The sequence below is a fragment of the Neovison vison genome, chromosome 5, assembly GCF_020171115.1.
Source record: "Neovison vison isolate M4711 chromosome 5, ASM_NN_V1, whole genome shotgun sequence".
In the NCBI taxonomy this organism is placed as follows: Eukaryota; Metazoa; Chordata; class Mammalia; order Carnivora; family Mustelidae; genus Neogale; species Neogale vison.
Window position 1 is genome coordinate 74,442,860 of NC_058095.1, and position 72,089 is coordinate 74,514,948.

Consider the following 72,089-nt stretch of genomic DNA (forward strand, 5'->3'; position numbering starts at 1 on the left):
CCAGAAGAAGGATGTTGCCCTATGGGGCTCTTCAGAAACCCTAAATGAGGATCAAACTGCTCAGGCCTCGACCACACCCCAAATGAATAGGCTGCCCTGGGCACTAATGCTCTGTCTTACACAGCCTGAGGCCAGACGTCCCAACAGACAAGGAGACAGCTGGCCGCACAACTAGCACATTGGACACGCCATAGCCTTAGGCCCTCATCTCTTCCCACCCTGGGTTTTCACACATCTGAACCTAGACATTATATCAAATCCCCGCACAGGAGGATACCTGAAGCACAAATCAAAACTCCTCCTTACCCATGGCTGGAAAGCTTGCTGTTGGCATGGAGTCACACCTTCAGGGTAGGAGAAACCTTCATAGCCCCTGAGGCCACGCCCAAACTTGAGTGCCGACTTGGGCACAAAGTCGCATTGTGACCCTCCACGTGAGCCTCATGTCGAAGTAAGGCCTCTCAGGGCCTGGACCAAAAGCCCGCATATGGGGCATGCCAAGCCCCTATGCTCCCAATCCTCACCAGAGTTCGAGTTTTCCAGTCGCCTGTACCTGGGACACTACTCTGGTATCCCTCTCTTGGAGCGACACCTGAGTCAGACAACTGGATTCCACCCTTCCTACAAAAAGACCCCAAACTCTTGGGAGCTGTGCCAAATCCCCAGAGAGGGAGACTCGTCCATAGCCCCTGAGGCCACCCTACAATCCACGGCTATCCTGGACACAACATCCAGAGACAAAATCCTGAGGGAATGCCTCCCACTCGCCCTTCTTTCATAAGGCAAGGAGCTCCCCTCTCGGTCTGGAGATCTGGCCTGCCATACCCTCTGCACCACACCTAAGCTGAGTTTCTGTTTTCAGACTTCTGTGCCCACGGCACGGACCCACACACCTTCCAGGTTAGGGCCTATGGAGCCACACCAAAGGACTGTGCCTCTCCTCTCCAAGGAAATTGTGCCCAATCCATTGGCCACAACCCTACAGATTAGGAGAAATCTCGAAGGCCCCCGAGGCCATCCCAATAATGTAGGCTTCCCTGGACTAAGAGGGACACTCTGACACTAGCTGAGCAACTATCTCCACTTAGACACTCATACAGTGTGCCCAGAGACAGAAGATTGAAATGGACAGGCCCCTAGGCCCTAATCTGAACCCTAGCTTTGGTTTCCAGGTGTTTCTCCTCAGAGGACTGGTTTCAAAGACCATCAACTGGGACTTTTATTAGGCACCCAACAGAACCTCTCTCGTCTCCACATGGGGATATTTCTTACTGGAGCTATATCAAACCCTTCAGGTAGGGGAATTCTGCAGGGCCTCTGAGCCACCAGCATATTTCAAGGTCCCATGGACACAAACCCACATTATGACCCATCCTCAGGAGAGTCTATTTCAACTCAGCCCCCTGGGTAGCTCGCTCCAGAGCCAGTAGTTCAAACATGTCTTGTCACAAAGAGCCAATGGGGATGTGGGATATGCTGTACAGACATCCATCCTTCAAATCCTGCTCTCCAGTTTTTCCATATGGGACATCCTGGAGCCATCCAATAGGACTCAACTGTTCCGCAGAAGGAAACCTTGAAGTTTGGAACAACTCACAAACTCAGCGTGGGAAAACCTACTTAGCCTCATCATGCCCCCGCTCCATGAAGGGGCCATAATGGACACAATATCCAGCCTCAGACAACGTTTGATCCCCACCCTGACTTCAGATGGAGGAGATTCTGATTCAGCCTATGCAGACTGGGCTTGTCATGCCCTTGGCCCAAAACCTCACCCTAGCTTGTGTTTTCAGACTTCCATCCTCACACTCCTGACCCACAAGCCCTCCTGATTGGGAATCCTGGGGCGAAAACGAAGTACTATGCCTGCCCACTGGAAGAAATACATTTTCTATGGCGTTGCCCCGAAACCCAGAATGAGGATCAAACTGCTCGGCCCTCGGCAACACCCCAATTGCATAGGCTACCCTAAGCACTAATGCTCTGTCTTACATAGCCTAAGCCCAGACCTTCGGACAGACACTGAGACAGCTGGCTGCACACCCAGCACCTTGGACCCACCATGGACTTAGGGCATTCATCCTTTTCCATTGACTTGTGTTTCTTCCTGGAGGTATGTTCTGAGGCTGTGTCAGACTGTGCGTTTTTCCAGAGCGGCCTATGAAATTGGGGTGAGCTTAGGGGCCTTGCAGGTTTCTGCTAATCAGGGGGGCTTGGGAAACTGAGAAGCGCAGAATTTCCTCAGAAGAGCAGGCCCAGTGATGCGATGTGGTTCTGGATGTCCCATCCTGGAGGGAATGTGGGTCAGGACTTTGGGACCAAAGACTTCAGACACAAACTCGGGTAAGATTTTGGGGGGAGGTGATGGCAGGCCCGATCTGCAGACCCTGAAGGCAGCTGCTCGGGATTTGAAATTCGGACAGCAGGGAGGCAGGAGCACAGGCTTTTCTATCTGAATTGTGTGTCTAAGATGGCCATGGAATGGAGGGGTGGCCTCATGGGTCCATGGGAGATTCTACCTCTCTGGGGATTCTGCCCGGCACCCAAGAATTTGGTGTATTTCTGGGGGAAGGGGAGAGCGTGGTTTTTCATCTCAGGGGTCCTGTCCAAACAGCCATTCCAGAGATTGGTCCTGGGTCCGGGCACCTGGATAACCCCACCAAGGCTGAGCATTTTGGCCTAGAAGCATGACAGGCCCGCTCTGTTGGCTCCTGGTCCAGCTCCCAAGGGGGATTGTTGGAAAGGGGTCGCAGGCTAAGGGTCACAATGCAAGTTTGTACCCATAAGCCCATATGGGTTGGGCGTGGTCTCATGGGCCGTGCACCTGGCTCACACTCTAAGGGTTGGCCAGCCATCTCAACATTCAGTTTTCCTGCCATGGGGAAGGAGGAGTACTCTTTTGTGCTTCTGGGTTACCCATGGGCATGAATTTATTCTATGTTCTGGGAAAAGTACCTGAATACACAGGTCAGTTTGAGATGACGGTCTCAGGCCAAGATAGGACCCACCTGCAGGATATGGGGCCTGTTGTCTGGGTGGGTGACAGGAGGTCGGGGCTCGAGCTGTGTCAGACAGAGCATTCGTGCAGAGGGTGGCCTATGATAATGGGGTGCCGTTGAGAGCTGTGCACTTGGATCCTCATGTGGGGTTTCTGCGCAGACCCTTAGGGCACTTCTTCTTTCTGGTGGGCAGGCAGAAGACTGCTTTGTGGCTCCAGAATTCCCAATATGGAGGGCTTGCAGGCAAGAAGTGTGAGGACAGATGTCTGATAACACAAGCCTCGGTTAAGCTCAGTGCTGAGCACATGGCCATTCCAATGTGCAGTGTTTTTTGTTTTTTTTTTTTTGTTTTTTTTTCGAGATCTCCAGCATCTGAGTATGCCTGAGGGTGAGATGAATGCTCACGCTGGAGTTTCTATCCATGATGGCCAATGAATGGTGGGATTTTCTCAAGAAGCCTTGGATGTTTTCCCAAGCTGGAGCTTGTGAGCTGCTCCAAACAGCAAGGCGTCATTCTGCAGGACAGGGGTAGTCCGCTTAGATTTGATAGCACAGCTCTCTGAATGGAGCCTGGGAAGCCCACCTCAGGTTACCATTACAGCCGAGGAACAAGGCAGGCTTGATCTGCTATCTCTGGTTCCAAGTTCCAAGTGATCTGACTTGATGGAAGTTCTCAGTCTAACGGCTCCCAATGCTGCTTTGTGTCCAGGGAGACCTGAGAACATGGCGGAGGCCCTGGGGCCATGCAGGATTCTCCTATCCTAAGGGTTAGACCCAGTTCCCATGAGAAAGCTTTCCTTCTCCGGACAGAAGGGGTTCTCTTGTATGGCTCACGGACCACAGGTTGGACCATATATTGGTTTTCCAGAACAGGCTTCTAGGGACAGAGGCCTGAAACCCTAAGCTAGGGTTCTGATGAGGTACTAGGGCCATGGCAGATTCAATCTTTGGACTTATCGCCATCGACCTGCATGTCTTCCTGGAGGTAGGTGCTGAGACTGTGACAGACTATACATTTCTTTCAAGAGCAGCCTATGAAATTGGGGTGGGCTCAGGGTCTTTGCAGTTTTCTCCTAATCTGGAGGGTTTGGGCAACGGAGACAGGAATAATTTCCTCCGGTGAATAGGACCAGTGATGTGCTGTGGTTCTGGAGTCCCCATCCTGGAGGGCATGTGGTTCAGGGATCTGGGACCAAAATCTTCAGACACAAAATTGGGGAAAAGTTAGGGGTGAGGTTATGGCAGGCCCGCTCTGCAAACCCTGAGGGCAGCTCCTCGGGATTTGAAATTCGGGCGACTGGGAGGCAGGAGCACAGGCTTTTCTGTCTGGATTGTGTCTAGAATTGCCACGGAATGGAGGGGTGTCCTCATGTGTCCATGGGAGTTTATTCCTATCTGGGGATTCTGCCTGACACCCAAGAGTTTGGTGTCTTACTAGGGGAAGGGGAGACCGCGTTTTACGATGTCAGGGTAACTGTCAAAACATGGATTCCAGAGATGGGTTCTAGGTCCTTGTGCCTGGGTAATCCCACCAAGGCTTAGGATTTGGGCCTAGGGTCCTGACAGGCCCACTCTGTGGGGTCCTTCTCCAGCTCCCTCTGGGTCTTGTTGGAAATGGGTCTCAGCGTGAGTGTACCAATGCCTGTTTGTGCCAGCTCCCCATCCTGTGTATGGGTGCTCTCTCTTGTTCCATGCACCTGGATCCCAATCTGAGGGTTGGACTACCATCTCAACATTTAGTTTTCTTGCCATGGGGAAGGAGGAGTACCCTTTTGTGAGTCAGGGCCCCCCATGAACAGGAATTCGACTATGTTCTGGAACAGGTACCTGAATACCCAGGTTGGTTCGAGATGAAAGACTCAGGTCAAGGCAGCTCACACCTATAGTATATGGGGCCCGCTATCTGTGTGGCTGCCAGGAGGTCGGTGCTCAGGCTGTGTCAGAGCATTAGTGCACAGGGTGGCCTATTATATTGGGGTGCCATAGAGGGCTGTGCAGCTGGATCCCCATGTGGATTTTCTGAGCAGAACCTTAGGACACTTCTTATTCCTTGTGGGTGGGCAGAAGGCTGCATTGTGGCTTCCAAATTCCCAATATGGAGGGCTTACAGGCGAGGAGTGTGAGGACAGAAGTCTGAATAGACAAGCTACATTAAAGCTCAATGCCGAACACATGGCCATTCCAATGTGCAGTGTTTTTTTTTTTTTTTTTTTGAGATCTCCAGCACCTGAGTATGGGTGAGGTCAGATGTCTGCTCACACTGGAGTTTGTATCTATGATAGCCAATGAACTAGATATCCAGCACCTGAGTAAGGGCAGATGGATGTTGTTTGCTCACACTGGAGTTTGTGTCTATGATGACTGACTAATGGAGGGGTGGCGTCAAGAGTCCATGGACAATTTCCCACTTGAGGCTTGTGAGATGCTCCAAACAGCAAGGTTTTTTTCTTGAGAACAGGTGGATCCTGGTTTGTTTGCTCCAGGGTCCCCCATTGGGCAAGTTTGGGGAGGAGAGCTCTCCCGCATGGATCCCTGGAAAGCACACCTCCATTGATAATTGCAGTGGAGGAACATGGCAGGTTCCTTCTTGTGACTCTGGGGCAAAGGACCAAGGCCTTGAGTTGCCATGGAATCTCATGCAGATTGGTCACGATGCTGGTTTGATACCAGGGAGATCTTAGATGATGCTGGGGGCTAAGGTTCTATGCAGAATTCTCCAAACTTGAAGGATTGGCACAGGTTGAACGGCACGGTTTCCTTCTGGGCACAGGAGTTTTTCTGTTGTGTGGCTCAGGGACCATATATTTCATCCTAAGTTGGTATTCCAGAACAGGCCCCTGAGGACAGATGTCTGAAAACCTAATCTAGGGTTCCAATGCAGATCTAGGGGCATGTCAGCTTCAATCATGTCAGGTTCAAACCATGACATGGCTGTCTGGAAAAATGTAGATGATCATGGTGTTTCAGACTGCGCATTTGCATCCAGAGCAGACACCAATATGGGAGTGGGCTCAGGGCCCTTGCAGGTTTCGCCTAATCTGAAAGGTTTGGACACCTGTTACCTGCACAGTTACCTTGGGAATGGCAAGCACAGTCCTGTGGTGTGGCTCCAGAGTTGCCATCCTGGAGGACATGTGAGTCATGGTTTTGGGAGAGAAGTCTGCAAAAACACAAATTCGGATTAGGGTTAGTTGTGAGGTGATCGGAGGCCCAATGCATAGACCTGGACAGCAGCTCTTCGGGAACTGTAATTAGGTTACTCAAAGGAGGTAGCACAGGCTTTTCTATCTGGATTGTGTATCCAGGAAGGCCTCAGAATGCAGCGGTGTTCTCATGGCTCAATGGGTGATTTTTCCTCTCTAAGGATCCTGGCAGCTCCCCATAGTTTGGTGGCTTTTTCGGGGAAGGGAAGAGTACTGTCTTCCATCTTAGGGGTGCCCCAATACAGGGATTCCAGAGATGGGCTCTGGGTATGTACCCCTTAAAAATCCCACCAAATGTTAAGATTTTGGTCTAGGGGTGTACCAGGCTTGCAATGCGGGATTATGGTGTTGTCACTGAGAGTGCTTGTTTGAAAGCATGGTCAGGCTGATGGTCACAATGCCTGTATATGCCCAGGGTGTCCCTAAGGAGTGGTCATGGCCTCATTAGCCATGCATCTGGATCCCCCTCTGAGGATCGGGCACACATCCCAACAGCCAGATTTCCTCCCAAGGGGAAGGAGGAGTTCTCTATTTTGCTTCAGCTTCCCCCATTGGCAGGGAATCCCACAAATGTCTGGGGACAGGTGCCTGAATAACAAGGATGTGTGAGATGACAGACTTAGGCCATGGCTGGTATCACATGCTGGATATGGGGCCCGCTCTCTGGGTGGCTGACACTAGGTTGGGGCTCAGTCTCTGTCAGACACAGCACTAGTGGCCAGGGCAGACTATGAGTCAGTATTCCTTCGAGGAACTAGCAGATTGATCACCATGTAGGGTTTCTGGGCAGACTCACCAGGCACTTCTTCCTTCTGAGGGGGAGGCAGAATGCTGTGTTGTGGCTCCAGAACTTCCCATCAAGAGGGCTTGGGGACCAGTAGGGTGAGGATGGAATTGTAAACATAAGCTAGAGTTGAATTCAGTGCCAAGCAGAAGGCAGTTCCAATGTGCAGTGGCTGATTTGATATATCGAGCACCTGAGTAAGGGCAGATGTCAGATGTTTGTTCACACTGAAGTCTGTGTCTATGATGTCCAACAAATGTAGGGGTGGTGTCTAGAATCCATGGATGATACCCCACACTGAGGCTTGTGGGATCCTCCAAACAGCAAGGTTTCCTTGTACTGAACAGGTGGAGCATGGTTTATTAAGTCCAGTGTCCACTGTAAAAAATCCAGGTAGCAGAGCTCACCTGCATGGATGCCTGAAAAACACTGCTCCATTGACCATTGCAGCTGAGGAACATGGCAGATTCATTCTGGTGGCTCTTTGGTGAAGTACCAAGGCCTTGAGTTGACATGGAATCTCTTGCAGATGGGCCAAAATGCTGGATTGCTACCAGGGAGATCTTAGAATGTGCTGGTGGCTAAGGTGCCATGCAGGATTCTCCTATCCTGAGGGTTTGGCACAGGTCAAAGAGCACGGTTTCCTTCTGGAGACAGGAGATGCATTCTAGTGTGGCTCAGGAACCACAGGTTGTATTATAAGTTTGTATTCCAGAACAGGCCTTTGAGGACAGATGCCTGAAAACCAAAGCTAGGGTTCTAATGTGGCCCTAGGGGCATGTATGGTTCAATCTTCTGACTTCAAACCATTGACTTGGCTGTCTTCCTGGATGTAGGTGATCAGGTTGTTTCAGACTGTGTATTTGCATGCAGAGCGGCCTCCAATATTGAGATGGTCTCAGGGACTTCAGGTTTCGCCCTAATTTGGAGTGTTTGGGCAACTGTGACGGGCATAGTTTCCTTTGGGATGGCAGGCACAGTCCTGTGGTGTGGCTCCAGAGACCCCATTCTGGAAGGCATGTGAACCATGGTATTGTTAGAGAAGTCGGCAGACACACTTTCGGGTTAGGGTTAGTTGCGAGGTTATGGCAGGCCCAATGCCTACACATGGAGGGCAGCTCATCAGGAACTAAAATTAGGGTGACTCGAAGGAGGTAGTACAGGCTTTTCTACCTGGATTTTTTTGTCCAGGATGGTATCAGATGGCAAATGTGGTTGCCTGAGTCCATGGGAGATATTTCCTCTCTAAGGATCCTGGTGGCTCCCCATAGTTTGGTGGCTTTTTCATGGAAGGGAAGAGTGTTGTATTCCACTTAAGGGGTGCCCCAAACAGGGATTCCAGAGATGGGTTCTAGGTCTCTGAAATCACACCAAGGGTTAGAATTTGGTCATAGAGGCATAGCAGGATTTCAATGCAAGATCCGAGTGGTGCAACTGAGAGGGGATGTCAGAAAGCATGCTCAGGCTCAGGGTCATAATGCTTCTTTGTGCCCAGGGTGGGTCCTCAGTCATGGGCATGGTCTCATTGGACATGCAGCTAGCTCTGACTTTGAGGGTTGGACACCCATCCCAACAGCCAGGTTTTCTACCATGGGGAAGGAGGAGTTCTCTATTATGCTTCAGGTTCCCCCATTGGCAGGGATTCCAGCATATGTATATGGTCAGGTGCTGAATACCAAGGATGGGTAGAGATGATAGACTTGGGACATGGCCGGTTTCACATGCTGGATATGGGGCCTGCTCTCTGGGTGGCTGACACTAGTTTGGGGCTCAGGCTCTGTCAGACACAGCCCTAGTTGCCAGGCCCTCCTAAAATCGGGGTTCCCTTGAGGGCTGAAGATTGATCCTCATGTGGGGTTTCTGGGCAGACTCTCCAGACACTTCTTCATTCAAAGGGGAAGGCAGAATGCTGCATTGTGGCTCCGGAATTCTTCATCAAGAGGCCTTGGGGACCAGTAGGGTGAGGATGGAATTGTAAACACAAGCTATGGTTCAATTTACTGCCAAGCGGAAGGCATTTCCAATGTGCAGCAGCTGTTTCGAGATATCCAGCACCTGAGTAAGGGCGGATGTCAGATGTTTCCTCACACTGGAGTTTGTGTCTATGATGACCGACTAATGGAGGTGTCGTGTCAAGAGTCCATGGAGGATTTCCAATGCATAGGATTCTGAGATGCTCCAAACAACAAGGTTTTCTTCTACTGCACAGGTCGAGCCTGTTTTTTTGTTGTTGTTTGTTTGTTTGTTTGTTTTGTTTTGTTTTTTGTTCTGGGGTCTCCTATGTAGATAGGTGGGTAGCAGAGGTCTCCCGCATGGATGCCTGGAAAGCACACCTCCATTGACATTGCAACTGAGGAATAAGGCATGTTCGTTCTAGTGGCTCTGGGGCGAAGGACCAATGCCTTGAATTGACATGAACTCTCTTGCAGATGGGCCACCATGCTGGATTGTTACCAGGGAAATCTCAGAATGTGCTGGTGGCTAAGGTGCCCGGCAGGATTCTACTACCTTGAGGGTTTGCCACAGGTCAAAGAGCACGGTTTCCTTCTTGGGACAAAAGATGTTCTGTTGTGTGGCTCAGGGACCACCTGTTGTATCATAAGTTGGTATTCCAGAATAGGCCCCTGAGGATAGATGCCTGAAAACCTAATCTAGGGTTCCAATGGGGTACTAGGGGCATGTCAGGTTCAATCTTCTGACTCAGAGCCATTAACTTGGCTGTCTGACTGGATGTAGGTGATCAGGGTGTTTCACACTGCACATTTGCATCCTGAGTGGGTGCCAATATTGAGGTGGGCTCAAGGGCCTTGCAGGTTTCGCCTAATCTGGAAGGTTTGGGCAACTGTGACGGGCACAGTTTCCTTGGGGATGGTAGGCACAGTCCTGTGGTGTTGCTCCAGAGTCCCCATCCTGGAGGGCATGTGAACCATGGTTTTAGGAGAGAAGTCTGCAAACACAAATTCGGTTAAGGGTTAGTGGCGGGGTGATTGCAGGACCAAACCGAAGACCTTGAGGGCAGTGCATCATGAACTGTAATTAGGGTGAATGGAAGGCAGTAGCACAGACTTTTTTATCTGGATTTTGTGTCCCGGATGGCCTCAGAATGCAGCTGTGTTCTCATGGGTCCATGGGAGGTTTATCCTCTCTAAGGATCCTGGCGGCTCCCCATAGTTTGGTGGCTTTTTCAGGGAAGGGAAGCATGCGGTTTTCCAAATTAGGGGTGCCCCAAAACAGGGATTCTAGAGATGGGTTCTGGGTCTGGGCGTCTGGAAAATCCCACCAAGGGTTAGGATTTGGGCCTAGGGCATACGAGGCCTGTAATGCGGGATCATTGTGGTGCAACTGAGAGGGCTTGTTTGAAAGTATGCTCAGGCTGAGGGTCAAAATGCCTGTTTTTGACCAGGGCCAGGGCGGCCCTCAGGGGTGGGTGTGTTCTCATTGGCTATGCAGTTTTCTCCCACTTTGAGGATTGGACAACCATCCCAACTGCCAGGATTCCTGCCATGGTGAAGGAGGAGTTCTCTATTCTGCTTTAGGTCCCCCTATTGGCAAGGATTCCAGCAAAGGGCTCTGGACAGATGCCTGAATACCAAGGATGGGTAGAGCTGACGGACATGGGTCATGGCTGGTCTCACATGCTGGATATGGGGCCCGCTCTCATCGTGGATGACACTAGGTTGGGGCTCAGGCTCTCCAAGACACATCTCTAGTGCCCAGGGCAGCCTATAAATCGGGATACTCTCGAGGGCCGAGCAGATTGATACTCAAGTGGGGTACCTGGGCAAACTCACCAGGCACTACATTTAACTATGGTGAAGGCAGAATGCTGGTTTTTGGCTCCAGAATTCCCTTTCACCAGGACTTGAGGTCCAGTAGGGTGAGGATAGAATTGCAAATTCAAGCTAAGGTTCAATTCAGTGGCAAGTAGATGGCAGTTCCAATGTGCAGCGGCTTATTCGAGATATTCAGCATCTGAGTTAGGGATGATGTCAGATGTTTGCTCACAATGGAGTTTTTGTGTATGATGACTGTCAAATGGAGGGGTGGCGTCAAGAGTCCATGGAGGATTTTCCACGCTTATTCTTGAGAGATGCTCCAAACAGCAACGTTTACTTCTACAGAACAGTTGGAGCCTGGTTTGTTTGCTCCAGGGTCCACCATGTGGAAATTTTGGGTAGCAGAGCTCTACTGCATGGATTCTTGAAAAGTACACCTCCATTGGCCATTGCAGCTGAGGAACATGGCAGGTTCCTTCTGGTGGCTCTGGGGAGAAGGTCCAAGGCCTTGAGTTGACATGAAATCTATTGAAGATGGGTCACAATGCTGGTTTGTTACCATGAAGATCTTAGACTGTGCTAGTGGCTAAGGTTCCATGCAGGATTCTCCAAACCTGAAGGTTTAGCATAGGTCAAAGTGCACGGTTTCCTTCTGGGGACAGGAGATGTTCTGTTGTGTGACTCAGGGACCACATGTTGTATCGTAAGTTGGTATTCCAGAAGAGGCCTCTGGAATTCCAGAAAAAGACAGATTCCTGAAAACCTAATCTAGGTTGCAAATGTGGTCCTAGGGGCATGTATGGTTCAGTCTTCTGACTCAAACCATTGACTTGGGTGTCTGCCTGGATGTAGGTGATCAGGTTGTTTCAGACTGCACATTTGCATACAGAACTGCCGCCAATATTAGGGTGGTCTCAGGGTCCTCAGGTTTCTCCTAATCTGGAAGGTTTGGGCAACTGTGATGGGCACAGAATCCTTGGGGATGGCTGGCACAATCCTGTGTTGTGGCTCCAGAGACCCCATCCTGGAGGACATGTGAGCCATGGTATTGTTAGAGAAGTCTGCAAACACAAGTTCGAGTTAGGGTTAGTGGCTAGGTGATCACAGGCCCAATGCCTACAACTGGAGGGCAGCTCATCAGGAGCTGTAATTAGGGTGACTGGAAGGCGGTGGTACAGGCTTTTCTAACTGGTTTGTTTGTCCAGGATGGCCTCGGAATGCAGGTGTGGTCCCTTGGGGCCATGGGAGATTTTTCCTCTCTAGGGATCCTGGCAGCTCCCATAGTTTGGTGGCTTTTCGGGGGAAAGGAAGAGTGCTGTACTCCATCTATGGGTGCCCCAAAATAGGGGTTGCGGAGACAGGCTCTGGGTCTGGGCGCCTCAGAAATCATACCAAGGGTTAGAATTTGGGCATAGGGGTGTAACGGGCTTTCAATGCGGGATCCTGGTGGTGCAACTGAGAGGGCTTTTGAAAGCATGCTCAGGCTAAGAGTTACAATGCCTGTTTGTGCCCAGGGCGGCCCTCAGGAGTGGGTGCGGTCTCATTGGCAATGCAGCTGTATCCCACTTTGAGGGTTGAACGTCCATCCCAACAGCCAGGTGTCCTGCCGTGTGGAAGGCGGAGTTCTCTATTGTTCTTCATGTTTCCCCCACTGGCAGGGATTCCAGCAAAGGTCTGGGGACTGGTGCCTGAATAATAAGGATGGGTAGAGATGACAGATTTGGGCCACGGCCAGTCCCACATGCTAGATATGGGGCCCGCTCTCTGGGTGTCTGAAACTATGGGGACCACTCTCTGAGTGTCAGGTCTCAGGGTCTGTCACTAGTGGTCAGGGCGGCCTATATTTGGGGTTCCCTTGAGAGCCGAGCAGATTGATCCTCATGTTGCATTTCTAGGCAGACTCACCAGACACTTCTTATTTCTAAGAAGAAGGCAGAATGCTGCATTGTGGTTCCAGAATTCCCTATCAAGAGGGCTTGGGAACCAGTTGGGTGAGGATGGAATTGTAAACACAAGCCACAGTTCAATTCAGTGCCAAGGAGAAGGCAGTTCCTAATGCAGCAACTTAGTCGAGATATCCAGCACCTGAGTAAGGCAGAATCAGATGTTTGCTCACAGTGGAATTTGTGTCTATGATGACCAACAAATGGAGGTGTGGCATCAAGTGGCCATGGAGGATTTCCCAAGCTGAGGCTTGTGAGATGCTCCAAGCAACAAGGTTTCCTTCTACTGGACAGTTGGAGTCTGGTTTATTTGCCTCAGCATCCCTTATGTGGAAAGTTTGGGTAACAGAGCTCTCCCACATGGATGCCGAAAAAACACACCTCCATTGACCATTGCAGATGGGGAAAATGGCAAGATCATTCTGATGGCTCTGGGGCGAAGTATCAAGGCCTTGAGTTGACATGGAAACTCTTGAAGATGAGCCACAATGCTGCTTTGTTACCAGGGAGATCTTAGAATGTGTTAGTTGCTAAGGTGCCAAGCAGGATTCTCCTACCCTGGGGGTTTGGAAAAGGTCGTAGTGCACGGTGTCCTTCTGGGGCCAGAAGATATTCTTCTGGGGCCAGGGACATGTGTTGAATCATAAGTTGGTATTCTAAAACATGCTCTGGAGGACAGATACCTGAAAACCTAATCTAAGCTTCCATTGTGGTCCTAGGGACATGTCAGGTACAATCTTTTGACTCAGGAACATTGACTTGGCTGTCTGCCTGGATGGAGGTGATCAGTGTGTTTCAGACTGGGCATTTGCATCCAGAGCAGCCTACAATATTGGGGTGGGTGCAGGGGCTTTTCAGATTTCTTCTAATATGGATGGTTAAGGAAACTGTGACGGGCCCATTTTCCTTGGGGATGGCAGCACAGTCCTGTGGTGTGGATCCTGAGACCCCATCCTGGAAGGCATGTGAGGTATGGTTTTGGAGAGAAGTCTGCAAACACAAATTCGGGTTAAGGTTAGTGGCGTGGAGGTCAGAGACCCAAAGAATAGACCTGGAGGGCAGCTCATCAGGAACTGTAATTAGGGTGACAGGAAGGCGGTAGCACTGGAATTTATTTTTTTTATTTTTATTTTTTCTTAGCACTGGAATTTCTATCTGGATTGTTTATCCCGGATGGCCTTGGAATGCAGGTGTGGTCTCATGGGGCCATGGTCGACATTTCCTCTCTAAGTCTCCGGGTGGCTCTCCATAGTTTGGTGGCTTATATGGAAAGAGTGCAGTTTTCCATCTTAGGGGTGCCCCGATACTGGGATTCCAGAGACAGGCTATGGGTCTTGGCAACTGGAAAATCCAATCAAGTGTTAGGATTTGGGCCTAGGTGCATACCAGGCCTGCAATGACGGATCCTGGAGGTGCAACTGAGAGAGTTTGTTTGAACACATGCTCAGGCTGAGTGTCACAATGCCTGTTTGTGCCCTCAAGATTGGGCATGGTCTCATTGGCCATGCAGCTGGCTCCCACTTTGAGGGTTGGACACCCATCCTAACAGCCAGATTTTCTGCCACGGGGAAGGATGAGTTCTCTATTGTGCTTCAGGTTCCCCCATTGGCAGGGATTCCAGCAAAGATCAGGGGAGAGGTGCCTGAAGACCAAGGGTGGGTAGAGAGGACGTAGTAGGATATGGGTACCGCTCTCAGAGTGGTTGACATTGGTCTGGGCTCAGGGTCTGTCAGACACAGCACTAGTGGCCAGGGCAGCCTATAAATCAGGGTTCCCTAAATGGCCGAGCAGATTGATCCTCATGTGGGATTTCTGGACAGACTCACCAGGCACTTCTCCTTTCTATGGCAAAGGCAGAATGCTGTGTTGTGGCTCCAGAATTCCCTATCTAAAGGGCTTTGGGACCAGCATGGTAAGGATTGAATTGTAAACACAAGCAAGAGTTCAATTCAGTGCCAAGTGGTAGGCAGTTCCAATGTGCAGTGGCTTATTCGAGATATCCAGCACCTGAGTAAGGTGGAATCAGATGTTTGCTAACACTGGAGTTTGTGTCTATGATGAGCGACAAATGGAGGGTTGGTGTCAAGAGTCCATGGAAGATTTTCTACACTGAGTCTTGTGAGATGCTCCAAACAGCAAGGTTTCCTTCTACAAAACAGGTGGAGCCTGATTTGTTTGCTCTGGTGTCTACCATGTGGAAAATTTGGGTAGCAGAGCTCTCCCGCATGGATGCCTGAAAAGCACACCTCCATTGACCATTGCAGCTGAGGAACATGGTGAGATCTTTCTGGTGGATCTGGGGAGAAGTACCAAGGCCTTAAGTTGACATGGAATCTCTTACAGATAGGCCACAATTCCGGCTTGTTACCAGGGAGATCTTAGAATGTGCTGGTGTCCTAGGTGCCATGCAGGATTCTTCTACCCTGAGGGTTTTGCAAAGGTCGAAGCACATGCTTTCCTTCTGGGGACAGGAGATGTTCTGTTATGTGGCTCAGGGACCACCTGTTGTATCATTAGTTGGTATCCAAAACAGGCCTCTGAAGACAGATGCTTGAAAACCTAATCTAGGGTTCCATTGAGGTCGGGGCATGTCAGATTCAATCTTCTGACTCAGGACCATTGACGTGGCTGTCTGCCTGGATATAAGTGATCAGGGTGTTTCAGACAGCGCATTTTCACCCAGAACGGCCGACAGTATTCGGTGGGCTCAAGAGCCTTACAGCTATCTCCTAATATGGAAGTTTTTGTCCACTGTGAAGGGCTCAATTTCCTTGGGGATGACCGGCATAGTCCTGTGATGTGGATCCAGAGACCCTATTCTGGAGGGCATGTGAGCCATGGTTTTGGAAGAAAATTCTATAAACACAAATTCGGATTTGAGTTAGTGACATGGTAATCGCAGGCAGTGTGTAGACCTGGATGGAGCTCGTCAAGGACTGTAATTAGGGTGACGGGAAGGTCGTAGCAAGGCATTTCTTCTGGACTGTGTGTCCAGGATGACCTCGGAATGCCGATGTGTTCTCAAGGGTCCATGGGACACATTTCCTCTCAAAGGATCCTGGTGGCTCGCCATCGTTTGGTGGCTTTTTCAGGGAAAGAAAGAGTGCTGTTTTCAATCCTAGGTGTACCCCGATACAGGGATTCCAGAAACGTGATTTGGATGTGGGCGCCTGGAAAATCCCACCAAGGGTTAGGATTTGGGCCTAAGGGCATACCAGGCCTGCAATGCGGGATACTGGTGGTGCAACTGAGAGGGCTTTTGAAAGCTTGTTCAGGCTTAGGGTCACAATGCCTGTTTGTGCCCAGGGCAGCCCTCAGGAGTGGGCGTGTTCTCATTGGCCATGCAGCTGGCTACCACTTTGAGGGTTGGACACCCATTCCAATAGCCAGGTTTTCCTGCCTTGGGGAAGAAGGAGTTCTCTATTGTGCTTCAGGTCCCACCATTGGCAGGGATTCCAGCAAAATTCTGGGGACAAATGGCTGAATATCAAGGATGAGTAGAGATGACAGATTAGGGCTATGGCCCATCCCACATGCTACATATGGGTCCCACTCTCTGGGTGGCTAACACTATGTCGGGGCTCAGGCTCTGTCAGACACAGCACTAGTGGCCAGGGCAACCATGAAATCGGTGTTCCCTCAAGGTCTGAGCAGATTGATCCTTATGTGGGGTTTCTAGGCAGCCCCACCAGGCACTTCTTCTTCCTATGGGGAAGGCAGAATGCTGTGTTGTGGCTCTGTAATTCCCTTTCAAGAGGCCTTGGGGATCAGTAGGGTGAGGAAGGAATTGTAAACACAAGCTGCGGTTAAATTAACTGTGAAGCAGTAAGAAGTTCCATTGTGCTGCGGCTTATTTGAGATATCCAGCACCTGAGTAAGGGCAGATATCAGATATTTGCTCACACTGGATTTTCTGTCTATGATGACCGACATATGGAGGGGTGGCGTCAAGTGGCCATGGAGGATTTCCCACGATGAGCATCCTTAGAGAGGAAATGTCTCCCATGGAGCTGTGAGACCACACCTGCAATAGGAGGCCATCTTGGTCACATAATCCAGATAGAAAAGACTGTGCTACCGACTTCCAGTCACCCTAATTACAGTTCCTGACAAGCTTCCCTCCAGGTCTATGCATTGTGCCTGCGATCACCTCACCACCAAACCTAACCCGAATTTGGATTTGCAGAATTTTGTCCCAAAACCATGGCTCACACGCCTTCCAGGATGGGGTCTCTCGAGCCACAGCACATGTCTGTGCCGGCCATACAACCTGTGGTCCCTGAGCCACACAACAGAACATCTCCTGTCCCCAGAAGGAAACCGTGCTCTTTGATCTGTGTCAAACCCTCAGGGTAGGAGAATCCTGCACGGAACCTTAGACACGAGCCCATTCTAAGATATCCCTGGTAAAAAAACAGCATTGTGGCCCATCTGCAAGAGATTCCATGTCGACTCAAGGCCTTGGTACTTCGCCCCAGAGCCACCAAAATGAACCTGCCATGTTTCTGCCCTGCTATGGTCAATGGAGGTGTGCTTTCCAGGCATCCATGCTGGAGATCTCTGCTACTCAATCTTTCCACATGGGGTATACTGGAGCAAACAAACGAGACTCCACCTGTCCAGTAGAAGGAAACCTTGCTGTTTGGAGCATCTCACAATCCTCAGCATGGGAAAACCTCCATGGCCTCTTGATGCCACCCCTCAATTTGTCGCTCATCATAGACACAAAGTCCAGTGTGAACAAACATCTGATTCTGCCTTACTCAGGTGCTGGATATTTCGAATAAGCCGCTGCACATCTGAAATGCTTTCCACTTCGCATTGAACTGAACCGTAGCTTGTGTTTACAATTCCATCCTCATCCTACTGGTTCCCAAGCCCCCTTGATAGGGAATTCTGGAGCCACAATGCAGCATACTTCCTTCCCCTTAGAAATAAGACGTGCCTGGTGACTCTGCCCAAAAACCCCACATGAGGATAAATCTGCTTGGCCCTGGAGGGAACTCCATTTTATAGGCTACCCTCACCACTAGTACTGTGTCTGACAGAGCCTGAGACTCGACCTAGTGTCAGCCACCCAGAGATAAGACCCCAAATCTAGCATGTGGTATCGGCCATGACCCATGTCCCTCATCTCTACTCATCCTTGGTAATCAAGCACCTTTCCCCAGACCTTTACTGGAATACCTGCCAATGGGGGAACCTGGAGCACAATAGAGAACTCCTCCTTCCCCATGACAGGAAACGTGGCTCTTGGGATGGGTGTCCAAACCTCAAAGTGGGAGCCAGCTTCATGGCCAATGAAACCACGACCACACCTGAGGGCCGAACTGGCCCCAAGAAGGCATTTTGACCCTAAGCCTGAGCATGCTTACAAACGAGCCCTCTCAGTTGCACCACCATGATTGCACATTGCAGGCCTGGTATGCCCCTAGGCCCAAATCCTAACCCTTGGGGGGATTTTCCAGCAGCCCGGACCCAGACCCCGTCTCTGGCATCCCTGTATTGTAGCACCACTAAGATGGAAAAGAGCACTCTTCCCACCCCCAAAAAGCCACCTAATTAGGGGGATCCCCCAGGATCCTTAGAGAGGAAATATCTCCCATGGTCCCATTGGACCAGACCGGAATTGTGAGGCCATTCTGGACACACAATCCAGATAGAATAGCCTGTGCTACCGACTTCCAGTCACCCTAATTACATTTCCTGACGAGCTGTCCTCCAGGTCTATGCATTGGGACGGCGATCACTTCGCCACTAACCCTAACCCAAAATTGGGTTTGCAGACTTGTCTCCCAAAACCATGGCTCACATACCTTCAAGGATGGGGTCTCTGGATCCACACCACAGGACTGTGATGGCCATCCCCAAGGAAACTGTGCCCATCATGTTTGTCCAAACCTTCCATATTAGGAGAAACCTGCAAGGTCCCAGAGTCCACCCCAATACTGTCGGCCGCTCTGGACACAAATAGCAGTCTGAATCACCCTGATCACCTACATCTCGGCAGACAGCCAAGTCAATGCCCCGAGGAACTCATTGGAAAACCAGATTAAGCTTTCAGGCATCAGTCCTCAGGGGGCCTGTTCTTGAATACTAACTTATGATACAACAGGTGGTCCCTGAGCCACACAACAGAACATCTCCTTTCCCCAGAAGGACACCATGCTCTTGGACCTATGTCAACCCTCAGGGTAGACAAATCCTGCATGGCCCCTTAGCCAACAGCACATTCTCAGTTCTCCCTGGTAACAAATGAACATCGTGACCCATCTCCATGATACTCCATCTCAACTCAAGGCCTTGCTACTTCGCCCCAGAGCCAACAGAACGAGCCTGCCATGTTCCTCAGCAGCAATGGTCAATGGAGTTGTGCTTTCCAGGCATCCATGCAGGATTGCTCTGCTTCCCAAACTTTCCACATGGGGGACAGTGGAGCAAACAAACCAGACTCCCCCTGTTCGGTAGAAGGAAACCTTGCTGTTTGGAGCATCTCACAAGCCCCAGCGTGGGAAGTGTTTACAATTCATCCACACCCAACTGGTCCCCAAGCCCTCTTGATAGGGAATTCTGGAGCCACAATGCAGCATTCTGTCTTCCCTCTAGAAAGAAGTGCCTGGTGAGTCTTGCCAGAAATGCCACATGAGGATCAATCTGCTCGGCCCTCGAGGGAACCCCAATTTATTGGTTGCCCTGGCCACTAGTGCTGTGTCTGACAGAGCCTGATCCCTGACCTAGTGTCAGTCACATGAGTGAGCACCACATCTAGCATATGGGATTGCCATGGCCCAATTACATCATCTCTATCCATCTTTGGTATTCAGGCACCTGTCCTCAGACCTTTGCTTGAATTCCTGCCAATGGGGGAACATGAAGCACAATAGAAAACTCCTCCTTCCTCATGGCAGGTCATTTGGCTGTTGGGGTGGGTGTCCAACCCCACCTCTCTCAAGGTGGGAGCCAGTTACATGACCAAAGAGACCACACCCAGTGCTGAGAGCTGCACTGGGTGCACACAGACATGGTGACCCTCATCCTGAGCAAGCTTTCAAACAATCCCTCTCAAACAATGATCCCGCATTGCAGACCTCATACGCCCCTAAGCCCAAATCCTAACCCTTGGTGGGATGTCCCAGACTCCCAGAAAAAGAGCCTGTCTCTGGAATCCCTGTTTTGGGGCACCCATAAGAAGGAAAACAGCACTTATCCCTTCCCCGAAAAAGCCACCAAACTATGGAGAGCTGCCAGGATCCATAGAGAGGAAAAGTCGCCCATCCACCCATGAGACCACACCTGCATTCCGAGGCCATCCTGGACACACAATCCAGAGACAAAAGCCTTTGCTACTGCCTTCCAGTCATCCTAATTAAAGTTGCTGACGAGCTGCCCTCCAGGTCTACACATTGGGCCTGCGAAACAAAGTCGCTAACCCAAATTGTGTTCCCAGACTTCTCTCCCAAAACCGTGGCTCAAATGACCACCAGAATGGGATCTCTGGAGCCACACCACCGAACTCTGGCTACCATTCCAAAGGACACTGTGCATAACGGAGTTGCCCAAATCTTCTAGATTAGGAGAAACCTTTAAGGTCCCTGAGCCCACCCCAAAATTGCTGTCTACTCGTGATGCAGATGCGCAGTCTGAAACACCCTGATCACCTACATCCAGAGAGAGAGAGCCATGTCACTGATTGTGAGTTAGATGATTGAACCTGAAATACCCCTAGGCCCTCTATGGAACCCCATTAATTTTTCAGACACCTGTCCTCAGGGGCCTGTTCTGGAATACCAATTTATGACACATCATGTGGTCCCTGAGCCACACAACAGAACATCTCCTCTCCCCAGAATGTTACCGTGCACTTCGACCTGTGACAAAGCCTCAGGGTAGGAGAATCCTTCACGGCACCTTAGCTACCAGCACATTCTAAGATCTCATTGGTTACAAACCAGCATTGTGGCCCATCTGCAAGTGATTCCATGTCAACTCAAGCCTTGGTAATTTGCCCCAGAGCCACCAGAAAGAACCTGCCCTGTTCCTCAGCAGCAATGGTCGAGGAGGTGTGCTTTCCAGGCATCCATGCTGGAGAGCTCTGCTTCACTAACTTTTCACATCGGGAAACTAGAGCAAACAAACCAGAATTCACCTGCCCAGTAGAAGGAATCCTTATGTTTGGAGACACTCACAGGCTTCAGTGTGTGAAGTCCTCCATGGATTCTTGATGTCACCCCTCCATTGGTCGGTCATCATAGACACAGACTCCAGTGTGAGCAAACATCTGACATGCACCCTTATTCCGGTGCTGGATGCCTCGAATAAACCACTGCACATTGGAATTGCCTTCCGCTTGGCACTGAATTGAACCATAGCTTTTGCTTTCAATTCCATCCTAAACCGACTGTTCCCCAAGCCCTCTTGATAGGGAAATCTGGAGCCACAATGCAGCATTCTGCCTTCCTCATCGAATGAATAAGTGTCTGGTTAAAGTGAACAGAAACCCCACATGAGTATCAATCTCCTCGGACCTCGAGTCAACCCCGAACAGGCTGCCATGGCCACTAGTGCTGTGTCTGACAGAGCCTGAGCCCCGACCAAGTTTCAGCCACCAGAGAGCGGGACCGATATCTAGCATTTGGGATGGTCATGGCCCAAGAACCTCATCTCTACTGATCCTTGGTATTCAGGCACCTGTCCCCAAACCTTGGCAGGAATCACTGCTAATGGGGGAACCTGAAGCACAGTAGAGAACTCCTCTTTCCGCAAGTTAATAAAACTGGCTGTTGGGATGGGTGTCCAACCCTCAAAGTGGGAGCATTCTACAGGACTTATGAGACCACGCCCACTACTGATGGTCACCCTGGACACAAACAGGCATTGTGACACTCAGCCTGAGCATGCTTTCTAACAATTCCTCTTGGTTGCACCAGCATGATCCCTCGTTACAGGCCTGCTACACCTCTAGGCAGAAATCCTAAAACTTGGTGGGATTCTGCAGGTGTCTAGCCCCAGAGCCCATCTACCCCTAAAATGGAAAACAGCACTCTTCACTTCCCCGAAAAAGCCACCAAACTATGGGGAGTCAGCGGGATCCATACAGAGGAAAAATCTTCCATGGACCCATGAGAACACACCTGCATTCCGAAGCCATCCTGCACACACAATCCAGAGAAAAAAGCCTGTGTTACCGCCTTCCAGTCACCTATTTACAGTTCCAGATGAGCTGCTGTCCAGATCTATGCATTGGGCCTGCGATCACCTCGCCACTCACCCTAATCCAAATTTGTGTTTGCAGACTTCTCAACCAAAACCATGGCACACATGCCCTCCAGGATGGGGTTTCTGGATCCACACCACAGGACTGTCCCTGCCATCCCCAAGGAAACTGTGCCTGTCTCAGTTGCCCCAACCTTCTAGATTAGGAGAAACCTGCAAGGCCCCTGAGCCTACCCCAATATTGGCGGCCACTCAGAACGCAAATGTGCAGTCTACATCAAGGCAGACAGCCAAATCAATTATCCTGAGTCAGAATAGTGAAACTAACATGCCCCTAGGGCATCATTAGAACCCTTGATTCGGTTTTCAGACATCTGCCCTCAGAGGCCTGTTCTGGAATGCGAACTTATGATACAACATGTGATGCCTGGGCCACACAACAGAACATCTCCAGTTCCAAGAAGGAAACCGTGCCCTTCCATCTCTGGCAAAGCTCAGGGTAGTAGAATCCTGCACAGCACTTTAGCCACCAGCACATTCTAAGATCTCCCTGGTAGCAAGGCAGCATTGTGGCCCATCTGCGAGAGATTCCATGTCAACTCAAGGACTTGGTACTTCACTCCCGAGACCCAGAACGAACCTGCCATGTCAATGGTCCTGCTGCAGTGGTCAAAGCAGTTGAGCTTTGCAGGAATCCATGCGGTAGAACTCTGCTACCCAACCTTTCCACATTGGGGACCCTGGAGTAACTAAACCTGACTCCACCTGTCCAATAAAACGAAACATTGCTGTTTGGAGCAGCTCAAAAACCTCACGTGAAAAGCCCTCCAAGGCATCTTGATGCCACCACTCCATGTGTCAGTCATCATAGACACAAACGCCAGTGTGAGAAAGTATCTGACATCCGTCCTTACTCAGGTGCTGGATATCTCGAATCAGCCACTGCACATTGGAATTGCCTTCCGCTTGGCACTGAATTGAACCATAGATTGTGTTTACAATTCCATCCTCACCCGACTGGTCCACAAGCCCTCTTGATAGGGACTTCTGAAGCCACAAGACCGCATTCTGCCTTTCCCTGAGAAAGAAGTGCCTGGTGGTCTGGCCAGAAATGCCTCATAAGGATCAATCTGCTCAGCCCTCGAGGGAGCCCCGATTTAAAGGTTTCCCTGGTCATTAGTGTTGTATCTGACAGAGCCTGAGCCCCGACCTAGTGTCAGGCACCAGAGAGTGGGCCCCACATCTAATACTTGGTATTGCCATGGCCCAAGTTCATCATCTCTACCATATCCTTGGTATTCAGGCACCTGTCCCAAGATCGTTGCTGGAATCCCTGCCAATGGGGGAACCTGAAGCACAGTAGGGAACTCCTCCTTCCTCATAGCAGGAAACTTGGCTGTTGGGATGAATATCCAGCCCTCAAAGGGGGAGCCAATTATAAGACCAGTGAGACCACGCCCACTCATGAGGGCCGACCAGTGCACTAAAAGGCATTGTGACCTTCAGCCTGAACATACTTTCAAACAATCCCTCAGTTGCACCACTATGTTCCCGCATCGCTGGTCTCATATGCCACTAGGCCAAAATCCTCACCCTTGGTGGGATGTCCCAGATGCCCAGAACCAGAGCCCGTCTCTGGAAACCCTGTTGTGGGGCACATATAAGATGGAAAACAGCACTCTTCCCTTCCCTGAAAAAGCCACCAAACTACGGAGAGCCACCAGGATCCATAGAGAGGAAAACTCTCCCATGGAACCGTGAGACCGCACCTGTATTCCGAGGCCATCCTGGACACACAATCCATAGAGAAAATCCTGTGCGACTGCCTTCCTGTCACCCTAAATAATGTTCTTGATGAGCTGCCCTCCAGATTACGCATTGGACCTGCGATCACATTGCCACAAAATCGCTAACCCGAATTTGTGTTTCCAGACTTCTCTCCCAAAATCATGGCTCACAGGCCCACCAGAATGGGATCTCTGGAGCCACACCAAAGAACTCTGGCTGCCATCTGCAACGACACTGTGCATATCAGAGTTACCATAACCTTCCAGATCAGTAGAAACCTGTAAGTCCCCTGAGGCCACCCCAAAATTGCCGGCTACTCTGGACGCAAATGCACAGTCTGAAACACCCTGATCACCTACATCAACGGAGATAGCCAAGTCCTAAATGGAAGGTCCTAAATGGAATCCCATTATGTTTTCAGGAATCTGTCCTCAGGGGCCTGTTATGGAATACCAATTTATGACACATCACATGGTCACAGAGCCACACAACAGAACAACTCCTGTCCCCAGAAGGATACCGTGCTCTTCGACCTACCCCATAATTGGCGGCCTCCCTGAATGCAAATGTGCAGTCTGAAACACGCTGCCCCCCACATCCAGCTAGACAGCCAAATCAATGGTCCTGAGTCAGAATAGTGAACCTAACATGCCCCTAGGATGACCTTGGAACCCTAGATTCGCTTTTCAGACATCTGTCCTCAGAGGTCTGTTCTGGAATGTGAACTTATGATACAACATGTGGTCCCTGGGTCACACAACAGAACATCTCCTGTCCCCAGATGGAATCCGTGCCCTTCCTTCTTTGCCAAGCCCAGGGTAGTAGAATCCTGCACAGCACCTTAGCCACCAGCACATTCTAAGATTTCCCTGATAACAAACCAGCATTGTGGCCCATTTGCAAGAGATTCCGTGTTAAATCAAGTCCTTGGTACTTCGCCCCAGAGCCACCAGAACGAACTTGCCATCTTCCTCAGCTGCAATGGACAATGGAGGTGTGCTTTTCAAGCATCCATGCCAGAGAGCTCTGCTTCACAAACTATCCACATTGGGGAACCTAGAGCAACCAAAGCAGACTTCACCAACCCAGTAGAAATAAACCTTAATGTTTGGAGCAGCTCACAGGCTTCAGCGTGAGAACTCCTCCATGGGCTCTTGATGCTACCCCTCCATTGGTAGGTCATCATAGTCACAAACTCCAGTGTGAGCAAACATCTGACATGCACCCTTATTCCAGTGCTGGATGTCATGAAAAAACCGCTGCACATTGGAACTGCCTTCCGCTTGGCACTGAATTGAACCATGGCTTGTGTCCCCAAGCCCTCTTGATAGGGAAATCTGGAGCCACAATACAACATTCTGCCTTCCCCATCGAATGAAGAAGTGCCTGGTGAGTGTGCCAGAAACCCCACATGAGGATCAATCTGCTGAGGGTCACAGTGCCTGTTTGCGCCCAGGTCGGCCCTCAGGAGTGGGTGTGGTCCCATTGGTCTTGTAACAGGCTCCCCCTTTGAGTTTGTACACCCATCCCAATAGCCAGGTTTATTGCCATGGGGAAAGAGGCCTTGGTACTTCGCCCCAGAGCCACCAGAACGAACCTGCCATCTTCCTCAGCTGCAATGGTCAATGGAGGTGTGCTTTTCAGGCATCCATGCCAGAGAGCTCTGCTTCACAAACTTTCCACATGGGGGACCCTGGAGCAAATAAACCAGTCTCCATCTGTCCAGTAGAATGAAACCTTGCTGTTTGGAGTAGCTCGTAAGCCTCAACGTGAAAAGCCCTCAATGGCCTCTTGATGCCACCCCTCCATTTGTCAGTCATCATAGACACAAACTCCAGTGTGAGCAAGTATCTGACATCCGCCCTTATCCAGGTGCTGGATATCTTGAATAAGGCACTGCACATAGGAACTGTTTCCGCTTTGCACTCAATTGAACCATAGCTTGTGTTTACAATTCCATGCTCACCCAACTGGTCCCCAAGCACTCTTGATAGGGAATTCTGGAGACACAGCACAGCATTCTGCCTTCCCTATAGAAAGAAGTGCCTGGTGAGTCTGGCCAGAAACCCCACATGAGGGTCAATCGGCTAGGCCCTTGAGGGAACCATGATTTATAGGTTGGCCTGGCCAGTAGTGCTGTGTCTGACAGAGCCTGAGCCCCACTTTGTGTCAGTCACCAGAAAGTGGGCCCCACATCTAGCATTTGTGATTTCCGTGGCCCAAGTACGTCATCTCTACCAATCCTTGTTATTCAGGCACCTGTCCCCAGATCTTCGCTGGAATCCCTGCCAATGGGGGAACCTGAAGCACAATAGAGAACTCCTCCTTCCTCATGGCAGGAAACTTGGCTGTTGGATTGGTTGTCCAACCCTCAAAGGGGAGCCAGTTACAAGACCAATGAGACCATGCCCACTCCTGAGGGCCGACTTGGGCACAAACAGGGGTTGTGAACCTCAGCCTGAGCATGCTTTTAAACAATCCCTCAGTTGCACCACCATGATCCGCATTGCAGGCCTCGTACCCAACTAGGCCGAAATCCTCAACCTTCGTGGGATGTCCCAGATACCCAGAACCAGAACCTGTCTTCAGAATTCCTGTTATGGGGCACACATAGGATGGAAAACAGCACTCTTCCCTTCCTCAAAAAAGTGGAGAGTTGCCAGCTTCCATAGAGAGGAAAAGTCTCCCTTGGGCCCATGAGTCCACACTTGCATTCCGAGGCCATCCTGGACACACAATCCAGAGAGAATAGACTCTGAGACTGCCTTCCAGTCACCCTAAGTAATGTTCCTAATGAGCTGCCCTCCAGGATTACGCATTGGACCTGAGATCACATCGCCACAAATTTGCTAACCCAAATTTCTGTTTCCAGACTTCTCTCCCAAAACCATGGCTCACATGCCCTCCAGAATGGGATATCTGGAGCCACACCACAGAACTCTGGCTGCCATCCCCCATGATAGTATGCATATCAGATTTGCCCAAACCTTCCAGAACAGGGGAAACCTGTAAGGTCCCTGAGTCCACCCCAAAATTGCTCCGCCATTCTGGATGCAAATGACAGTCTGAAACACCCCGATCACCTACATACAGGGAGACAGCCAAGTCAATGATTGTGAGTTAGAAGATTGAACCTGAAATGCCCCTAGGCCCTCAATGGAACACCATTAGGTTTTCAGGCATATGTCCTCAGGGGCCTGTTCTGTAACACCAATTATGACACATCACGTGGTTCCTGAGCCACACGACAGAACATCTCCTGTCCCTGGAAGGATACCGTGCTCTTAGATCTGTTCAAATCCCTCAGGGTAGGAGAATCCTGCATTGCATCATAGAATACAGCACGTTCTAAGATCTCCTTGGTAAGAGACCAGCATTGTGGCCCATCTGCAAGAGATTCCATGTCAAATAAAGGCCTTGGTACTTCCCCCCAGAGCCATCGGTACGAACATTCCATGTTCCTCACCTGCAATGGTCAGTGAAGGTGTGCTTTTCAGGCATTCATGCCATAGAGCTCTCCTTCACAAACTTTCCACATTGGGGAACCTAGAGCAACCAAACCAGACTTCACCTGCCCAGTAGAAAGAAACATTGATATTTGGAGCAGCTCAAAGGCTTTACCATGAGAACTCCTCCATGGCCTATTGACTCCATCCCTCCATTGGTCGGTCATCATAGCCACAGACTCCAGTGTGAGCAGACCTCTGACATGCACCCTTTTGCCGGTGCTGGATGTCTCAAATAAACTGCTGCACATTGGAACTGCCTTCCACTTGGCACTGTATTGAACTGTGGCTTGTGGTTACAATTCCATCCTCACCCTACAGATCCTCAAGCCCTCTTGATAGTGAAATCTGGAGCCACAACACAGCATTCTGCCTTCCCCATCGAATGAAGAAGTATCTGGTGAGTCTGCCCAGAAACCCCACATGAGTATTGATATACTCGGCCCTCGAGTCAACCCTGATTTATAGGCTGCCATGGCCACTAGTGTCGTGTCTGACAGAGCCTGAGCACAGACCGAGTTTCAGTCACCAGTGAGCGGGCCCCATATCTGGAATTTGGGATGGTCATGGGCCAATTACGACATCTCTACACATTTTTGGTATTTAGGCAACTTTCCCCGGACCTTGGCTGGAATCCCTGCCAATGGGGGAACCTGAAGCACAATAGAGAACTCCTCTTTCCCCGTGGCAATAAACCTGGCTGTTGGAATGGGTGTCAAACCCTCAAAGGGGGGAGCCAGTTACAAGACCAATGAGACCACACCCACTCCTGAGGGCCCCCCTGGGCACAAGCAGGCATTGTAACCCTCAGCCTGAGCATGCTTTCTAACATCCCTCTCAGTTGCACCACCATGATCCTTCATTGCAGGCCTGCTACACTTCTAGGCACAAATCCTAAAACTTGGTGGGATTTTCCAGTTGCCCAGACCCAGAGCCCGTCTCTGGAGTCCCTGTTTTCAGGCAACCCTAAGTTGGAAAACAGCACTGTTCCCTTCCCTGAAAAAGCCACCAAACTATGGGGAACCACCAGGATCCATAGAGAGGAAAAGTCTCCGATCGACCCATGAGAACACACCTGCATTCCGAGGCCATGCTGGACACACAATCTAGAGAGAGAAGCCTGTGCTACCACCTTCCAATCACCCTAATTACAGTTCCAGATGAGGTGCCCTCCAGGCCTACACATTGTGCCTGCTATCACCTCGCCACTCACCCTAATACAAACTGGTGTTTCAGACTTCTCTACCAAAACCATAGCACACATGCCCTCCAGGATGGGGTTTCTGGATCCACACCACAGGACTGTCCCTGCCATCCCCAAGGAAACTGTGCCCATCACACTTGCCCAAACTGTCTAAATTAGGAGAAACCTGCAAGGCCCCCTGAGCCTACCCCAATATTGGCGGCCACTCTGAACTCAAGTGCACAGTCTAAAACACCCTGCTCACCTACATCTAGGCAGACAGCCAAATCAATGGTCCTGATTCAGAATAGTGAACCCAACATGCCCCTAGGACGTCCTTGGAACCCTTGATTCATTTTTCAGACATCTGCCCTCAGAGGCCTGTTCTGGAATGCGAACTTATGATACAACATGTGGTCCCTGGCAAAACAAGATAACATCTCCTGTTCCCAGAGAAAAACCGTGCCCTCCCATCTGTGCCAAACCTAGGTAGTAGAATCCTACACAGCACCTTAGCCACCAGCACATTCTAAGATCTCCCTGGTAACAAACCAGCATTGTGACCCATCTGTAAGAGATTCCATGTCAATTTAAGGACTTGGAACTTCGGTCCGGCTACAGCAGAATGAAACTGCCATGTTCCTCAGCTGCAATGGTCAATGGAGTTGAGCTTTGCAGGCATCCATGCAGTAGAGCTCTGCTATCCAAACTTCTCACATGGGGGACCCTGGAGCAAATAAGCCAGACTCCACCTGTCCAGTAGAAGGAAACCTTGCTGTTTGGAGCAGCTAATAAGCCTCAGCGTGAAAACCTCTCCATGGCCTCTTGATGCCACCCCACCATTTGTCAGTCTTCAAAGGCAAAAATTCAAGTGTGAGCAAATATCTGGCATCCGCCCTTACTCAGGTCTGGATATCTCCAATAAGACGCTTCACATAGAAACTGCCTTCCGCTGGGCACTGAATTGAATCGTAGCTTGTGTTTACAATTCCATCCTCACCCAACTGGTCCCCAAGCCCTCTTGATAGGGAATTCTGGAGCCACAACACAACATTCTGCCTTCTGTATAGAAAGAAGTGCCAGGTGAGTCTGGTCAGAAATCCCATATGAGGATAAAAGTGCTCGGACCTCGAGGGAGCCCAGATTTATAGGTTGCCTGGCCACTAGTGCTGTGTCTGACAGAGCCTGAGCCCTGACCTATTGTCAATCACCAGAGAGTAGGCCCCACAGCTAGCTTTTGGGATTGACATGGCCCAAGTACGTCATCTCTATGCATCCTTGGTACTCAGGCACCTGTCCCCAGACCTTTGCTGGAACCCCTGCCACTGGGGGAACCTGAAGCACAAGAGAGAACTCCTCCTCCCTCATGGCAGGAATATTGGCTGTTGGGATGGGTGTCCAACCCTCAAAGGGGGAGCCAATTACAAAACCCATGAGACCATGCCCACTCCTATGGGCCGCCCTGGGCACAAACAGGCATTGTGACCCTCAGCCTGAGCATGCTTTCAAACAATCCCTCTCAGTTGCACCACCATGATCCCTCAATGCAGGCCTCATACTCTGATAGGCTCAAATCCTCACCTTGTTTGAATGTCCCAGATGCCCAGAACCAGAGCCCTTCTCTGGAATCCCTCTTTTCGGCACCCCTTAGATGGAAAACGGCACACTTCCCTTCCCTGAAAAAGCCACCAAACTATGGAAAGCCTCAGGATCCATAGAGAAGAAAAGTCGACCATGGACCCATGAGACCACATCTGAAATCCAAGGCCATCCTGGACACACAATCCAGAGAGAAAAGCCGTGCTACTGCCTTCCAGTCACCCTAATTAATGTTCCTGATGAGCTGCCTTCTAGGTCTATGCATTGGGCCTGTGATCACAAGGCAACAAATTGGTTAACCTGATTTTGGGTTTCTGACTTCTCTCCCAAAACCATGACTCACATGCCCACCAGAATGGGATTTCTTGAGCCACAGCACAGAACTCTGGCTGCCATCCCCAAGGACACTGTGCATATCATAGTTGCCCAAACCTTCCAGATTAGGAGAAACCTGTAAGGCCCCTGATCCCACCCCAATACTACTGGCCACTCTGGACAAAATGTGTAGTCTGGAATATCCCCATCTTTGTGAACTGGCCATAATGGACAGAAACTCTATCCTCAGCCAAAGTCTGATCCTCGCCCTGACTTCAGAAGTACGAGATCTCGATGCAGGTCTGAATAGTGTGCCTGCCGTGTCCTCGCCCCAAAACCTAAGCCTAGCTTGTGTTCTCAGACTTCCGTCCTCACAATCCTGGCCACAAGCCCTCCAGTTTGGCAATTCTGGAGACACAGTGCAGCACTCTGCCTGCCCTCCAGAAGAAAAACGTTGCCCTATAGGGCTAACCAGAAACGACAAATGAAGAACAACCTGCATGCCACTCGACCGTACCTCAATTATACAGTATAGCCTGTGCACTAAAGCCCTGTCTGACACAGTCTGAGCCCAGACCTCCCGCCCGACACCCATATAGCTCTCTGTATACTGATCCCATTGCATGCACAATGGCTTTAAGTCATCATCTCTACCCAACCTCGGTTTTGAGGCTTCAGAATCTAGACGTTATCTCCACTGACTGCGCAGGAGTGAACAGGACACAGAAATCAGAACCCCTCCTTCCCCATGGCCAGAAACCTTGTGGTTGGCATGTTGTCCAACATACACTGTAGGAGAAAGCAGCGCTAACCATGAGGTCCCGCCTATCCCTGAGGGCCTCAATTTGTACAAACACACATTGTGACCCTCAGAGTGAGCCCTATCTTTAAGTAAAGCCTCTCAGTGACTGGAACAAGAGCCCACATATGGGGCTTGCCAAGCCCCTGTTCCCCCAATCTTAACCAGATTTTGAGATGTCTAGTCTCCCTTACTCAGGGCTCTGCTCTGGAATCCCTCTTTGGTGGAAACCTGAGGTTAAAAAAAAAAAAATACAGAAAGGATTCCTCTCATCTACAGAATGACCCCAACCACTTGGGATCAGGCCAGTTTCCCAGATAGAAAGACTTGTCAATGGCCCTTGAGGCCACCTCGACATTCCATGGCCACCCTTGACACAAAATCCAGAGACAAAAGCCTGAGCAAGCGCCTCACACTCGCCCTTTGTTCGTAGCCTGAAAAATTCCCCTCACGGTCTGTAGATCGGGCCTTTCATACGTCCCCAAACCTAAGCAGAATTTGTGTTTTCAGACTTCTGTCCCCACAGTCCTGGCCCACACAATCTCCAAGCTTGGGCCCTTGGAGCCACACCTCAGGACTGTGTCTGCCCTCTCCAGGGGAATTCTGCCCATTCCATTGGCCACAACCCTACAGATTAGGAGAAACCTCCAAACATCCCACGGCCATCCCAATAGTGTCGGCCGCCCAGGACAAACAGGGATGATCTGTCACAAGCTAAGCAAGTACCTCCACTCAGAACCAGAGAGATATATCCCCATAGAAGAAGATTGAACCGGACAGGCACCTAGGCCCTAATTGGATTCATTGCTTTTGTTTCCAGGCATCTGTCCTCAGAGGCATGGTTTCCAATACCAGCATATGGGGGATTACTGAGGCACTCATCAGAAAAATCTTGTTCCACATAGGAAACTTACTCTTTGGAGCTCTGTCAAAACCTCCGGTTAGGAGAATATTTCAGGGCCCTGGATCAAGTGCACCATTCCAAGGTCTCCATGGACACAAATGCACATTATGACCCATCCTCAGGAGAGTCCATTTCAACTCACCACCCTCGGTTGCTCCCCCAGAACCAGCAGATCGAACTTGACTTGTCGCTAGGAGACAACTGGAATGGGAGGTGGGCTGCCCAGGCATGCATCCTTAGAACCCTGCTCTGAAGAACTTCCTTATGGGATGTCCTGGAGCCATCCAACAGATCTTGACTGTCCCACAGAAGGAATCGTTGTGGTTTGGAGCATCTCACAACTCCCATCGTGGGAAAATTTCCATGTCCTCATGAGACCCTCTCCTTCATGAAGGGGCCGTCATGGACAGAAACTCCAACCTGAGTCAACATCTGACCCTAGATCTGTCTTCAGGTGCACAAGATCTCGAATCATCTCTGCAGAGGGTACCTGCCGTGCCCTCGCCCCGAAACCTAAGTCTCCCTTGTGTTCTCAGAATTTCATCCTCACACTCCTGGCCCACAAGACGTCCAGTTTGGGAATTCTGGAGCCACAATGCGGCACTTTGCCTGCCCTACAAAAAAAAAAAAAAAAAAGTTGCCCTTTGGGACTACCTGGTAACCACAAATGAGTATCAACCTGCACAAAACTCGACTGCACCCCAATGATACAGTCTAGCCTGGGCACTAATTCCCTGTCTGCCACAGCCTGAGCCTGCAACTCCTGACCCACGCTCAACAGCTGGCAAAAGATGGAGCACATGGGAAACGCCATGGCCTTAGGTCTTCATCTCTTCCCAACCTCGGTTTTCAGGCTTCAGAACCTAGATATAACTCCAATCACTGTCCAGGGGTGAACGTGTTGCAGAAATCAGAACTCTTCCTTCCCCATGGCCAGAAACCTTGTTGTTGGCATGCTGTACAACGTTCAGTGTAGGAGGAACCAGCATGGTACATTAGGCCCCGCTCAGGCTTGAGGGGCTCGTTGGGCACAAATATGCATTGTGAACCTCAACATGAGCCCTATCCTCAAGGAAGGCCTCTTAGTGTCTTGACCAAGAGCCCGCATATGGGGCTTGCCATGCCCCTAGTTCCCCAAGGTTAACCAGAGGTCGGGTTGTCCAGTTGCCTCTCCCCAGGACTCTGCTCTGGAATCCCTCTTTTAGTGGTATACCTGAGGTAAAAAACCAAAAGGCCTCCTCGCTTCCCACAGAATGACTTAAAACTCTTGGGATCGTGCCAAATCCCCGGAAAGGGAGAATCATCCATGGCCCATGAGGCCACCCTGACATTCTACGGCCATTGTTGACACAAAATCCACGGACAAAAGGCTGAGCAAGCGCCTCACACTCGCCCTTTCTTCATATCCCGAAGCATTCTCCTCACGGTCTATAGATCAGGCCTGCCATACCTACGTCTCCAAATTTAAGCGGAGTTGGTGTTTTCAGACTTCTGTCCCGACAGCCCTGGCACACACACCCTCCACGCTGGGTCCCTGGAGTCACACCTCAGGACTTTGCCTTCCATCTCCAAGGGAATTCTTCCCATTCCATTGGCCACAACCTTGCAAATTAGGAGAAACCTCAAAAGTCACCAAGACCACCCCAATAGTGTAGGCCGCCCAGGACAAACAGGGGTGATCAGACACCAGGTGAGAAGCTACCTCCACTCAGACCCATCGACAGATGCCCCCAGAGAAGAAGATTGAGCCGGACAGGCCCCTAGGCCCTAAACTGATCCATTGCTTTGGTTCCAGGCATCTCTCCTCAGAGGCCTGGTTTCCAATACCAGCATTCGGTGGTTTCCTGAGGCATCAATAAGAACAAATTTCATCTCCCCTGGAAAACTTGCTCGTTGGACCTGTGTCAAACCTCTGGTTAGGAGAATCCTTCAGGGCCCTTTTGCCACTGTCCCATTCCAAGGTCTCCATGGACACAAACTCACATTATGACCCATCCTCATGAGAGTCCATTTCAACTCAGCCTCCTCGGTTGCTACCCCAGAGCCAGCAGATCAAACATGTCTTGTTGCTAGGAGACAATTGGAATGTGAGGCCGGCTGCCCAGGCATCCATCCTTAAAACTCTGCTCTGGAGAACGTCCTTATGGGATGTCCTGGAGCCATCCAACAGGTCTTAATTTTTCCGCAGAAGGAATACTTGTGGTTTGGAGCATCTCACAACTCCCATAGTGGGAAATCCTCCATGGTCCTAATGCACCCCCCCCTTCATGTGGGGCCAACATGGACAGAAACTCCAACCTGAGCCAACGTCTTATCCTCGCCCTGACTTCAGATGCAGGAGATCTCGATTCAGCTCTGCAGAGTGTGCCTGCCATGCCCTCGCCCCGAAACCTAAGCCTACCTTGTGTTCTCAGACTTCCATCTTCTCTCTCCTGGCCCACAAGCCCTCCAGTTCGGGAATTCTGGAGCCACAATGCAGCACTCTGCCTGCCCCCCAGAAGAAAAACTTTGCCCCATGGGGCTACCCAGAAACCCACAGAAGGAAACCTTGAGATTTGGAGCAGCTCACAACTTCCAGCGTGGGAAACCTTCCTGGACTCATGAAGCCCCCACCTCCTTCAGGAAGGGGCCATCATGGACACAAACTCTCGCCTGAGGCAACGTCTCATACTCGCTCTGACCTCAGATACAGGAGATCTCGAATCAGGCTCTGCAGTAGGCCTGCCCTGCCCTCGGCCCCAAACCTCACGCTAGTTTGTGTTTTCAGACTTCCTTCCTCACACTCCTGGCAAACAAGCTCTCCAGACTGGGAATTCTGGAACCACAACACACTGCCTGCCCACCAGAAGAAAAACATTGCCCTATGGGGCTCTCTGGAAACCCCAAATGAGCATCAACCTGCACATGCCTCTACCACACCAGAATTGGATAGGCTTCTCTGGGCACTAATGCTCTGTATGACACAGCCTGAGGCCAGACGTCCTGACAGACAAGGAGACAGCTGGCCTCACACTCAGCACATCAGACACGCCATGGCCTTAGGCCGTCATCTTTTCCCAACCTGGGTTTTCAGACATCTGAACCTAGACATTATATCAAATCCCCGCACAGGTGGGTACCTGAAGCACAAATAAGAACTCCTCCTTCCCCATGGCTGGAAAGCTTGCTATTGGCATGGAGTCACACCTACAGGTTAGGAGAAACCTTCATAGCCCCTGAGGCCACGACCAAACTTGAGTACTGACTTGGGCACAAACTCGTATTGTGACCCTCAGCGTGATCCTCATGTTGAAGTAAGGCCTCTTAGGGCCTGGACCAAGAGCTTTGGTTTCCAGGTGTCTCTCCTCAGAGGAATGGTTTGGAAGATCAGCATCTGGGGCTTTTCTGAGGCACCAAAGAGAACCTCTCTCGTATCCATATGGGGAGCTTTCTTATTGTTGTGGTATCTAACCCTTCGGGTAAGTGAATTCTGCAGGGCCCCTGAGCCACCAGCATATTCCAAGGTCCCCATGGACACAAACCCACATTATGACCCATCCTCAGGAGAGTCCATTTAAACTTAACCCCCTGGGTAGCTCGCCCCAGAACCAGCAGTTCAAACCTGTCTTGTCACAAATAGCCAATGGGAATGGTAGGTATGCTGTACAGGCATCCATCCTTTGAACGGTGCTCTCCAGTCCTTCCATATGGGACGTCCTGGAGCCATCCAATAGGACTCGCCTGTCCCGCAGAAGGAAACCTTGTGGCTTGGAGCAACTCACAAACTCAGCATGGAAAAACCTCCTTAGCCTCATTTGACCCCCGCTTCATGAAGGGGCCATCATGGACACAAACTCCAGCCTCAGCCAACGTGTGATCCTCACCCTGACTTCAGATGCAGGAGATCCCAATTAAGCCTCTGCAGAGTGTGCCTGCCATGCCCTTGGCCCCAAACCTCACCCTAGCTTGTGTTTTCAGACTTCCATCCTCACACTCCTGGCCCACAAGCCCTCCTGATTGGGAATACTGGGGCCAAAACGAAGTAATCTGACTGACCACCGGAAGAAATACATTTTCTGTGGTGTTGCCCAGAAACTTAAAAGGAGGAGCAACCTTTTCGGCCCTCGGCAACACCCCAATTGCATAGGCTACCCTAAGAACTAATGCTCTGTCTTACATAGCCTGAGCCCAGACCTTCAGACAGAATCCGAGACAGTTGGCTGCACACCCAGCATCTTGGACCCACCATAGTCTTAGGGCATTCATCCCTTCCCATTGACCTGCATGTCTTCCTGGAGGAATGTTCTGAGGCTGTGTCAGACTGTGCATTTTTCCAGAGCGGCCTATGAAATTGGGGTGGGCTTAGGGGCCTTGCAGGTTTCTGCTAATCTCGAGGGCTTGGGAAACAGACGGGCAGAGTTTCCTTGGATGAGCAGGCCCAGTGATGAGATGTGGTTCTGGAGCCCCCATCCTGGAGTGCATGTGGGTCAGGACTTTGGGATCAAAGTCTTCATACACAAACTCGGGTAAGAGTTAGGTGGGAGGTGATGGCAGGCCCGATCTGCAGACCCTGAGGGCAGATGCTCGGGATTTCAAATTCGGACAGCTGGGAGGCAGGAACACAGGCTTTTCTGTCTGGATATTGTGTCTAGGATGGCCATAGAATGGAGGGGTGGCTTCATGGATCCATGGGAGATTCTACCTTACTGGGGATTCTGCCAGACACCCCAGAGTTTGGTGTCTTGCTTGGAGAAGGGGAGAGTGCGGTTTTCCATCTCAGGGGTCCTGTCCAAACAGGCATTCCAGAGATTGGTTCTGGGTCCGGACACCTGGATAACCCCAACAAGGCTTAGGATTTGGGCCTAGGTGCTTGACAGGCCCGCTCTGTGGGCTCCTGGTCCAGCTCACGAGGGGGCTTGTTGTAAAGGGTCTTAGCATGAGGGTCACAATACCTGTTTCTGCCCAGCTGCCCATCCTGATTTGGCGTGGTCTCATGGGCCTCGCACCTGGCTCCCACTCTGAGGGTTGGACTGTCATCTCAACATTCAGTTTTCCTGCCATGGGGAAGGAGTAGTACTCATTTCTGCTTCAGGGTCCACTATGGACAGGCATTTGAGTTAATCTGGGTCAGAGACCTGATTACCCAGGTTGCTTTAATATGACCACCTCGGGCCAAGGCAGGACCCACCTGCCAGATATGGGGCCTGCTGTCTGGGTGGCTGACCAGAGGTCAGGGCTCGAGCTGTGTCAGACAGAGCATTCGGGCAGAGGGCGCCCTATGATATTGGGGTGTTGTTGAGAGTTGTGCAACTGAATCCTCATGTGGGGTTTCTGCGCAGACCCATAGGGCACTTCTTCTTTCTGATGAGTAGGCAGTAGGCTGCGTTGTGGCTCCAGTTTTCCCAATATGGAGAGCTTGCTCGTGAGGACTGTGAAGACAGAAGCCTGAAAACACAAGATATAGTTAAGCTCAGTGCCGAGCACATGGCCGTTCCAATTTACAGTGGTGGTTTCAAGATGTCCAGCACCTGAGTATGGTCGAGGGTCAGATGCCTGCTCACGTTGGAGTTTGTATCCATGATTGCCATCGAATGGTGGGGTTTTCTCAAGAAGCCTTGGTGGTTTTCCCAAGCTGGAGCTTGTGAGCTGCTCCAAACAGCAAGGTGTCCTACTGCAGGACAGCGGAAGTCTGCTTAGAGGGCTCCAGTTTCCCCCATATGGAAGATTCGATAGCACAGGTCTCTGAATGGAGGCCTGGGAAGCCCACCTCTCGTTTCCATTAGAGTCGAGGAACAGGGAAGGCTTGACCCCCTGTCTCTGGTTCCAAGTTCCAAGTGATCTGAGTTGACGGAAGTTCTCAATTTAATGGGTCCCAATGCTGCTTCGTGTCCAGGGAGATCTTAGAATGTGGCAGAGGCCCTGGGGCCATGCTGGATTCTCCTATCCTAAGGGTTAGACCCAGTTCTCATGAGAAAGGTTTCCTTCTCGGGACAGGAGGGGTTCTCTTGTATGGCTCACGGACCACAGGTTGGACCATATATTGGTTTTCCATAACAGGCCTCTGGGGACAGAGGCCTGAAAATCTAAGCTAGGTTTCTGAGGAGGTCCTAGGGTCATGGCACATTTAATCTTTGGATTCAGCGCCATTGACCTGCGTGTCTTCCTGGAGGTAGGTGCTGAAGCAGTGTCAGACAGTGCATTTTTTTCGAGAGTGGCCGATGAAATTGGGGTGAGCTCAGGGACCTTGAAGGTTTATCCAAATGTGGAGGGTTTGGGCAACTGAGATGGGCAGGGTTTCCTCTGGAGAACAGGCCCAGTGATGTGCTGTGGTTCTGGAGGCCCAATCCTGGAGGGCATGTGGTTCAGGGATCTGGGACCAAAATCTTCAGACACAAAATAGGGTACGAGTTAGGGGCGAGGTGATGGCAGTCCCGATCTGCAGACCCTGAGGGCTGCTCCTCTGATTTGAAATTCGGTCAGCTGGGCGGCAGGAGCACAGGCTTTTCTGTCTGCATCGTGTCTAGGATGGCCACGGATTGGATGGGTGTCCTCATGTGCCCATGGGAGTTTCTTCCTATCTGGGGTTTCTGCCCAGCACCCAAGAGTTTGGTGTCTTACTAGGGAAGGGGAGACCACGTTTTACCGTGTCAGGGTTCCTGTCAAAGCATGGATTCCAGAGATGGGCTCTGGGTCCCGGTGGCTGGGTAACCCCACCAAGGCTTACGATTTGGACCTAGGGGCCTGACAGGCCCGCTCTGTGGGGTCCTCGTCCAGCTCCCAAGGGGTCTTGTTGGAAATGGGTCGCAGGGTGAGGGTCACAATGCCTGTTTGTGCCCAGCTCCCCATCCTGAGTGGGCGCTGTTTCTTCTTCCATGAACTTGGATCCCAATCTGTGGGTTGGACAACCATCTCAACATTTACTTTTCCTGCCATGGGGAAGGAGGAGTACCCTTTTGTGCTTCAGGGTCCCACATGGGCATGAATTTGAGCTATGTTCTGGAACAGGAACCTGAATACCCAGGTTGGTTCGAGATGAAAGACTCAGGTCAAGGCAGCTCACACCTGTAGGATATGGGGCCCGCTATCTGTGTGGCTGCCAGGTGGTCGGGGCTCAGGCTGTGTCAGACAGAGCATTAGTGCACAGGGTGGCCTACCATATTGGGGTGCCATAGAGGGCCATGCAGGTGGATCCTCATGCAGATTTTCTCCACAGATCCATAGGGCACATCTTCTTTCTTGTGGGCAGGCAGAAGGCTGCATTGTGGCTCCCAAATTCCCAATATGGAGGGCTTACAGGTGAGGAGTGTGAGGACAGAAGTTTGAATAGACAAGCTACACTTACGATCAGTGCCGAGCATATTGCTGTTCCAATGTGCAGCAGTTGTTTCGAGATCTCTAGCACCTCAGTATGGGAGAGGTCAGATGTCTGCTCACGCTTGAGTTTATATCTATGATGGCCAACGAACGAGATATCCAACACCTTAATAAGGGCGGATGATTGATCTTTGCTCACACTGTAGGTTGTGTCTATGATGACCGACAAATGGAGAGGTGGCGTCAAGAGGCCATGGAGAATTCCCCACGCTGATGCTTGTGAGATGCTCCAAACAGCAAGGTTGTTTTTTCTACTGACAGGTGGAGTCTGGTTTGTTTGCTCCAGACTCCCCCACGTGGAAAGTATGGATAGCAGAGCTCTTCCGCATGGATGCCTGGAAAGCATAACCCGAATGACCATTGCAGCTGAGGAACATGGCAGGTTTTTTCTGGTGGCTCTGTGGCGAAGTACCAAGGCCTTGACTTGACATTGAATCTCTTGCAGATGGGTCACAATGCTGGTTTGTTACCAGGGAGATCTTAGAATGTGCTGGTAGCTAAGGTACCATGTAGGATTCTCCTACCCTTAGGGTTTAACAAAGGTCGAAGAGCTGTCTCCCCTTCTGGGGACAGGAGATGTAGTGTTGTGTGGCTCAGGGACCACATGTTGTATCATAAGTTCATATTCTAGAACAGGCCTCTGAGGAAAGATGCCTGAAAACCCAATCTAGGATTCCAATGAAGTCCTAGGGGCATGTCAGGTTAAATCTTGAGACTCAGATAGGTGACTTGGGTGTCTGCCTAGATGTAGGTGATCAGAGTGTTTCAGACTGTGCATTTTCGTCCAGAGCGGCCTCCAGTATTGTGGTGTGCTATGGGGATTTGCAGGTTTCTCCTAATCTGGGGGGTTGGGAAACTGTGACATGTACAGTTTCCTAGGGGATGGCATGCACAGTGCTGTGGTGTTATTCCAAGACCCCACCCTGGAGGGCATGTGAGACATGGTTATGGAGAGAAGTCTGCAAACACACACTCAGGTTAGGTATAATGGTGAGGTGATCGCAATCCCAATGCGTAGACCTGGAGGCCAGTTCATCAGGAACTGTAATTAGGGTGATTCAAAGGCTGTAGCACAGGCTTTTATATCTGGATTCTGTATCCAGGAAGGCCTCGGAATGCAGGTGTGGTCCCATGCATCCATCGGAGATTTTACTCTCTAAGGATCCTGGCATCTCCCAATAATTTGGTGGGTTTTTTGGGGAAGGGAAGAGTGCTGTTTTCCATCTTAGGGTGCCCCAAAACAGGGATTCCAGAGACGGGCTCTGGGTCTGAATGCTTGGAATATCCCACCAAGGGTTAGGATATGGGCCTAGGGGAGTCCCTGGCCTACTAAGCGGAATCCTGGTGGTGCAACTGAGAGGGCTTGTTTGAAAGCATGCTCAGGCTGAGGGTCACAATGCCTGTTTGGGACCTAGGCAGCCCTCATGTGTGGTTGTGGTCTCATTGGCCATGTAGCTGGCTCCATCTCTGTGAGTTGGACACACACCCCAACAGTTAGGTTCCTGCCATGGAAAAGGTAGAGTTCTCTGTTGTGCTTCAGGTTCCCCCATTGGCAGGGATTCCAGCAAAGGTTTGAAGACAGATACCTGAATACCAAGGATGAGTAGAGATGATGGAGTAAGACCATGTTCACTCCCACATGCTAGATACGGGTCCCGCTCTCTGGGTTGCTGACACTAGGTCAGGGCTCAGTCTCTGACAGACACTGTATGAGAGGCCAGGGCAGCCTATAAATCGGGGTACCCTTGAGGGACTCGCGGATTGATTGTCATGTGGGTTTTCTGGGCAGACATTCCAGGCACTACTTCTTTCTATGGGGAAGGCAGAATACCGTGTTGTGACTCTGCAATTCCATATCCAGAGGGCTTGGGGACCAATTGGGTGAGAATGGAATTGTAAATACAAGCTATGGTTAAATTCAGTGCCAAGTGAAAGGCTGTGCCCATCTGCAGTGGATTCTGTGAGATATCCAGCACCTGAGAAAGGGAAGATGTCAGATGTTTGCTCACACTTGAGTCTGTGTCTATGATGACTGACAAATGGAGAGGTGGCTTCAAAAGGCCAGGGAGGATTACCAACGTTGGGCCTTGTGAGATGCTCCAAACAGCAAGGTTTCCTTCTACTGGACAGGTGGAGTCTGGTTTGTTTGCTCCAGGGTCCCCCATGTGATCATTTAGGTAGTAGAATTCACCTGGATGGATGCCTGGAAAGCACACCTCCATGGTCCATTTCAGCTGAGTAACATGGCCGGTTCGATCTGGTGGTTCTGGGGATATGTTCCAAGCAGTCTGAGTTGACATTTAGGTTCATGCTGTTGGATCACAATGCTGGTTGGTATTCATGGAGAAATTAGAAGGTTGATTGGTCAGAGGGCCACACAGGATTCTCCTACACTGTATCTGGGACACAGAAACCAAAGCAATGTATCCTACTGGGGACAGGAGGGGTTCTTTAGTGGGGCTCAGGGACCACATGTTGGAATATAAGTTGGTACTTGGGAACAGGCCCCTGTGGACAGGCATCTGAAAACCTAAGCTGTGTATCGATGAAGTCCTAGAGGAATGTCAGGTTCAATCTTCTGACTCAGGGCCTTTGACATTAATGTCTGTTTGGAGGCAGGTGCTCATTGTGGGTCAGAATGCACATTTGGTTCCAGAACGTTCTTCAAAATGGAGGTGGGCTCAGGGGCTTTGTATTTTGCTCCTAATATTCAGGGTTTGGGCAACAGTGAAGGGCAGAGTTTCCTTCGGGAGGATAGGCACAGTCGTCCGGTGTGGCTCCAGAGTCCCCTTCCTGAGGGCAAGTGAGTCAGGGCTTTGGGGACAGAAATCTGCAAATACGAACTAGGGTTAGGGTGAGGGCCGAGGTAATCACAGGCCCGATCTGCAGTCCCTGAGTGCAGCTCATATTGTACTGAAATTAAGGTGTCATGGAGGCAGTAGCACAGGCTTTTCTGTCTGGACGGTCGCAAAATGTAGGGGTGGATTATGGGCCATGGGAGATTCTTCATCTCAGGGGATTCTGCTCGGATCCCAAGAATTTAGTTTCACTGGGGGAAAGAAAGGCTGTTGTTTTCGGTTTCAGGGGACCCCCAAAGGAGGGATACCAGAGAGGGGTTCTGGATGGGAGCTTGGAAATAATGAAAGACGGTGAGGATTTGGCCCTAGGAACCTGGGTCGCCTGCTCTGCGGGCTCCTGGCCCAGCTACTGAGGGGGTTTGTTTGAAAGCAGGTTCATGCTGAAGGTCACAAAGCTTGTTTGTGCCCAGGGCGGCTCTCATGTGTGACCGTGGTCTTATGGCCCATGCAGCTGGTTCCACTCTGAGGGTTGGATTCCAATCTCATTGGCCAGGTTTCCTAGCATCGGAAAGGAGGAGTACACCTGGGCTTCAGGTACCCCCATAGGCAGGGAAATCAGCTATGGTCTGGGGAGAGATGCCAGAATATCCGGTTGAGTAGATGTGATGGCTTCGTTCCATGGTAGGTCCCTCCTGCAGAATATGGGGTCCACTGTCTAAGTGGCTGTCTGGAAGTTGTGGCCCAGGCTGTGTCAGACAGAGCCTCAGTGCCCATGGTGGCCTATGATATTAGGGTGCCGTCAAGGGCCATGCAGGTGGATCCTCATGTGGTTTTTCTGTGCAGACTCACCAGACACTTCTTCTTCTGTGGGGCAGGTATAATGCTGTGTTGTGGCTCAAGAATTCCCTATCAAGAGGGCATGTGCAAAAGGAGGGCGATGATGGAATTGTAAACACAAGCTATGGTTCAATTCAGTGACAAGCGGAAGGCAATTCCAGTGTGCAGCGGCTGATTTGAGATATCCAGCACCTGAGTAAGGGTGGATGTCATATGTTTGCTCACACCGGAGTCTGTGTCTATGATTACTGCCAATTAGAGGGGGGGGCTTTATGAGGCCCTGGAGGATTTACCACCCTGGGGATTGTGAGATGTTCCAAACAGCAAAATTTCCTTCTATTGGACAAGGGGAGTCTGGTTTGTTTGCTCCAGCATCCCCCATATGGAAACTTTGAGGAGCCGAGCTCTCTGTCTTGGATGCCTGGAAAGCACAACTCCATTGACCATTGTAGCTGAGGAACATGACAGGGTCGATATGGTGCCTCTGGGGCGAAGTTCCAAGCGGCCTGAGTTGACATGGAGTTTCATGCTGTTGGATCACAATGCTGGTTGGTATCCAGGGAGATGTTAGAATGTTGGGGTGGTCAGGGGCCATGCAGGTTTCTCCTACACTGAGTCTTGGCTACCAAGAACAAGGAATGCTTCTGTGGACAGGACTGGTCCCGTAGTGTGGCGCAGGGACCATATGTTGGAATATAAGTTGGTTTTGGAGAAAAGGCCTTGGGGACAGGTACATGAAAATCTCAACTAGGATATTGATGAAGTCCTAGAGGCATGTCAGTTTCAATCTTCTGACTCAGGGTCTTTGACTTGGGTGTCTGCCTGGAGGCAGGTGCTCATTGTGTGTCAGAATATGCATTAGGGCAAGGGCATTCTTCAAAATTGAGCTGGGTTCAGGGGCTTTGTACTATGCTCCTAATCTTCAGGGTTTGGGCAACCGTGAAGGGCAGAATTTCCTTTGGGAACATAGGGACAGTCGTCTGGTGTGGCTCCAGAAGCCTCATCCTGGAGGCATGTGGGCCAGCACTTTGGGTACTGAAATCTGCAGAAGCAAACTAAGGTTAGGGTAAAAGCCATGGCGATTACAGGCCCGATCTGCAGGGCCTGTGGGCAGCTCATAGAGTATTGAAATTAAGGTGTCATGTGGCGATAGGCAGGCTTTTCTGTCTGGATTGTGTGTCTATGACAGTCGCAAAATGTAGGGTATTCTTCATGGTGCCATGGGAGATTCTTCGTCTCTGGGGATTTTGCCCAGATCCCAAGAGTTTCTGTCTCTGGGCGAAGGGAAGACTGCTATTTTCCGTCTCAGGAGACCCCCAAAAGAGGGATTTGAGAGACAGGTTCTGGGTGTGGATGACTGGAAAACATGAACGCAGGTGAGGATATGGCCCTAGGGACATGGCAGTCCCATTCTGCAGGCTCCTGGTCCAGCTACCAAGGGGGGTTGTTTGAAAGCAGGATCATGCTGAGGTCACAATGTCTCTTTGTGCCCAAGGAGGCTCCCATGAGTGACCGTAGTCTCATGGGCCATTCAGCTGGTTCCCACTCTGAGGGTTGGACACCCATCTCAACAGCCAGGTTTCCTGCCATTGGGAAGGAGGAATACTCCTGTGCTTCAGGTTCCCCCATAGGAAGTGATTTGAGCTACGGTCTGGGGAGAGATGTCTGAATACCCAGGTTGAGTATATGTGATGGCTTTGAGCCATGGTAGGTCCCACCTCCTGGATATGGGGCCCACTGTATGCATGGCTGGCTGGAAGTTGTGGCTTAGGCTGTTTCAGACAGAGCCTGAGTGCCCATGGCGGCCTAAGACATTAGGGTGCTGTCAAGGGCCATGCTGGTGGATCCTCATGTAGGGTATCTGGGCAGACTCACCAGGCACTTCTTCTTTCTGTTGGACAGGCAAATTTTGCATCGTGGCTCTAGAAATCCATATCAAGAGGGTTTGGTGACCAGGAGGGTGTGGATGGAATTGTAAACACAAGCTATGGTTATTCATTGCCAAGAAAAAGGCAGTTCCAGGGTGCAGTCGCTTATTCGAAATATACTGTTCCTGAGTAAGGGCGGATGTTAGATGTGTGCTCACCCTGGAGTTTGTGTCTCTATGACCGCCAAATGGGGGGGTGGCATCAAGAGGCCATAGAGGACTTCCCAAACTGGGGCTTGTGAGATGCTCCAAACAGCATGGTTTCCTTGTACTGGACAGGGGGAGTGTGGTTTGTTTGCTCCAGGGTCCCCCATATGGAAAGTTAAGGAAGAAGAACTCTCCCGTATAGATGCCTGGAAAGCACAACTCCATTGATCATTGCAGCTGAGGAACATGGCAGGTTCGATATGGTGGCTCTGGAGCGAAGTTCCGAGTGGCCTGAATTGACATGGATTTTCATGCTGTTGGATCACAATGCTGGTTGCTATCCATGGAGACGTTAGAATGTTGATGTAGTCAGGAGTCCATGCAGGATTCTCCTACACTGTGTCTTGGACACAGCTACCAAGAGTAAGGTATCCTTCTGGGGACAGGTTTGGTTCTATTGTGTGGCTCAGTGACCACTTGTTGGAATATAAGTTGGTATTGTTGAACAGGCTTCTGGGGACAGGCGCCTAAAAACATAAACTAGGGTATTGATGATGTCCTAGAGGCATGTCAGGTTTAATCTTCTGATTCAGGGCCTTTGTCTTAGATGTCTGCCTGGAGGCAGGTGTTCATAGTGTTGGAGCATACATTTGGGTCCAGAGCTTTCTTTGAAATTGAGATCGGCTCAAGGGTTTTGTACTTTGCTCCTAATCTTCACGGTTGGGGCAACAGTGAAGGGCAGAGTATCCATCGGGAGGGTAGGCTCACTCTTCGTTTTGGCACCAGAGGCCCCATCCTGGAGGGCATTTGGGCCAGGGTTTTGGGGACAGAAATCTGCAAATGTGAACCTGGGTTAGGGTGAGGGTCGAGGTGATCACAGGCCCGATCTGCAGGCCGTGATTGCAGCTCATAGTGTACTGAAACTAAGATGTCATGGAGGTGGTAGCACAGGCTTTTTTGCTGAATGTGTGTCCAGGATGGCCACAAAACATAGAGGAGTCTTCATGGGTCCATGGGAGATTCTTCATCTCAGGGGATTCTGCTCGGATTTCAAGAGTTTGGTTTCTCTGGGGAAGGGAAGACTGCTGTTTTTGGTCTCAGGAGACCCCCAAAAGAGGGATACCAGAGATGGGTTCTGGGTAGGAGCTTGGAAATAATGAAAGACAGTGAGTATTTGGCCCTAGAAACCTGGGAGACCCGCTCTGCGGGCTCCTAGCCCAGCTACTGAAGGGGTTTGTTTGAAAGCAGGCTCATTCTGAGGGTCACAACGCTTGTTGTGCCCAGGGCGGCTCCCATGAGTGACCGTGGCTTATGACCCATGCAGGTGGCTCCACTCTAAGGGTTGGATACCCATCTCAACAGCCAGGTTTCCTCTCATTGGGAAGGAGGAGTGCACCTGGGCTTTAGGTTCCCCCATACGCAGGGAAATGAGCTACGGTCTGGGGAAAAATGCCTGAATATCCAGGTTGAGTAGATATGACGGCTTCATTCCATGGCAGATCCTTTCTGCAGGATATGGGGTCCACTGTCTAAGTGGCTGTCTGGAGATCGTGGCCCAGGCTGTGTCAGACAGATCCTCAGTGCCCATGGTGGCCTATGATATAAGGATGCTGTCGAGGGCCATGCAGATGGATCCTCATGTGGTTATTCTGTGCAGATTCACCAGACACTTCTTCTTCTGTGGGGCAGGCAGAATGCTGTGTTGTTGCTCAAGAATTCCCTATCAAGAGAGCATGTGCAAAAGGAGGGTGAGGATGGAATTGTAAATACAAGCTATGATTTAATTCAGTGACAAGCGGAAGGCAGTTCCAGTGTGCAGCGGCTTGTCGAGATATCCAGCACTGGAGATACCCACACTGGACTCTGTGTCTATGATGACCGCCAAATGGAGGGGTCGTGTCATGAGGCCATGGAGGATTTCCCATGCTGTGGCTTGTGAGATGCTCCAAACAGCAAGGTTTCCTTGTACTTGACAGGGGGATTCTGGTTTGTTTGCTCCAGTGTCCCCATATGGAAAGTTTGGGTAGCAGAGCTCTCTAAAATGGATGCCTGGAAAGCACACCTTCATTGACCATTGCAGCTGAGGAGCATGGCAGTTTCATTCTGGTGACTCTGGGCTGAAGTAACAAGTGGCCTGAGTTGATATGGAGTTTCATGGTGTTGGATCATAATGATGGTTTCTATCCAGTGAGACATTAGATGTTGGGGTGGTCAGGGGCCATGAAGGATTCTCCTACACTGAGTCTTGGACAAAGCTACCAAGTGCAAGCTATCCTAGTGGGGACAGGAGGGGTTCTTTTGTGTGGCTCACGGACCACATGTTGGAATATAAGTTGGAATTGGAGAAAAGGCCTCTGGGGACAGACACCTGAAGAACTAATCTATGGTATTGATGAAGTCCTAGGGGCATGTCAATTTCAATCTTCTGACTCAGAACCTTTGACATGGATGTCTGCCTGGAGGCAGGTACTCATGGTGCCAGAATGCACATTTCGGTCCAGAGATTTCCTCGCAATTGTGGTTGGCTCAGGGACTTTTTACATTGCTCCTAATCTTCAGGATTTGGGCAAAAGTGAGGGCCAGAGTTTCCTTCGGGAAGTTAGGCAGAGTCGTCTGGTGTGGCTCCAGAGTCCCCATCCTGGAGGGCATGTGGGCCAGGGCTTTGGTTACAGAAATCTGCAAACATGTACTAGCGTTAGGGTGAGGGCCGAGGTGATCACAGGCCCAATATGCAGGCCCTGAGGGCAGTGCATAGTTTACTGAAATTATGTAGTCTTGGAGGTGGTTGTGCTGGCTTTTCTGTTGGGATTGTATTTCCAGGAGAGTCACAAATTGTACTGTTGGGTCCGTTATCAAAGGAACGAGACTGAGACAAAGTTATGCAAAGCCTTATTCTATAATAAGCATTAGAAGTTAGACTGACCGGCCAGGGAAATGAGGCTGAGATAAAGTGAAAGTTATGTAAAGCTTTATTTACTGCCAAGCATTAGAAGTCAGACTGACCGGCCAGGGCCGCCTCCGAAGAGACCGACGCCCCTTGGTCTTACAGGCTAGTTTTTATATGGCACAATCGCAGACTTCTGCATTTGTTGACCATTTGTGGCTTTGGCTGATTGGATGTTTCCTACCTGTGTGTTTTAGTAACATTTACCAATGGCCTTGTTTTATGTGTTGTGTTTTAGTAATAGTTACCTGGAATTGGCCTTGTTTTAGGTGTGTGTTTTAGTAACAGTTACCTTGTTTTAGGAGTTGTGTTTTAGTAACAGTTACCTGGAACCGAGAGCAGTAACTTTTCTAGACAACAAAATGTCTACCTAGGCAACATGGAGTCACTATGGCTAAGTAGGCCCAGGCAGGCCCTAGGGGGTTAACATGTTTTAACATGGAATCGACCCCAACATCCCCCCCTTTTCTTTTGAGATTAGTCAATTATTTGACTTTTTAAAGAATCAGGTAGTGCTGAAATTAGGTTGAGAACCACAGGTTTTGTCCATTTTATTTCTGCAGCAAGATGTTGGAATCCCTCGGGTCCTCTATAGGATGACAGTAAATGGTCCCTTTCAATGATACTTCAAGTTTTTCACTCAGTGGCGGCATATCCAAACCAAGTCTTTGGGGTGGTAAGGATGTCGTTCCATCTTTGTCTCCATCTCAGTGTAGGCAGTCTGGATCCCTGCATGGGCTCTTTTTAAGACATACTGTAGTGCCTGTAGTGACTGGAATACAGACTGATCAGTCATTTTTGTTAGGGTAACCTTTTGTAGCCATAAGCAGAGTGGAGGGGGTCTCTCAAACATTATTTTAAATGGGGGTAACCTTGTTTAAGTAGGGTGTACATTGCGCCCGAAGGAGGGCGAAGGGAAGGAGATCCATCCATCCACCGCCAGTTTTTATAATTAACTCTGTCAAGGTATTTTAAGGGTCCGGCTCATCCTCTTTACCTGTCTGGAACTCTGGAGTCAGTAGGCACAGTGTAGTTTTCAGTCAGTGCCCACAGCCTTGGCCAATGCCGGTGAGACTGAACTCACAAATGCTGGGCCGTTGTCTGACCCGATCGTGAGAGGCAACCCAAACCTAGGAATTATTATTATTTTTTTAGTAGTTTTTGGCTACTATTCCTGTTTTATCTCTGTAAAATCTACTTCCCAATAAATTCCTGGTTCCTACCTCTTTTTCTTTCTTTCTTTTTTTTTTTCCTAGTTTTTCCGCTTTTACTGCCTGACATTGAGCACATCTATTAACTATATCCTGAGCCATATGCCCTAATTTAGATACCTGAAATTGCTTGCCCATGAGTTTTTTTTAAGTTTCCGTGTCCCTAAATTAGTGCCCTGATGTATTTGGTTTACTAAATTTTTTTCCTAGTCTTTGAGGGAGAATTAACTTTTCTGTCCCAGTCATAGCCCAGTCCCCTTTATAGCCTAATTAAGTCCATTTTTGTAAATATTTTAAATCTTCCTCTGAATAATCCGGTTTTTTTGGTAGGGCTGGAGTCGGGAGTGTAACCAGTTTTTGAGTCATTTTTCTGGCTACTTGCTTTGCTGTTTGATCTGCTAATTAGTTTCCTTTTGAAACCAGATAAGTCCCCTTTTGGTGTCCCAGGCAATGCATAATGGCCACCTTTTGAGTCCCAAATAGTCTGGAGGAGAGCTAGTATTTTTTTATTTGTTTTTAATTTTTTTTCTATTAATAAGCCCCTTTTTAAATAAATAGCCCCATATATGGAGAGTAGCAAAGACATACCTGTTGTTCCTAGAGATGTGAGGCAGAGCCGCTTTTTAGAGTTCCTGCTCAGGAGAAACCATCGCAGCCCCTGCATACCTCTTTTCATTCGCCATGTAGCTAGCCCCGTCTGTGAACAAAGTCATCTCCACATCTGGGAGGGGAGTGTCTCTGAGATCCGGCCTTATTCCTGTGACCTGGGTTAGGATCTCCCCGCAGTAGTATGGGTGGGGCGGGGGTATCCATTGGTTAACTGTTTCCTGGATTCAGACAGTGAACGCATTCCTTCTTGGAGATCAAAGCCTAAATAAGTGGCTTGTCCCCCGCAAGCATGACTTATAGTCCTCAGCGGCTATTAGCAAGTACTGTGGTCAGTTAGCTCCTCTGGCAGCAACATGGCTGGATTCAGCACCGCCGGGGACCGGAAAGTCACTTTCAGTTCATTGAGGAGGAGGACCTTATACCCCATCACTCAGGCGTTTGTTCTTATCCAGGTGAGCTGGCCTTGGAACACTTTCTGTGTGTTGGACCATTCAAAAGCAAAGAGGGGCTGAGACTCTCTTGTATTCTTGAGATCTAGGATAGTATACATGGTTCTCTTGGGGCTCAGGAGGGAGAGTAGCGTATAGGGGTTAGGCACCATCGGGTGGATATCTTTAATCCATTTGTTAACTTTCCACAAGTCCTGAACGGGTCGGTACTCCCCAGTTTCAGCCTTTTTATTGGAGGCAAAGGTGTGTTTTATGGAGATCCCTTTCTTTGTTTCCCAGGGGAAGGAGTACTGATGCGAACAGCTGTAGGCCAAATTTAAGGTCTTTTCTTTTGTTTATTTATGTCCTTTTGTGCCATTTTACCCATGTACCCAGACTTCCTCTTCAGGTCGTTTTCTCATAGATTCTAGTAATGATAAAAATTGGGCTCCCATGTCCATCAAAAAATCAATTGATTTCCCCTCCACCTGAGTTTTTACCTGAGGTTTGGGGAGGGGCTCTGAACCATGGTCCCTTTAGTCTCTGGTGGCCAGCATTGCCGTCTTTTTTTGGGGCACTCTCTTTGTCCCAGTGTCTTCTTTCCTTGCAGTAAGTACATTGATTTGAAGCTAAGACTTCTCATCAGTTTTTTTTCTATAATTGGGCTTTTCTTTCCACTGACCATTTTTTACCTGCCTTTTTCCTTTCCATTGACCTCTTTTCCTTTGTTTTCTCCCCATCTCATGTAATGCCAAAACTTTATTTTTATAGTCTGTTTTTTTTTAAAAGATTTTATTTATTTACCCGACAGACAGAGATCACAAGCAGGCAGAGAGGCAGGCAGGCAGAGAGAGGAGGAAGCAGGCTCCCCGCCGAGCAGAGAGCCCGATGCGGGACTCGATCCCAGGACCCTGGGATCATGACCCGAGCCGAAGGCAGCGGCTTAACCCACTGAGCCACCCAGGCATAGTCTGTTTTTTATCTTCTTGTGTATCTCTGTTGTTAAACACCTTTTCTGCTATTCCCACTAACTCAGTCAAATTCTTTCCTTTAAATCCTTCAATTTTTGAATTTTTCTCCTTATATCTGGGGTTGACTGACTGGCAAGGGCAAGTTTTATTGCCCTCTGATTTTTGGGTGACTCAAGGTCGATCAGGCTATATATTTTATAGGCTTCTATAAGCCTTTCTAGAAAAGCCCCTGGAGACTTATTCTTATCTTGAGTCACCACACTAATTTTAGATAAATTTATGGGTCTCCTTGCAGTCACATGGAGGCCTCTCAGCAAAGCCTGGCAGTAGAAACATAGACTCTTCTTACCTTTATCAGAGTTTGGGTTTCAGTCAGGGGGTTCCTTTGGGCAGTAGTTCTTTATTTGCCGGGGATTGAGGTCCCATGTTACTAATTCTGGTTTAGTTTGAATGTAGTTTTAGTAAGCTCTGGAAATTTTTATCCATTTCAATTTCAGGATTTCAACATATCAAAGACCTGTATTTGTCCTGGAAGTCTCCCATATGAATTTTCTTCAAGGCAGAATTTATTTTATAAGAGAATTAAAACAATTATAAATGACAAAAATTCAGAATAGGTATGGTTTTACAGTTTAACTGGCAAGAAAATCAAGTTACTTCTGTGACACATAATATTTCAATAATTACAATATCAAGTGATGACCTTATCAAAATGTTAAAATTTTAGGAAATGCATAGAATTTCTATAATAGTTATAGCATTTATCCATATGTAACCCAAGGTTTGGTATTGGTTTAGCAGTACTTTTTGAGTAATTAGCATACCAAGGAAAAGCCTTATGAGTCAAAGACATCTCGTTTACAGTTTAAATCTTGCTTATAATTGCTGAAATTTAAGTTTTAAAGCACATGCTTACACAGGATTATGGATAGAACAAAATATAGAAACTGATTTTTCTGGTCTGGCAAAGAGAAAACCATTTATATTCTCTCCTTAACAGTAGATCAATTAATCTAAGAAAACCTTTTGTTTTTTTTTCTTGTGAATACATCCATCAAAACTGATCTAATATGGTTAAATTTCCAACATATCTCATTGTTCTCTTTTAAACCTATAAACCAAGGCAAATAAAGTCACTTTCCCCAAACCTTTATGACTTAAAAAACACGCTCAAGTTTAGTTTTTATTTCTTTTCATGTTCCGAGGAAACCAGATATTTTTATTTTAAGACAAAACTACTTACTGTCTTAGGCCCTCTTTTTTTGTGTGTACAATTTTTCTAAACTTACTATTAGTTATCAGTCAACTCCCTTTTCTCTGTTTTTTTTTAGATAACATTAAAACTTTTAATAAAAACCTTAATGGCGTTTTTCTTTTGGTAATCTAGAATACATGGAGTCATGTTATGTGATTTATTATTCTGATGTGCTACATTTTAAAATTCATTTTAATTTTAGTCTTTCCTGGCCATACCTAAATTTTTTTGAAGATTTTTCTTCAAAAAACTTTTATAACTTTCTTGCATCTAGGTTTTGTCCCAAGCCATTTTTTAAAAATAATTATCTCATTTAGGACAAAATTGCCTTTTATTTTTAACAAAATGTTTTTATTCCCTTTTTAAAATGTATCTCCTATTTTTTACATATAGGTTTTTTTTTTACTTTCATCAGTCTTAGTTACAGTTAATAGAATTTTTTTATTCATAGAAACAGTTAAGTCTCTAGTGATGGCTAAGTATTAACCAATTGTGAACAGTTACAACAGAATCCTGTTGATTGCAAATTTATGAATCAGTTAAACACAAAACTTGTTTACCAACAGATTTAAATATTTTTTAGTTTCTTTGCAGTAAGAAGTTAAAAGCACAAACCTGGTTCCAATAATTAATGCTTTAGTATTTTATCCCACTTGGGTAAGACCTAGATGTCCAACAAATTTAATTCCATTTGTCATCCAAGGAAACCTTCAGTGTTTCAGGTTACTAAAGACTTTGAAATCTATTTTAACAATTACCCATTAAAACTTTGAGACAGACAATTAATCATCAGTTCAGTTATTTTTTTGCTAACAGATTTTAACAAATAACATGAGCTTATTTGAGCTTCAGTAAACTTTGAAGTTTCACATTTACTGATGTAACTTTAAAGCCATGTCTATTTTAATTAAACCAACAAACTTAATTTAGTTTAAATGATTTACATTTCACATTTTACATTTACATTTCACCTGGACCCACTCCATTTTTAATGTTTACCTGAGACACAAGTGGGAAGATCTGGAGTGGGGTTGTTAGGTCCAGGGGGTGATCTTTTTGTTTCTTGACAGTGAAGAGAGAAGGAGCCGTGGTGCAGGAAGCACCGAGGATAGTCTAGAAGCCAGTTATGCAGGCTGCACCTGAGCTGGTGCAGAAACAGAAGGAGGAGAAAGAACAAACAAAGTGCTGCAAGAAGGCCCCGCCAGCAGGGGTGGGGCAGGTAGTCCAGGTCAGGCCAGAGAAGGCAAGAAACTTCCCCTAAACAAATGGAGTTTTGGCAGCTGCTTGGGAATATTCCTTAAGGTCTCTGTCTTGAGTTAGACCAACCGCAGTTGGCTCCAGTTATAGCCATTAACATAAGAAATGAGCAAGGGAGAAGTCCCACAGCTATTAGAAGAAACAGAGAGATGAATGTCAGAGTCCCCTTACTCTCTGCTTTTCCCATTTCTTCAAACACAACACTCAACAAAAAGACAAGACACAGACAACCACAGACTCAACAGCCCTTACCAGAACCTGCTGCTGATGGGGATTTTCTCAGTCCCCTACAAACAATCGCCAGTGGGGATTTTTTTTTTTTTTGGTCCCCTAGAAACGGGTAACAAAACAGACAACAAAAAGACAAGAGAAAGACACATAGACCCAGCGGCCCTCACCCGCTGGTGGGGGTTTTCCCGGCCCCCTACAGACGGGGGTTACCAGGACCCCTACAGACCCAGATGACTGCCTAGGGGGGCTCGGACCCCAGACAATCCACCAGAAGATGGATGGGGCGTCCCCACATCCACTCCAGCCCTGGGAAGCACGGCTGCGTCCAGCTTCTCCCTGGTGGGCCATACACTGGAGCTCTACAACCAGACAGACCATATCTCACAGAATATGGAGATCTTACCTCCGGAGGCTTTTCCCAGAAATTCTGATGCTGGCTCAGTTCTCGTTGTTTGATCCCGGATGAGCCCCCATATGTTGGATCCGTTATCAAAGGAACGAGACTGAGACAAAGTTATGCAAAGCCTTTTTCTATGCCAAGCATTAGAAGTTAGACTGACCGGCCAGGGAAATGAGGCTGAGACAAAGTCAAAGTTATGTAAAGCTTTATTCTATGCCAAGCATTAGAAGTCAGACTGACCAGCCAGGGCCGCCTCCGAAGAGAGTGACACCCCTTGGTCTTACAGGCTAGTTTTTATAGGGCACAATCGCAGACATCTGCATTTGTTGACCACTTGTGGCTTTGGCTGATTGGATGTCTCCTACCTGTGTGTTTTAGTAACAGTTATCAATGGCCTTGTTTTAGGTATGTGTTTTAGTAATAGTTACCTGGAATCGACCTTGTTTTAGGTGTGTGTTTTAGTAATAGTTACCTTGTTTTAGGTGTTGTGTTTTAGTAACAGTTACCTGGAAATGAGAGCAGTAGCTTTTCTAGACAACAAAATGTCTACCTAGGCAACATGGAGTCACTATGGCTAAGTAGGCCCAGGCAGGCCCTAGGGGGTTAACATGTTTTAACATGGAATCGACCCCAACAGTACCGGTGGCTTCATGAGGCCATGGGGAATGCTTCATCTATGGGGATTCTGCCCAGCTCCTGAGAGTTTGGTGTCTCTGGGGGAAGGGAAGATTGCTGTTATCCGTCTCAGGGAATACACAAATGTGGGATTCCAGAGACAGTTTCGGGGTCTGTGCTCCATGAAACACAAAAGAAGGTGAGCATTTAGCTCTAGGGACATTGCAGGAACGCTTGGGGCTCCTGGTCTAGCTACCAAGGGGCTTTTTTGGAAAGCAGGCTCACTCTGAGGGTCACAATGCCTGTTTGTGCCCAGGGCGGCTACCAAGAGTTGCCGTGGTCTCATCGGCCATGCAGCTGGTTCCCACTCTGAGGGTTGGACACCCATCTCAACAGCCAGGTTTCCTGCCATCGTGAAGGAAGAGTACTCTTGTGCATCAGGTTTCCCCATACTCAGGGATTTGAGCTACGGTCTGGGGAGAGTGCCTGAATTTCAAGGTTGAGTAGATGTGATGGCTTTGAGACAAGGCAGGTCCCACCAGCAGGTATGGGGCCCACTGACTGCATGCCAGATTATATGTCATGGCTCAGGCTCTGTCAGACATAGCCTGAGTGCTCTTGGCAGCCTATGATATTAGGGTGCCATCGAGGGCCATGCAGGTGGATCCCCATGTGGGGTTTCTGGGCAGTCTTACCACGCAATTTTTCTTTCTATGAGGGCATGCTGAATTCTGAGTTATGGCTCCAGAATTCCCTATCAAGAGGGCTTGGGGACCAGGAGGGTGAGGATGGAATTGTAAACACAAGAGACAGTTAAATTAAGTGCCAAGCAGAAGGAAGTTCCAGTGTATAGTGGGTGATTCAAGATACCCAGCACCTGAGTAAAGGCAGATGTCAGATGTTTACTCATGCTGGAGTTTGTGTTTATGATGACCACCAAATTCTCAAATGGTGGCATCACGAGGCCATGGAGGATTTCCCATGCTGGGGCTTGTGAGATGCTCCAAACAGCAAGGATTCCTTCTGCTGGACAGGGCGAATCTGGTTCTTTTGCTCCGTACCCCATATGGAAAGTTTGGGTAGCAGAGCTGTCCCGCATGGATGCCTGGAGAGCACACCTCCATTGACCATTGCAGATGAGGAACATGGCAGGTTCGTTCTGTTGGCTCTGGGGCGAAGTACCGAGGGTGATGAGTTAACATAGAATCTACTTCAGATGGGTTACAATGCTGGTTTGTTACCAGGGAGATCTTAGAATGTGCTGGTGGCTAAGGTTCTGTGTAGGATTCTCTTATCCTTAGGGTTTAACATAGGTCAAAGAGCACAGTTTCCTACTAGGGACAGGAGATGTTCTGTTGTGGGGATCAGGGACCACATGTTGTATCATAAATTGGTATTCCAGTATAGGCCCCTGAGGACAGATGCCTGACAACCTAATCAAGTGTTCCAATGAGGTCCAAGGGCATGTCAAGTTCAATCTTCTGACTCAGGACCATTGATGTGGCTCTCTGACTGGATGGAGGGGATCAGGTTTTTTCAGACTGCACATTTGTGTCCAGAGCGGCTGCCAATATTGGGGTGGGCTCAGGGGCCTTACACGTTTCTCTTAATCTGTAAGGCTTGGGCAGCTGTGATGGGCACGGTTTCCTTGGGGATAGTAGCCACAGTCCTTTGGTGCACCTCAAGTGACCCTATCCTGGAGGGCATGTGAGCCATGGTTTTGGGAGAGAAGTCTGCAAACACAAATTCCGGTTCAGGTTAGTCGAGAGGCAATCACAGGCCCAATACATAGACCTGGGGGGCAGCTCGACAGGAACTGTAATTAGGGTGACTGGGAGATGGTAGCACAGACTTTTCTACCTGGATTGTGTGTCCAGAATGGCCACGGAATGCAGGTGAGTTCTCATGGGTCCATGGGAGACTTTTCAGCTCTAAGGATTCTGGCGGCTCCACATAGTTTGGTGGCTTTTTAGGGGAAGATAAGAGTGCTGTTTTCCATCTTAGAGGCGCCCCAAAACAGGGATTCCAGAGATGGGCTCTGGGTCTGGGCACCTGGAAAATCCCACCAAGGGTTAGGATTTGGGCCTAGGGGCATACCAGGCCTGCAATGCAGGAACCTTGTGGTGGAACTGAGAGTGTTTGTTTGAAAGCATATTCAGGCGAGGGTTACAATATCTGTTTGTAACCTGGACAGCCCTCAGGAGTGGTGTGGTCACATTGGCCATGCAACGGGCTCCCACTTTGTGGGCTGGACACTCATCCCAACAGGCAGTTTTCCTTCCATGGGAAAGGAGTAGTACTCAAATATGCTTCAGGTTCCCCCACTGGAAGGATTTCAGCAAATTCTGGGGAAAGATGCCAGAATACCAGGATGGGTAGAGATGATTGACTTGGGCCATGGCCAGTCCCACATGCTAGATATGGGACTTGCTCTCTGGGTGACTGACACTAGGTCGGGGCTGAGGCTCTGTCAGACACAACACTAGTGGCCAGGGCAGTCCATATATCGGGGTTCCCTCGAGAGCCAACCAGATTGATCCTCATGTGGAGATTCTGGACAGACTCAGAAGGCACTTTTCCTTTCTATGGAGGAGGCAAAATGCACTGCAGCTCCAGAATTCAATATCAAGAGGCCTTGGGGAGCAGTAGGGTGAGGATGGACTTGTAAACACAAGCTACTGTACAATACAGTGCCAGTGGAATGCAGTTCCAATGTGAAGTGTCTTTTTAGAGATATCCAGCACCTGAGTAAGGGTGGATGTCAGAAGTTTGCTCACCCTAGAGTTTGTATCTATGATGACCAACAAAGGGAGGGGTGGCATCAAAAGCCCATGGAGGATTTCCTCCGCTGAGGCTTGTGAGATGCTCCAAACAGCAAGGTTTCCTTCTACTGGACATATGGAGTCTGGTTTGTTTGCTCCACGGTACCCCATGTAGAAAGTTTGGGTAGCAGAGCTCTTCGGCATGGATGCCTGAAAAGCACACCTCCATTCTCCATTGCAGCTGAGGAACATGGTAGGTTCATTCTGGTGGCTCTGGGGCAAAGGACCAAGGCTTTGAGTTGACATGGAATCTCTTGAAGATTGGCCACAATGCTGGTTTGTTACCAAGGAGATCTTAGAATGTGCTTGTGGCTAAGGTGCCGTGCAGAATTCTCCTACACTAAGGGTTTTGCACAGGTCGAAGAGCGCGGTTTCCTTCAAGGGATGGGAGATGTTCTTTTGTGAGGCTCAGGGACCACCTTTTGTATCATAAGTTGGTATTCAGAACAGGCCCCAGAGGACAGATGACTGATAACCTAATCTAGGGTTCCATTGAAGTCCTACAGGCATGACAGTCTCAATCTTCTGACTCAGCACCTTTGACTTGGCTGTTTGCCTAGATGTAGGTGATCACGGTTTTTCAGATGCACATTTGCGTCCACAGATGCCCCCTATATTGGGGTGGGCTCAGGGGCCTTGCAGGTTTCTCCTTATCTGGAAGGTATGGGCAACTGTGACGGGCACAGTTCCCTTGGGGATGGCAGGCACAGTCCCCTGGTTTGGCCCCAGAGACCCCATCCTGGAGGACATGTGACACATGATTTTGGGAGAGAAGTCTGCAAACGTAAATTCGGGTTAGGGTTATTATTGGCAAGGTGATCGCAGGGCTAATCTGTAGACTTGGAAATGCTCGTCAGGAAATGTAAAGGTGACTTGAAGGCGGTAGCACAGGCTTTTTTATCTGGATTGTGTGTACAGGATGGCCTCGGAATGCAGGTGTGGACTCCTGTGTCAATGGGAGATTTTTCTTCTCCAAGGATCCTGGCGACTCCCCATAGTTTGATGGTTTTTTCAGGGAAGGGAAAAGTACTCTTTTCCATCTTAGGGGTGCCCCAAAACAGGGATTCCAGAGATGGGCTCTGGGTCTCAGTGCCTGGAAAATCCCACCAAGGGTTAGGATTTTGGCCTATGGAAGTACCAGGCCTGCAATGTGGGATCATGGTGGTGCAACTGAGAGGGTTTGTTTGAAAGCATGTTCAGGCTGAAGGTCACAATGTCTGTTTGTGCCCAGGGCGGACTGAAGGAGTGGGCGTAGTCACTTTGGCCATGTACCTGGCTCCAACTCTGAGGGTTGGACACCCATCCCAACAGTCAAGTTTCCTTCCATGGGGAAGGAGTAGTTCTCAGTTGTGCTTCAGGTTCCCCCATTGGAAGTATTCCAGCAAAGTCTGGGGAAACGTGCCAGAATACCAAGGATGGGTAGAGAGGACGGACTTGGGCCATGGCCGATCTCACATGCTGGATTAGGGACCTTCTCTCTGGGTGGCTGACACTGGTTTGGGGTTCAAGCTCTGTCAGACACAATGCCAGTGGCAAGAGCAGCCTGTAAATCGGGATTCCTTCCAGGGTTGAGCAGATTGATCCTCATGTGGGGATTCTGGACATACTCAGCAGGCACTTCTTCTTTCTATGGGTGAGGCAGAATGCTGCATTGTGGTTCCAGAATTCAATATCAAGAGGCGTTGGGGAGCAGTAGGGTGAGGATGGAATTGTAAACAAAGCTACGGTTCAATTCAGTGCCAAGCGGAAGGCATTTCCAATGTGAAGCATCTTTTCCAAGATATCCATCACCTGAGTAAGGCGGTTGTCAGATGTTTGCTCACACTAGAGTTACTATTTTGATAACCCACAAATGGAGGGGTGGTGTCAAGAGGCTGTGGAGGATTTTCCCCGAAGAGGTTTGTGAGATGCTCCAAACAGTAAGGTGTCCTTCTACTGGACAGGTGGACTCTGGTTTGTTTGCTGGAGGGCCCCCCACGTGGAAAGTCTGGATAGCAGAACTCTTTGGCAGGGATGCCTGGAAAGCACAACTCCATTGACCACTGCAGCTGAGGAACATGTCAGGTTAGTTCTGGTGGCTCTGGGGCAAAGGACCAAGGCCTTGAGTTGACATGGAGTCTCTTGCAGATGGGCCACATTGCTGCATTGTTACAAGGAAGATCTTGCAGGATTCTCCTACCCTGAGGGTTTTACACAGGACAAAGAGCACAGTTTTCTTCTGGGGACAGGAGATTTTCTGTTGTGTGTCTCAGTGACCACATGTTGTATCATAAGTTGGTATTTCAGAACAGAACCCTGAGGACAGATGCCTGAAAACCTAATCAAGGTTTCCAATGAGGTCCAAGGGCATGTCAGGTTCAATCTTCTGTCTTAGATATTTGAATTGGCTGTATACCTGGATGTAGATGATCAGGGAGTTTCAGACTGTATTTGCATACAGAGCGGATGCCAATGTTGGGGTGGGCTCAGGGGTCTTGCAGGTTTCTCCTAATCTGGAAGGTTTGGGCAACTGTGACGGGCACAGTTTCCTTAGGGATGGCAGGCACAGTCCTGTGGGATCCAGAGACCCCATCCTTGAAGGTATATGAGCCATGATTTTGGGAGAGAAGTCTGCAAACACAAATTTGGGTTAGGCTTAGTGGCATGGTGATTGCCGACCTAAGGAGTAGACCTAGAGAGCAGCTCGTCATGAACTGTAATAAGCGTGACTGGAAGGTGGTAGCACAGGCTTTTCTATCTGGATTTTGTGTCCTGGATAGCCTCGGAATACAGGTGTGGTCTCCTGTGTACTTCGTTATTTTTCTTCTCTAAGGATCCTGGTGGTTCCCCATAGATTGGTGGTTGTTTTGGGGAAGGGAAGAGAGCTGTTTTCAATCTTAGGGGTGCCCCACAACAGGGATTCCAGAGACGGGTTCTGGGTCTAGGCTCCTGGAAAATCCCACCAAGGGTTAGGATTTGGGTCTATGGGCATACCAGGCCTGTATTGCAGGATCCTGGTGGTGCAATTGAGAGGGATTGTTTTAAAGCATGCTCAGTCTGGGTGTCACAATACCCGTTTTTGCCCAGGGTGGACCTCAGGAGTGGGCGTGGTGTCATTGGCCATGCAACTGTCTCCCACTTTGAGAGTTGTACTTCCATCCTAACAGCCATGTTTCCTGCCATGGGGAAGGAAGAGTTTTCTATTGTGCTTCAGGTTCCCCCCTTGGCAGGGATTCCAGCAAAGGTCTGGGGACAGGCGCCTGCATACCAAGGATGGGTAAAGATTACGGATTTGGGCCATGGCCGATCTCACATGCTGGATAAGGAGCTGCCTCTCTGGGTGGCTGACAATAGGTCAGGGCTCAGGCTTTGTCAGACACAGCACTAATTGCCAGGGCAGCCATTATATCAGAGTTCCCTCTAGGGCCGAACAGATTGATCGTCATGTGGGGTTTCTGGACAGACTCACCAGGCACTTCTTCTTTCTATGGGAAAGGCAGAATGCTGCACTGTGGCTCTAGAATTCCCTATCAAGAGGGCTAGGGGACCAGTAGGGTGAGGATGAGATTCTTAACACAAGCTTCATTTCAAATCAGTGCCAAGCGGAAGGGAGTTTCAATGTGCATCGGCTTATTCTAGATATCCAGCATCTGAGTTAGGGCAGTTGTCAGAATGTTTGCACACACTGGAGTTTGTGTCTATGATGACGGAACAAGAGAGGTGTTGCCTCAAGATGTCATGGAGGATTTCCCACGCTAAGACTTTTGAGATGCTCCAAACAGAAAGGTTTCCTTCTACTAGAAAGATGGATTCTGGTTTGTTTGTTCCAGGATCCCCCATGTGGAAAGTCTGGGTAGCAGAGCTCTCTGGCATGGATGCCTAGAAACACACCTCTATTGACCATTGCAACTGAGAAACATGGCTGACTTGTTCTGGTGGCTCTGGGGCGAAGTGCCAAATCCTTGAGTTGACATGGAATATCTTGAAGATGGGCCACAATGCTGGTTTGTTACTAGGGATATCTTAGAATGTGTTGGTGGCTATGGTGCTGTGCAGGATTCTCCTAACCTGAGGGTTTGGCACAGGTCAAAGAGCACGGTTTCCTTCTGGGGACAAGTGATGTTCTGTTGTGTGGCCCAGGGACCACATATTGTATCATAAATTGGTATTCCAGAACAGAACCATGAGGACAGATGCCTGAAAACCTAATCTAGGGTTCCAATGTGTTCCTAAGGGCATGTCAGATTCAATCTTCTGACTCAGGACCATTGACTTGGCTGTCTGCCTGGATGTAAGTCATCAGGGTGTTTCAGACTGCACATTTTTGTAGAGAGCAGCTGCCAATATTGGGGTGGGCTCAGGCATCTTCCAGGTTTCTCCTAATCTGGAAGGTTTGGGCAACTGTGACAGGCACAGTTTCTTTGGGTATGGCAGGCACAGTCCTGTAGTGTGGATCCACAGACCCCATCCTTGAGGGCCTGTGACTCATAGTTTTGGGAGTGAAGTCTGAATACACAAATTTGGGTTAGGGTTAGTGGTGAGGTGATTTCAGGCCAAATGCGTAGACTTGGATGGCACCTCCTCAGGAACTTAAATTAGGGTGATGCAAAGGCAGTGGCACAGGCTTTTATATCTGGATTGTGTGTCCATGATGACCTTGAAATGTAGGTGTGGTCTCATGGGTCCATGGAGACTTTTCCTCCCTAAGGATCCTGGCGGCTCCCATAGTTTTGTGGCTTTTTTGGGGAAGGGAAGAGTACTGTTTTCTATCTTAGGGGTGCCTCACAACAGGGAATCCAGAGATGGGTTCTGGGTCAGTGCATCTGGAAAATCCCGCAAAGTGTTAGGATTTGGGCCTAAGGGCGTATCAGGCCTGCAATGCGTGATCCTGATAGTGCAACTGAGAGGGCTTGTTTGAAAGCATGCTCAGGATGAGGATCACAATGCCTGTTTGTGCCTAGGGCGGTCCTCAGGAGTGGGCATAGTCTCATTGGCCATGTAGCTGGCTCCCTAATTGAGGACCGGACACCCATCGCATCTACCAGCATTCCTGCCATGGGGAAGAGGAGTTCTCTATTGTGCTTCAGGTCCTCCATTGCCAGGGATTCCAACAAAGTTCTGGGGACAGGTGCCTGAATACCAAGGATGTGTAGAGATGACAGACTTGGGCCATGACTGGTCTCACATGCTAGATATGGGCCCCTCTCTCTGGGTGGCAGACACTAGGTCGGGGCTCAGGCTCTATCAGACACAGCAATAGTGGCCAGGGCAGCCTATAAATCGGGGTTCCCTTGAGGGCCAAGCAGATTAATTCTCATGGGGGTTTCTGGGTACACTCACCAGGCACTTCTTCTTTCTATGGGGAAGGCAGAATGCTTCCATGTGGCTCCAGAATTCCCAATCAAGGGGGCTTGGGGACCAGTAGGGTGAGGATGGAATTGTAAACACCACCTACAGTTCAATTCAGTGGCAAGCAGAAGGCAGTACCAATGTGCTGCGGCTGATTTGAGATTACCAACAACTCAGTAAGGGCAGATGTCAGATGTTTGCTTACACTGGAGTTAGTGTCTAAGATGACGGACAAATGGAGGGGTGGCGTCAAGAGGTTGTGGAGGATTTCCCACGCTGAGGCTTCTGAGATGCTCCAAACTGCAAGATTCCCTTCTTCTGGACAGGTGGAGTCTGTTTTTTTGCTCCAGGGTCCCCCATACGGAAAATTTGGATATCAAGCTCTGCCACATGGATGCCTGGAAAGCATACCTCCATTGACCATTTCAGCTTATGAACATGGCAGGTTCGTTCTCGTGGCTCTGGGGCGAAGTACAAAGGCCTTGTGTTGACATGGGATCTCAACCAGATGGGTCACAATGCTGGTTTGTTACCAGGGAGATCTTAGAATGTGTTGGTAGTTAAGGTGCCATGCAGGATTCTCCTACCCTGAGGGCTTGGCTCAGATCAAAGTGCACGGTTTCATTCTGGAACCATGCTGCAGATGGTCTGTTGTGTGGCTCAAGGAACACATGTTGTATCATAAGTTGGTATTCCAGAACAGGTCCCTCAGGACAGATGTCTGAAAACCTAAACTAGGTTTCCATTGAGGTCCTAGGGGCATGTCAGGTTCAATCTTCTGACTTAGGAACATTGACTTGGCTGTCTGCCTGGATGTAGGTGGTCAGGGAGTTTCAGACTGCACATTTTCGTAGAGAGCAGCCACCAATGCAGGGGTGGGCTCAGGGGTCTTGCAGCTATCCCCTAATCTGGAAGGTTTGGGCAACTGTGAAGGGGACAGTTTCCTTGGGGATGGAAGGCACAGTCCTGTGGTGTGGATCCACAGACCCTATCCTGGAAGGCACGTGACCCATGGTTTTGGGAGAGAAGTTTGCAAAGATAAATTCGGGTTAGGGTGTTTGGCGAGCTGATCACAGGCCCAATGAATAGACCAGGAGGGCAGCTCATCAGGAACTGTAATTAGGGGGGCTGGAAGAATGCAGCACAGGCTTTTCTAACTGGATTGTGTTCAGGATGGCCTCAGATTACAGGTGTGGTCTCATGGATTCATGGGAGATTTTTCCTCTCTAAGGATCCTGGAAGCTCCCCATAGTTTGGTGGCTTTTTTCAGGAAAGGAAGAGTGCTGTTTTCTAATTTTGGGGTGCCACAAAACAGGGATTCCAGAGGAGGGCTCTGGGTGTGCTTTCCTGGCAAATGCCACCAAGGGTTAGGATTTGGGCCTGGGGCATCTCAGACCTCCAATGCGGGATCCTGGTGGTGCAAATGAGAGGGCTTGTTTGAAAACCTTCTCATACTGAGGGTCACATTGCCTGTTTGTGCCCAGGGCGTCCATTAAGTGTGGGCATGGTCTCATTGGCCATGTCGCTGTCTCCCACATCAAGGGTTGGACACCCATCCCAATAGCGAGGTTTCCTGCCATGTGGTAGGATGAGTTCTCTATGTGCTTCAGATTCCCGCATTGGCAGGGATTCCAGGCAAGGTCTGGGGACAGGTGCCTGAATACCAAGGATGGGTAGAGATGACATACTTGGGCCATGACCATCCCAAATGCTAGATATGGCACCTCTCTCTGGTGGCTGAGACTCGGTCGGGGCTCAGGCTCTGTCAGACACAGCACTAGTGGCCAGGGAAGTCTATAAATCGGGGTTCTCTCGAGGGCTGAGCAAATTGATCCTCATGTGGGGTTTCTGGGAAGACACACAAGGGACTTCAATTTTCTATGTGTAAGGCAGAATTCTGCCTTATGGTTCCAGAATTCTTCATCAAGAGGGCTTGAGGACTACCAGGCTGAGGTTGGAATTGTAAAAACAAGCTACGGTTCAATTAAGTGCCAAGCGGAAATCAGTTCCAGTGTGCAGTGGCTGATTAGAGATATCCATCACTTGAGTAAGGACGGATGTCAGATGTTTGCTCACACTGGAGTTTGTGTCTATGATGACCAACAAATGGAGTGGTGTCGTCAAGAGGCCATGGAGGATTTCCCACACTAAGGCTTGTGAGATGATCCAAACAACAAGAATTTCTTCTACTGGGCATGTGGAGCCTGGATTTTTTGCTCCAGGGTTCCCCATGTCTAAAGTTTGGGGAGCAGAGCTCTCCCGTACGGATACCTGGAAAGCACACCTCCATTGACCATTGCAGCTGAGGAGCATGGCAGGTTCTTTCTGGTGCTTCTGGGGTGAAGTACCAAGGCCTTGAGTTGACATGGAGTCTCATGAAGATGGGTCACAATGCTGGATTGTTACCAGCGAGATCTTTGAATGTGCTGGTGGCTAAGGTGCCCTGGAGGAGTCTCCTACACTGATGGTTTGGCACAGGTCAAAGAGAACAGTTTCCTTCTGGGGACAGGAGATGTTCTGTTGTGTGGCTCAGGGACCACATGTTGTATCATAATTTGGTATTCCAGAACAGGACCCTCAGGACAGACGCCTGAAAACCTAATCTAGGCTTCCAAGAGGTCCTAGGGGCATGTCAGCTTCAATCTTCTGATCCAGGACCATTGACTTGGCTGTCTGCCTGATGTAGGTGATCAGGGTGTTTCAGACTGCGAATTTGTGTCTGGAGCAGACACCAATCTTAGGGTGGGCTGTGGGGCCTTGCAGGTTTCTCCTCATCTGGAAGGATTAAGCAACTCTGATGGGTACAGTTTCCTTCGGGATGGCAGTCAGTCTTGTGATGTTGCTCCAGAGACCCCATCCTGGAGAGCATGTGAGCCATGGTTTTGGGAGAGAAGTCTGCAAACACAAATTTGGTTAGGGTTAGTGGCGAGGTGATTGGAGGCCCAGTGCAGAGCCCTGGAGGGCAGCTACTCAGGAACTGTGATTAGGGTGACTGGAAGGCGGTTGCCCAGGCTTTTCTATCTGGATTGTTTATTCAGGATGACCTCGGAATGCAGTTGTGGTCTCATGGGTCCATGAGAGATTTTTCCTCTCTAAGGATACAGGTGGCTCCCCATAATTTAGTGTCTTTTTCCGGGAAGGGAAGAGTGTTGTTTTGCATCTTAGGGGTGCCCAAAAAGAGGGATTCCTGAGACGGGCTCTCTGTCTCTTGGCCTAGAAAATCCCACCAACGGTTAGGATTTGGGCCTAGGGGCATACCAGGTCTGCAATGCGGGATCCTGATGGTGCTACTGAGAGGGCTTGTTTGAAAGCACACTCAGGCTGAGGTTCACAATGCCTGTTTGTGCTCAGGGCAGCCGTCTGGAGTGGGCTTGGTCTCATTGACTATACAGCTGTCTCCCACTTTGTGGTTTGTGCACCTATCCCAATACCCAGGTTTCTTGCCATGGGGAATGAGGAGTTCTCTATGTGCTTCAGGTTCCCCCATTGGCAGGGATTCCATCAACAGTCTGGGGGAAAAGTGCCTTAATACCAAGGATGGGTAGAGATGACGGACTTGTCCTCCTTAGAGAGGAAAAGTGTCCCTTGGACTCTTGAGACAACACCTGCATACTGAGGCCATCCTGGACACACAATCCAGATAGAAAAGCCTGTGCTACCACCTTCCTGTCACCCTAATTACAGTTCCTGATGAGGTCCCCTCCAGGTATATGCATTGGGCCTGCGACCTCTACACCACTAACCTTAACCCGAATTTGTGTTTGCAGATTTCTCTCCAAAAACCATGGCTCATATGCCCTCAAGAATGGGGTCTCTGGAGCCACACCATAGGACTGCTGCCATCCCCAAGGACAATGTGCACATCACAATTGCCCAAACCTTCCAGATTATGAGAAACCTGCAAGTCCCCTAAGCCCACCCCAATATTGGTGGCTGCTCTGGAAGCAAATGCACAGTCTGAAACAACCTGATCACCTACATCCAGAGAAACACGCATGTCAGTGGTACTGAGTCAGAAGATTGAAACTGACATGACCCTAGGAACGCACTGGAACCCTAGATTATGATTTAAGGCATCTATCCTCAGTGGTCTTTTCTGGAGTACCAACATAGGATACAAAATATTGTCCCTGGGCCACACAAAACATCTCCTTTCTCCAGAAGGACACCATGCTCTTTGACCTGTACCAAACCCTAAGCATAGGAGACTCCTGCAAGGCACCTTAGCCACCAGCTCATTTTAAAAACTCCCTGATAACAAACCAGCATTGTGACCCATCTCTAAGAGATTCCATGTCAAATCAAGTCCTTGGTCCATCACCCCAGAGCCATCATAACATACGTGTCATGTTCCTCAGCTGCAAAGGACAATGGCGGTGTGCTTTCCAGGCTTCCATATGTGAGAGCTCTCCTACCCATACTTTCCACAGGGGGGACACTGGAGCGAATAAAACAGACTCCACCTCTCCAAGAGAGGACCTTGCTGTTTGGAGCATCTCACAAGCCTCGGCATGGGAAATCTTCCATGACCTCTTGAATCTACCCCTCTATTTCTCAATCATCATAGACACAAACTTAAGTGTGAACAAATATCTGACAGCCGCCCTTACTCAGGTGCTGGATATCTCGAATAAGCTGCTGCACATTAGAACTGCTTTCGACATAGCACCGAGTTGAACTGTAGCATGTGTTTACAATTCCATCCTCACCCTACTCTTACCAAAGGCCTCTTGATAGTGAATTCTAGAGCCACAACACAGCATTCTGCCTTCCCCATGAAAGAAGAAGTGCCTGATGAGTCTGCCCAGAAACCCCTCATGAGGATCAATCTGCTCAGACCTTGAAGGAACCCCAGTTTATAGGCTTCCCTGGCCACTAATGCTGTGTCTGACAGAGCCTGAGCCCCGACTTAGTCTCAGCCACCCAGAGAGCGGGACCCATATCTAGCATGTGGGACTGGCCATGGCCCTACACCATCACATTTATCCATCTTTGGTATTCAGGCATCTGTTACCAGACCTTTGCTGGAATCCCTGCCAATTGGGGAACCTGAAACCCAATAGAGAACTCCTCCTTCCCCATGGCATGAATCCTAGCTGTTGGGAAAAGTGTCCAAACCTCTGAGTGGGAGCCAGCTGCATGGCCAATGAGACCACGCCCACTGATGAGGGCTGCCCTGGACACAAAAAGGCATTGTGACCCTAAGCCTGAGCATGCTTTCTAACAAACGATCTCTTGCACTACCAGGATCCTGCATTGTTTGCCTGGTATGCCCTAGGCCCAAATCCTAACATATGGTGGGATTTTGTAGGAGCCCAGACCCAGAGCCCATCTCAGGAATCTCTGTTTTGTGGCACCCCTAAGATGGAAAAGAGAACTCTTCCCTTCTCCTAAAAAGACACCAATCAATGGAGAGCCACCAGGATCCTTAGAGAGGAAAAGTCTCCCTTGGACCAATGAGACCACGCCTGCATTCCCAACCCATACTGGACAAACCATCCAGATAAAAAACCCTGTGCTACCGCCTTCCAGCCACCCTACTTACTTTTCCTGATGTGTTTCCCTCTAGGTCTATGCATTGGGCCTTCGACCACCACTCCACTAACCCTAATCCGAATTTGTGTATGCAGACTTCAATCCCAAAACCATGGCTCTCATGCCCTCCAGGATGGGGTCTCTGGAGCCACACCACAGGACGTGGCTGCCATCCCCAAAGAAACTGTGCCCGTCACAGTTGCCCAAACCTTCCAGATTAGGAGAAAGAAAGAAGGCCCTGATTCCACCCCTATATCAGCGGCCATTCTGGATGGAAATGCATAGTCTGAAAAAACATGATCACCTACATCGAGGCAGAAAGCCAAGTCAATGGTCCGGAGTCAGAAGATTAAACCTGATATGCCCCTAGGGCCACATTGGAACCTTCAATTAGGTTTTCAGGAATGTGTCCTTAAGGGTCTGTGCTGGAATACCAAGTTATGATACAATACTTGGGCCCTGGGCCACACAATAGAACATCTCCTGTTCCTAGAATTAAACCGTGCCCTTGGACCTGTATAAAACCCTCAATGTGGGAGCATCCTGCATGGCCCCTTAGCCACCAGCACATTCTATGATCTCTCTGGTAACAAACCAGCATAGTGAAACATCTGAAAGAAATTCCATGGCAAATCCAGGCCTTGGTAAATCGCCCCAGAGGCAACAGAAGGAACATGCCATGATCCTCAGGTGCAATGATTAATGGACGTGTGCTTTCCAGGCATCCATGCAGTAGAGCTCTGCTACCCAAACTTTCCACATGGAGGACTGTGGAGCAACCAAAGCAGACTCCACCTGTCCAGTAGAAGGAAGCCTTGCTGTTTGGAGCATCTCACAAGCCTCAGCGTGGGAAATTCTCCATAGCCTCTTGACACCACCCCTCCATTTGTCAGACATCATAGACACAAACTCCTGTGTTAGCAAATATCTGACATCCCCCCTTACTCAGGTGCTGGCTATTTTGTATAAGCCGCTGCCCTTTGGAACTGCCTACCACTTGGCACTGAATTGAACCATAGCTAGTGTTTACAATTCCATCCTCACCTGACTGGTCCCCAAGCCCTCTTGATAGGGAATTCTGGAGCCACAACGCAGCATTCTGTCTTCCCCACAGAAATATTTGCCGTGTGAGACAGTCCAGAAACCCTACATGAGGATCATCTGCTCAGCCCTCGAGGATCATCAATTTATCAGCTTCCCTGGCCAATAGTACTGTGTCTGACAGAGCGTAAGCCATGACTTCATGTCAGCCACCCAGAGAGTGGTTTCCATATCCAGAATGTGAGACCAGCCATGGCTCTATCCGTCCTCTCTACCCATCCTTGGTATTCGGGTATCTGTCCCCAAACCTTTGCTGGAATCCCTGCCAATGGGGGAACCTGAAGCCCAATAACAAACTGCTCCTTCCCCATAGCATGAAACCTAGCTGTTGGGATGGGTGTCCAACCCTCATAGAGGGAGCCAGATGTATGGGCAATGAGACCATGCCCACTCATATGGGTTGCCCCGGGGGGGGGGGGGGAAACAGGCATTGTGACTCTCAGCCTGAGCATGCTTTCAAACAATCCCTCTCTATTGCACCACCAGGATCCCGCATTGCAGGGCTGGAATGCCCCTAGGCCCAAATCCTAACCCTTTGTGGGAATCTCTTGGCTCCCAGACCCAGAGCTCATCTCAGGAATTTCTGTTTTGGGGCACCCCTAAGACGGAAACAGCACTCTCCCCTTCCCCGAGAAAGCCACCAAACTATTGGGAGCCGCTAGGATCCTTAAGGAAGAAGAATCTCCAATGGACCCATGATACCACAACTGCATTCTGAGGCCATCCAAACACACAATCCAGGCAGGAAAGCCTGTGCTACTGCCTTCCAGTCACCCTAATTACAGTTCCTGATGAGCTCTCCTACAGGTCTACACACTGGGCCTGTGATCACCTCACTACTAAGCCTATCCCGAGTTTGAGTTTGCAGTCTACTCTCCCAAAACCATGGCTTATATATCCTCCAGGATGGGGTTTTTGGAGCCACACCACAGGATTGTCCCTGCCATCCCCAAGGAAAATTTGCCCGTCCCAGTTTCCCAAATCATCTAGATTAGGAGAAATCTCAAAGGCACCTGGGCTCACCGCCATATTGGAGGCTGCTCTGTATGCAAATGCACAGTCTGAAACACCCTGATCACCTACATCCGGCAGATGTCAAAGTCAATGGTCTTGGTTCAGAAGATTTAACCTGACATTCCCCTAGGATCTCATTGGAATCCTAGATTAGGTTTACAGGTATTGTCCTCAGAGGCTTGTTCTGGAATACCAACTTATGATATAAAATGATATAACAAGAACATCTCCTGTCCCCAGAAAGAAACCGTGCTCTTCAACCTGTCAAACCTTCCGGGTAGTAGAATCCTGCTTGGCCCCTTAGCACCAGAACATTCTAAGCGTTCCTTGGTTAAAAAAAACAACATTGTAACCCATCTGAAAGAGATTCCATGTTAACTCATCGCCCCTTGGTTCATCGCACCAGAGCCACCAGAACAAACCTGCCATGTTCCTCATCTGCAATGGAGAATGAAGGTTTGCTTTCCAGGTATCCATGTGGTAGTTCTCTGCTACCCAAACTTTCCACATGGGGGAACCTAGAACAAACAAACCAGACTCCACATCTCCAGTAAAAGCAAACCTTGCTGTTTGGAGCATCTCACAAGTCTCAGCATGGGAAATCCTCCGTGGCTTCTTGACGCCAGCCCTCCATTTGTCAATCATCATAGATACAAACTACACTGTGAGCAAACATCTGACAACCGCCCTAACTCAGCTGCTGTTTTCTCAAATAAGGTGCTACATATATATAGGAACTGCCTTCTGCTTGGCACTGAATTGAACCCTAGCGTGGTTTTACAATTCCATCCTCACCCTACTGGTCTCCAAGCATTGTTGAGAGGGAATTCTGGAGCCACAATGCAGCATTCTGCCTTCCCCATAGAAAGAAGAAGTGCCTGGTGAGTCTGCCCAGAAACCCCACATGAGGATCAATATGCTCAGCCATCGAGGGGACCCCGATTTATAGGCTGCCCTGGCCACTAGTGCTGTGTCTGACAGAGCCTGAGCCCTGACCTCGTGTCATCCACCCAGAGGGTGGGTTTCATATGCAGCATGCAGACCGGCCATGGCTCAAGTCTGTCATATATACCCATTCTTGGTATTCAGACATCTGTCCCCAATCTTTTGTTGGAGTCCCTGCCAATGGGGGAACTTGAAGCACAATAGAGAACTCCTCCTTCCCCATGGCAGGAAACCTGGATGTTGGGATGGGTGCCCAACCATCAGTGTGGGAGCCAGCTGCATTTCCAATGAGACCCCACCCACTCCTGAGGGCCGCCCTGGGATCAAAGAGGCATTGTGACCCTCAGCC